The sequence below is a fragment of the Clytia hemisphaerica genome, unplaced genomic scaffold, assembly GCF_902728285.1.
Source record: "Clytia hemisphaerica strain Z4C2 unplaced genomic scaffold, Clytia hemisphaerica genome assembly, whole genome shotgun sequence".
NCBI classification, from domain to species: Eukaryota; Metazoa; Cnidaria; class Hydrozoa; order Leptothecata; family Clytiidae; genus Clytia; species Clytia hemisphaerica.
Window position 1 is genome coordinate 2,970,646 of NW_027103528.1, and position 72,089 is coordinate 3,042,734.

Sequence of the window (72,089 nt, forward strand, 5' to 3'; positions counted from 1 at the left end):
TCAATAAAACTGATTTTTGTGACCAGAACTTTCTATTTATTTTTCCCCTACAAAGGCAATTTATTGCATTATGCATTTTCGCTAAACGCTATATTTTTTGACTGATTTTTTTAATTTTTCTTTTCGCATTGCTATCTAACTTTCATCATCAGGTAGGTCCATTCAGCATGTTGCTTGTTTTTTTAATTTTTTTTTTTAATATTAACTTTAGGTCATAAATAACAAGAGCCGCAAAGATGCGGATAAATATTTCCTTTACAAATGTTAAAATAATAATTGATGTCCTCAAAAGATTTCAAAGTGCTTTAAATCTCAGATAACATCAAGCAACACAAGTCCCTAAGAATTTCAAAATTCCATTTATGTTATTGCCAGTATTTACAGGATTATTCATAAGATGACTGTAGGTTCAAAGCTACGGATCACGGAATATATCCAAGCTGAACCCGACTGAGAACAACAATGCAGTAATCAAATTGGCTGGAACTTTAATTTTCGTTAGGTGGACTTTAAATGGATTTTAGTATTATAATAGCGGTCATCCGGCGTCGCACCGCCAAGTAGAGTGTTGTTGAACACATCAAAAGACCTGATTATATAATTATTATTTTAAGCGCTGATTTCCAGAAATATTATATAGCCAAAAAGGGCAAATATTTAAAATGAAAGAATGACAAAAAGGAGAATATTTCACAGTAAGAAAACCAAAGAAAATTTTATATATTTTCAAAATGAGATGAAATATTTTGCATTATACTTTCATATATAAAATATTGTAAAAAATGTAAAAATTTAAAGTAACTTTTGGAGTTTTTTGAAATAATGTACGTGCTAAAAAGTAAAAATCTTTCAAAACAGGGAAACAATTTCATATTTTCCGACAGGATGCAAAAAAAAAAAAAAATCTCATTTTTATATATGGGAAACATTTCATAATCTGAAAGAATGTCGATAGGAAAAAATTCCCCTAACACTAAGCCATTTTATGATTTCTAAAAGCATGCTGCAAGAGCAAAAAATGTCACATACCTGGAAACAATCAAAATTTCCAAAAAAATGTCAGAAAATAAAATAAATTGTCATGCCAGGAAATCACTTGAGTTTTCTTCATTTTTTAAATGCATGTGGAAGAAAATGTCAAGTTCACGACAAAAGTTTTCCACGTTTTGAATGCACGTGTAAGAAAATCTCCAAATTTATCACAAAAGTTTCCACGTTTTAAATGTACGTACCGTCAACTGCTTTAACTTGGGACGATTGGTCGAAACATGGGACTTTTTTATATCTGGTCTGTATTTTCACTAACTTGTTAAATCTCTTTGACAACAAATTTGTTTTGATAACTCCACCAAGTTTATCAATCATACTTCCTTTCATAACATGTCACGATAACTTTCACTGATAGCGCCGATTGGAGAATTAGAGAACGCCCGCTGCCTAACCACCACCTATCGCCCGATTGGATTAACAAATAACGCGTGTGTAACTTGCCGCGCGAGTGACGTCAAACGCTCCATTGTTTTGCCATTTTTTAATACGCCGTTCATTAACTCAAATCAAATGACTTTGGAGGTTCGGTGAAATGGTGGCCAAATTGCCGTCCCATGTTTTGTCAGATAGTCCCAAGTTGGAGCAGTTGACGGTAAGAAAATCTCCAAATTCACGACAAAAGTTTCCACGTTTAAAACACAAGTTGCAAAAGATCTCTAAATTCACAACTAAAGTTTTCCACGTTTTAAAAATGCACGCGGGGAAGAAAATCTCCAAGTTCAAGAAAAATTTTAATTGCACATGTGAGGTGATTTCAAATTATTTACATCCATATTCAATGCAATAAACCTTTAAGAAGTATAACATAACATTCTTCATATTGGGGCCGTGGTGTTCCGGATCCGGTTATCAGCTTTAAAATTTGAAATTTATAACCGCAACGAGTTTTCACTTAACTGTCACTAACCCCAGCAGTTAATTCATTGTTAGCCATAAGCAAAAAGCTCGTACCCATGTCTGTTTTTAGCTGTTTAAGCATATAATAATTTGAATTGAGTTCTTTTTCAGGACATGAAACTTGGATATTCAAAATCTACTCAAAATTCCGCTTCCGCCGATATATAACATGATGATAGGGTTATTTTTAAGTTAATTTTCCGGTTTTTTTGGATTTCGGCCTAAAAATGACCCATTTTTGGCCAAAAAAGTGATGAAACGCTAAAAATCATAAATGAGAAATAGGTAATTATTTTCCTGAATTTGTAAGAAATATTATAATTTTAATGTAAAGTTGTCAGAAATACATACTAGAATGAGAAAAATAAACTTAGAAAGTTAAAACATGAGCTAAATCCTAAAAGAAACCCGGGTTTTTCCAAAATTAGCCTACGAAACATTTTGATCAAAAATGAGAAAATCCACCTTGCAGGATCTCTAGTTCATTGTAATTCTGCATTTTTGACTCGATTTTTTGCATATTCTGATATACTCTACCTATTTGAAGAATTTTCAAGCAAAAAATCTCAATTCAAGTACAACTGACGAAAAGATGGGGGAATTTTGACATAGGCCCAAATTTTCCGTCACGGCGTGACAAAAACTAAAAAGGGCTACAGAAAATTTTGTGGGTTGATTTTTGAATTTCTATTTTAGGTTTCTGATTAACACTATATGGTTGATGTTTCATGGAGAAAATTAGGGCCTGATTCCACTCTCATAGATTTTTACAGGCTATTGAAAATTTTCCGTCACGGCGTGACAAAAACTCTGACCTAGTACTAGTCAGTGAAAAAATGGATTTGAAAGCCTCAAATCATAGATTAACCAGTCCAAGTCCTATAGAAAGTTGACTCAGCTTGCAAAAGAGGCCTTTTGGTTAGTTTTTTGAATCTATACCTGAAAAAAACCCTGTAATAAGGACATCATTCCAAAGCAGTTTTTTCAGTACCGTAGCAGCAGCCTCAGATTTAGCCTATGTTGATTTTTCAGGAACATATGCATGTTATATATCAAATTGTCGGAAATTTTATGTAGATTTCAAAAATGGTTAAAAGTAGGGGTTAAAAATGAAGTCAATGAGAAGAAAATGCAAAACTTGATGATTTTTTCTCCTATTTTGGCCTGCGATTTTACAAAAACCTAAAAAAATGCGATAGAAAATTTCTAAAGCGAGGTTAAGCTCTATTTTTTTTTTGCTTTTTGCTACAAAATACCATAGCTTCCCATAAAAATAGGTTTTAGAGAGATTTGAAGACCTTCATTTTTTGACATTTTTAAAATTTTTGGGTACAAGCTTTTTGCTTATAGCTTGTTGTAGATAAAAAAAAACAGGGAAATTCAATCATTAACCAGTCAATTTTGCTACATGTTTAAATTTTTAGCTAAAACCAGTTCATCAACCATTCCCATTGTTGCATTGTTGCATTGTTGCATTGTCGGCATTGGCCATTGCATTCGTGTTGGGTGCAAACTTTCAAAAGTATCAAAGTAAGTAACCTAACATGGTCAGATTTATTCACAGTCACTTGCCTTCGTACGATTTATGTAAATATACAAACAAAATTGAAGTTAGTTTGTTGTGAAAGTTGATAAAATGTCCTGTTTTTCCAAGACCAAGATTGTATCATCAAAAGTTGTTGTCTATTTTCTGCCATCTTTGTTTTGACAGTTAGAAACAAAGCAGTATTGTCCGATCAACAATACGCTTCTGAAACGGGCGACGTTGCCCGATCGACAAGGAGAATAGAGCGCCGTACGGATATTTACCACAGACGTTTCTCGAAGAAATGACGTCTTCCGCCTCGAAAAAAGAGCATCCTACTGTTTTTACCGCCGGAGCTTGATTTAAAAAGAGACTCATGTACAAACTCACGAAATTGACCAAAACCGAGCGTTAGACTTGGAGAAGGAGAAGGAGAAGAAGAAGGAGAAGAAAAATTACCGTTTTAACAAATATTTCCTATATAGATAGGAAATATTTAATAATACCTCGAAGTTTCAAGCCCATATCATTTCTAGTTATTGAGTAATCAACATTTAGTTAAAAGGTCGATTTTTCAATTTCCAGTGGATGGCCACCTTAAAGTCTGTTCACGATAAGTTTGCACTCTTTTTTCATTTACCTTTAACTTTTGAAGCAATTCTTCAATCTTTATAAATTTGGTATCGTTGGAGAGATATTATGGTGTGGAATAATTTGAAATAAAAAAGTGTTTAAAAAAATTCTAAAAACGAAGATGGAAATAAAGAAGAAAAAAATGAAGATCTTGTAGATCTTTCATTTTCACTGGAGAGATTATTTGATCTTAGGAAGTCATCACTGTGAAGAAATTTCATTAAAATATTTATTCAATATAAAGTTATGATACAAAGTTAATAAGTGATTGACTCCAAAAAACAACAGAAAACAGCGTTTTTAGACGTCAATCAGCTTAAAACTTTGTTTGATATCTTTTGACTGAATGATTATTTTTGAGAAATTTTTTTCACAGTGATGACGTTCGATGATCATGGATTCACGTCAGTGAAAATAATAGTTGTAGCATTTGTAGCACTTTTCTACAAGATCTTCATTTTTTCCTTCTTCATTTTCATCTTCATTATTAATTTCGCCTAGCGAAAGTATTACAATCAGCTTTCGTGGGTCGTCGCGGGTCGGAAAAAAAATTAGAAAACGAAAGTACTTGATACGGTGGACGAACTCACTAAAATTAATTTACAAATTACACACTCGTATAACCACGGATGATTTTCGTAGGTTTTCTTTGGATTACGTCATATATCTTTGTGTCTTTAGCTTCACAGTTTTTGTTTTTTCTTTATTTTCATATAAGCATATACTTTATAAGAATCAAATCAATAACTCTTGATAGACGGCGATATACCTTTCGGTAATTAGTTCTTACAAAATAAACAAGGGATGACGCACAATATGAGCATATTTATTTTTCTTATAAGCATATACTTTATAAGAATCAAATCAATAACTCTTGATAAACGGCGATATACCTTTCGGTAATTAGTTCTTACAAAATAAACAAGGGATGACGCACAATATGAGCATATTTATTTTTCTTATAAGCATATACTGTATAAGAATCAAATCAATAACTCTTGATAGACGGCGATATACCTTTCGGTAATTAGTTCTTACAAAATAAACAAGCGATACTTTTATGGACCTACCTGGTTATCAAACTAATCAGTGAACATTGAAACAATGAAACACATAAGACATAACTGGTCAAAATACAAAAAAATAAAGAAAATGAAAGCATATCTATCGAGAGAAACTATCAACACTATTGAAAAAGATTTTTGAAAAAGAAATAAAAAAGTTATTAAGCGCTTTTCTTTATAAAAACCACTATCAGAAAAATGCACAGCTTAATAAATAAGGTTTCCAGAAAACTCAAACCGTCGCACTCTACCGTGACATTTTCTTCTGTTAGAAAAAATAATAATAAAAAAACAATTTGGCTAATAACATTGATATATGCTCATAAATAGTGATTCTTATAGATAAAGATTCGTTTTTCAGCCAAAAAAATAATAAGTGTTTACAGAAAACTCAAATCATTACCCTCCACCGTGACATTTTCATCGTAAAAAAAACTAATAAAAATAATAATAATAATATGGCTAAGAACATTGATGTATTCTTATTAAAAGTGGTTCTTATAGATAAAAATGCGATTTTTGAGCCAAAAAAATTTTTTTGCAAAAATCTGCTTGAGCCATCCTTTAACTATGATTGTACCCTACTTTCATGTTAAAAATCAGAAAAAATTAATGATCCAATTTTTCACAAAGTCCAAAAAACCCGTTTTTAAGCCGTTTTTTGGCCCAAATTTGCCCAAAAAATTTTTTTTTTGAAAATCGGGCTCCGTCACATTCGAGGGTTTATGGCGATGCACCTTTGTGCCAAAAATCAGAAAAAACTAATGAGCCAATCTCGAGAAAAGCTGGTAACTAACACACTAACGAACGAACGAACATGGGTTAATTTATAGGACCTCCACCCCACCGGGGTAGGTCCAACAAGGGATGACGCACAATATGAGCATATTTATTTTTCTTATAAGCATATACTGTATAAGAATCAAATCAATAACTCTTGAAAAACGGTGATATACCTTTCGGTAATTAGTTCTTATAAAGTAAACAAGGGATGGCGCACAATATAAGCATATTTATTTTTCTTATAAGCATATACTGTATAAGAATCAAATCAATAGCTCTTGATAGACGGTGACATACCTTTTGGTAATTAGTTCTTACAAAGTAAACAAAGGACGGTGCACAATATGAGCAAATTATTTTTCTTATAAGCATTTACTTTATAAGAATCAAATCAATAGCTCTTGATAGACGGTGACATACCTTTTGGTAATTAGTTCTTACAAAGTAAACAAGGGGCCGCGCTCAATATGAGTTTATTCATTTTTCTTATAAGCATTTACTTATAAGAATCAAATCAAAAACTCTCGATAGGCGGTGATATACCTTTCGGTAATTAGTTCTCACAAAGTAAACAAGGGATGACGCATAATATGAACATATTTATTTTTCTTATAAGCATATACTTTATAAGAATCAAATCAACAACTCTTAATAGACGGTGACATACCTTTTGGTAATTAGTTCTTACAAAGTAAACAAAGGACGGTGCACAATACGAGCATATTTACTTTTTATAAGCATATACTTTATAAGAGTTCTTAAAAATTAAACAACGATTCTTTTTAAATTGGTCTTATTTTTTAGTGATTTTAAGCCTCGTTGTTCTTGTGAAATTGTTTCATCAAGGCTCAATATGTAAAGTAGATCTCTACTTCTTGTTTTTCCCATGCAGTTCAAATTCTAGGCGAAATTTTCGACTTTAAGTCGTCTTGTTAGAATTATTTTAAAGAATTTTTTATTTCAAATTATTCCACACCATAATATCTTTCCAATGATACCAAATTTATAAAGATTGAAGAATTCCTTCAAAAGTTAAAGGTAAAAGAAAAAAGAGTCCACACTTATCGTGAATAGACTTTAATATAGGTATTTATTCCTCACTTCTGGAGACTTTAATTGAACAATTGAACATTTAAAAGGATTACTTGCAAATTATTAAGATATATTCCACCTTGTAGAAGCTAGCTTGATCCTATTTCCTTAATCCAGTCAAGTCTGATTTTCACAATATATAAAAGGATGGAATTAGCTAACCTTCCATAGGGCTTATTGCATATTAATAGAAAATTTAATCCCATAATACAAAACCTTACACTAACCCTTTTCTTCCAAACGAAGGTCCGAACCAAACGATGTGAATTCGAAATTTCCGAAATGTCGTCTTTTAGGACGAGTTAAATCTCAATTATCTCTGCCCTAATGGAAATGATCTCGAATTTTTAGGCTCCCCTTACCTTAATTCTCTTTCAACTTCTGTTCCGATAGTATATTCAAGGATTTATTATACACTGGATATACAAGTAACAGATATTTGCCGATTTCTCGTGTACTAGCTATGTCCGCAGTAATGATGTTATTGTTCACTCTCCTTCCCTCATTAAATGATTTTTCGAAGCATTTTTATTGCATTTCTTATCGAAAATCACTCATCCAATTCCCAAAAGAGACTTAAAACTTTCTTGTGAGAGCCAGATTCTTCCACTTAATTGCTAATTATAAGTCGTTATGACGTTTCAAGCTGTGAGAAAGATGCAAAAGACGTGTTGTGTATAAGAAATTTAATATTGACACCGGAAATTTTCAAACTTCAACCTCAAAAAAACCACCTTGCCACCACGTGCCTCCAAATGATTTTCGTATCACAGTGGAGCCAAGACACTCAAGTCTTATGTATGTTAATTTCAGCTCTTCTGGGGACAGTCTTGGAAAGATATTTCCAATTGAAAATTTCGTGTCACTATAAGCATTTTGTCTGAATTTCTTGTCTGATGATGTTTTTCTCACATTAGATTTCACAAATGTATCCAGCTCGGAATGCTATCCTTACTTGCAAACTTTTTTTTTCTGCAAATGTACAAAAAGAGAGAGCTAGAGAACTTTTTAAAAATAAGAATGATAAACATCAGACATCTTCGAGCCGCCATGACAGTTGTTCTAGCGGACAAAGCTAGAACATCAATTGTTTTCTGAAACAATGAAAATACAATGATCGCTCTCCATCGTTTTATGAGTCGTTTATCCAGTGTATAATAAATCTTTGGTATATTTAATCTGTTTTACTGTGACAAGATATTTAATCTGTGATTTCTAGGTATTTTAACGTTTTTCAGAATTTCAAGTTCGGGCGAGAATGGTAATTTCAGGCTTTGCACTTTATCTAATCGAGCATTTCGATTTGGCGGGAGTTTATTGGCTTCTAGGCTATATTTGGGTAGGGTATGTTTTTATTAGACTAATCATATGATTTTACTCGGCTGGGTGCAAAGTTTTTCAGTGTCAAAGCAATTTCAAAATATACTATATATACTATAAAATAATACTATCGAGGCAATGCTAGAATGTGAAATTCGTCCGTTGATTGAATAATTGGTGATTAGATCTTTTATGAACTCGAGGAAAATAATAATTAAGAAACTCTTTTGAAGGTCACAGTTGGTTGCAAGGTAATTTTCTCACGACTCTAAGATGTTTTTTGCTGTCGTGACTTATTCGCATACAATAGCTATTATAGTATTCATTTAATTTCATAATTTTACTTGTAAAACTAAAAGTAAAAAATATACACTACTGTTTGTTTCACGCTGAGCGATTGTCAAGCATAGTTACCAAGTGACATGTACGCATGCCCGCATCTCCGGTTTGTCCTGCATTTTAAAATATTCGGTACAATTACGCTCAAAGTCACACAAAAATCACAAAAATGAAGAATCACAGCCAATAACGAGGAAGAAGATTGATTAATGATAAAAAAGGGGAAAAATGTTTTGTAATTTTCCCATTAATTCAACGTTGAAAATTTTTCTAAGGGGGCTCCGGGCTCTCTGCCCCAAAACCCCATTGGAAATGCCTAGCTCAATTTTCGTTTCACTTGCACACCTTGTCCCGCATTCATAATTTTGAAACTTGGCAACTATGGTCAAGTGTAAAACGTAAAACTACTTCGAAAAAATCACAACAAAATGTACAAAAAGTTGTTAGGGAACATAATAATTCAATATAGGGGCCCCCCAATATAGAGATAATAAAAGATAATGAAATGCAAAATAAGAAAATTTGTGGGAATTTCTCTTTTTTCTAAAATATTACGACAATGTGTACACGTTTTGCACGTGCTCTTATAATTACTGTAGGTGAAACAACCCAACAGAGCCACCATTCTCAGCCTGTTACCTTCTTACCTCCTGTAATCCCTTGTTACCCTGTGTTACCTATTTTAGTAACAACGCCTCTTACCCCTGCATGGGAGCACTTTTCTCTACAGTACTTTCGAGTACTTTACACTCATGCAATATTAATACATACTTTGTGTACATTTTTTTCTTTCTCCACCAAATATTTGCTCTTTTTTATGTATAATAGTGAGCAGTAATAATCATTTAATAATTTAAGATATATATTTTCTTTTATCAATAGAAATGTTTTTAACCCTTACTGACTTTTCGATTTGCAACTCGCACTTTTAATTTGCAACTCACGAATTTTGTGTGTTAAAATGCAACTCGTAACTCGCAGCTCGCGATTTTATTTTGTTAAAATGCAACTCGTAACTCGTAACTCGTGAAAAGTAACTCGTAACTTGTGGTTATAAATGCAACTCGTAACTCGCATCTTATCATATCACGTTGTGAAACGTAAAAAAGTTTAAATCTTCCGGAGGGACTGCTTTAAAGCTATTAAAATAAAATAGAATAATTGTTTTATTAGAATGATTGTTTAAAATTCAATTTTCCTGCTCTTCTGGTGTATTATAATTATTGTTTTGTAAATTAGATCTTTTGATGCTGTTTCTATCATTTCCCCTTTAAAATAAGTTTCTATTCTAATATCGGATCTATTGATTCTTTTCGAAAGAAATGGTGTATGTTTTAATCATAATGAATTGTAATCGTTTAAATAAATGTCTAGAATGATTGTCTAAAATATTTTTCTGATTGTTCAATTTTCCTGCTCTTCTGGTCTATTATAATTATTGATTGTAAATTAGATCTTTTGATGCTGTTTCTATCATTTCCGCTTTAAAATAAGTCTCTATTCTAATCGGATCTATTGATTCTTCTCGAAAGAAATGGTGTATGTTTATGGCGTATGACGTCATAATTCGAGACTTATGAATTTACATTCATCATAACTCGTTTTTGTAGCTCGGGTTATTGTAACTCGAGTTTTTGTAACTCGGGTTTTCCGGGCCTCAGCATAAATTACAATTCATTTATCAAAATATATAGCAAATCAACAAGGCGGGATGATTTTAAGAATTTTTTTAGCAGGCTTTGTGCATTGTGCTTTTGTTTTATGCTTTGAAATATTTTTTGTTTTTCAAAACAATCTCTGAATGAGTAATCATTTTTGATAAAGAGATGTGTACTGGAAAGTTTTTTGTTAAATGAGTAAGAGGTTGCATGGTGGAATGGTTGCTAAATGATATCTAGCGTGTGAGATTGAAAGTCACTGTGGCCTCACGAATATATATTGGAAAGTATTTCTTTTGTATGTCCGTTTATTTTTTGTTTATTGCCGAGTTTACTTATTTGATATTCCAATGGTAGATTGGCGGCCGCCCAGGCTAAAGCTCAAAGGAGGGAGCCATTTTCCCATCGGAGATAATAGACCAGCGTCCGAGGTAGTGAATTGTGTCACTTCGTAGGGCACCCCTTAGATCAGGGCAAATTTTTTATATTATGCACCTAATAAGGTGTAGAATTGACAAAAAAAATTTGCCCTTCGAATCTCCTGCAGTTTTTGAGTGAATCAATTTTTAGATAATCGATAGAACTTATCAAGGGTCCCGTCCCCCCTTTACTAACGGTTTTTTCGAAGTGTGAAAATCAAATATCTGAGGCTACCAACGGATTCAGCGTGAAAAGTAGATAAAGAAAATGGGGTTATTTGTTAAGTTCCGACCACCTGGTGCCGAGAAATGGCATTTTTAAGGCGGAAAAATTGATGCTTTTAACGTTTTCCGATGACGTCAACATTTTTCTTGGAGCATTTTCAGAAAAAATTATTCCCACAGGTGGATAGCCCTGAATTTTTAGTATCCGAAAATGGTATGGTTTGTTAACTTTCGATGTCTAGATCTCAAGATATTTTGGTTTAAATATTGAAAATTATCGTTTTTTTTGCTGAGTCAGCAGTTTTGTTTTTCAGCATATTTACCCACCTTAAAAAGGAAATATCTCAAGATCGGATTAAAATGTTGCCCTGATTTAAAGGGTGCCCTACGAAAACCATCTTTAAGGCCTTTCCTGAATCTCGGACGCTGGTCTATAATTGATAGTCGGTCTTTGATGTACCGTACCCCCAAGTCGTGTTCAATTGCCCTTGCGTGTAAACTTAAGAATATTTCGGTTGGACTAATCAAACCCTGAAAACGAGGGCTTTCTTACCAAGTCTCCCACTAAAAAATCCTTGATAGGGTCTTGCGAAATTCCGTAATCTCTAAACCTTTCAGTTGTTGAAAATTTTCCAGGTCTTTAGAGCTTTAGCGTGTCGGATGAGATTTTGTACATCTAGTACAAGATAACCAGTTTACCTTTTCAATAACTGTTGATATAGACGTGTATATTCCTTTTTAAAATTAGTTCTTACAAAGTAAACCAAGTATGGCAGAAAATAAGCATCTACTTTATGAGACTGGAATAAATAACTCTGGATAGACGGTGGTATGCTTTTTAATAAGTTATACAGTGAAATAGACCGATTCCGTGTGATTTTTCTAAGAAATGGCAGAAACAAACCGTTTAGAAGTTAGATATAATTTAGTAAACACAATTGACGTCAAAAATATCGCTATTTAAGCATTCTGGTCCGTAAAATAGACACCTACAAGAAAATTTCGGACAGCAAACAAGTAAATTCGGAAATTTCAGACATAGTGCTACATGATGATATATGTTTGCACGCGCCTCTACGACTGTCATAGTTGACCTACTCCCGGACAACGATTTGCGAAAGTTTCTGCTCGCGAAAGTTTGCACGCCTAAAGTTTCTGTAGTGTTACTGAAGTAGACATATAATTTTGTCGGGTATTGTATACCTTTGTTTCGGTGATTGCACTTTAGCGAGTGGGGAAATGACTGGGAGACATCCCGTGTCTTATAGCCATTAATGGTTATACTTAATACCCTGTATTAGGGGTTAAAATTGCCACTGAAACTCCCACAGGGATATAAAGTTATCTGAATGGAGTAAGATTGTAATGCAGCTTTTCATTTAAGAAAGGTTTTAGCCTTTCCAAGTGTGAGCGGGTCCCAAAGGGTCGCTTATTCTGTGACACAAGATGTTATCAAGTTTCGCCAACTTTTTTGATATTGTTTTAGAGGTTTAGAAGCAACAATGCAAGGTCTAGATGTGGAACTGGATCAGTTGAGGCGACCAGTCAAAAACGCTTTTCGTGAAGAAGTCAACCTCTTCATACATGTTCACATGAGAGGTAAGATCAAATGCACTTTTTTATAAGAACAATGAGGCTCAAACAGTCAGATTTTTATTATGAGTTTTACTCTTTTTATCTTAGAAATTATCATAGATTTGATTAGACTTACTTGTGTACTTAAGTAATTCTATTAGTGTACCCAACTTTAAATAAAAGAATAAATAAAAAATAAAAAAAATCAGATTTTTCAAACAATAAGAACAAGCATTGAGCCTGGAATCACTCAATAAAACAGAGGTCAAAGTAGTAAAAATTAGGTATAAAGCCTGAAATACCCCAAATTTTTCCCTAAAAATAAGAACAATATCAGTCTCAAAGTGCCAACAAAATAAGAACACGAAAGACAAAAATAACAGGTTCTTTTAAAATGAATGTGATGTACAAAATTCAAAGTTGCTGACTCTAGGTAAAGCTTCTGTAGACATAAGTCATATACAGAAGCCACTCTCAAAGTTCCCACCGAGATCTCCTGAAATTCACAAAAAGTGGGGGGAAGGGTAAGATAATTTCTTGTAGAAAGGGGGAGACTCATCTAAAAAGGAGTGGTTAACGCGTTCTTTGAACCCATCTTTCTAAATTTCTAGCTTTGAAGTCTTGGACTGGGTTAAAATCCTAAAAAGAACAGCAAAGTGCACTTTAATATTCAGAACATTCCTTATACATTTTTATGGAAATTACAACAAAAAGAGTCTTAATTTAAAAGGTAGTAAGTAATTATTTTGAGACTGGCCAGTACTGTTTTCACGATTTCTTTCTGAAGCTTGTTTTATAAAGTTTTGAATTGTACCCAAAATTATTATTCTTTTTGATAGGTTATGATCAAAAAGGGGACGGTGTTCAAATGCATGCTGCGTATTATGACAAATATGGCGCCCCTATGAACAAAGAACGATCGTGGCTTCAGGGGTATGTACAGTAAATTGCTTTTAAGCTACTCTAGTCATTGTTCAAGAAATCATAATTTCTACTCTAGGATAAGGTGATGTTTTTGTTTTCAACAACCTCTGACGAGTTTCAAGCCGTAGGCTAGAGACCCGGGGAGGTATTAGGTTTGCGGGATAACGGGTATGTGCCACCTGACTTTTGGCAGTCGGGCCCTTATAGGGACCAAACCGGACCCTTAGAAACTTAAACGGAAAAAAACCCCGAATTTCTGTAAATTTTGTGACTTTTTTCAATTTTTCTTTTACTATTGGAACTATTTTGTAGAGATTTAGGCTTTTGAGAGTCACGATATGGAATCTTAGCTGTTTTTACAACCCTTAAGGAACTGGAATTGAATTATGTGATCGAAAAAAGGGACCTTTAAAGTGCGGCACATACCCGTACCCTTTTTTGCCTAGGTACCCCCTAGAGAAGAATCCCAGTCAAAAAAGCGTAAATTTCACACAAATGCTGTAATGAAAATATAATCAATCGCCAGATTTCCGTGTTAAAACAATGCAAATTCTTATGCCTTAACTTTTTCTTGTCTTTGGAAAAATCAAAGCTCTAAGCCTTTGAGCATTAAACTCGAACCCTGAACTTTGCAGGTATCGTGCAATCGAAGATGAGATAGTCAAGCACGCCAATCGATCTGAAACAGAAGGATTTGATTTTCCAATTCCAGCTGTGGGCTGGTGCTTCTCATCTCTATATCACACACATCATGCTGACAATCCATGGGATTGGACTGGGTAAAACATCAAATGATTTTTTAAAGTAAACATTGTTGAAATTATTGACTGACGGAAGAAATTAGCATCACTTCAAAAAGGGAAATTCGTTTATTTTTTTCAAAAAGATTTCAAAAATGACAAAACACGCTAACTTTGGCACCAAACGCGTTCTAAATATTTCGCGGTTTTTCCTCTTGTATATCCCCATTTTAATACCCACTGAAACTAAAATGATTTTTGAGTTTTTTTGATATACCACAACGCCACTAAACGTCACGATGTCGGAGATTTTGATGATGACCCTTACCTGCTTCGCATTTCTTTTAGGTTTGTTCCGCGACAGAGTAGATGGGTTTATCATGACAAATTTTTCCAAAACCGTCATTTCATGAATTTGCGTGGTAATGAGGTAATTTAACCCTCCTATTTCAGGATTTTAGCTAGTTACCTAAGTGGATATGGAATCCACCTATGAAAAAGCACCTTCGTCTCAGTGCCTCGGCACGGCGGCAAAAAATGGCCTTTTTCTCCCACTCGCTCAGCAACCTAATACAACTTGCGGCATTTTCGACCACTTTGTTGATTATTATACACTTTTTGTTCCACCATCAACCTTTATATGAATTTCCAAAATAAATTTCAAAAATATTTTGAAAAAAGAATTGTCACGTGATAGCTGATGACGTCATCGAATTTAGAACGAAAAAATGAAAATTCAGTTAACTCTTTGGTAGTACGACCATTCGATAGCTCTCAATGAGTAGTGCTCGAAAATGGGGTCACTTGTTATCGAGACCCTTCTGAAACTCGAAAAATTTAGATTTTCGTTTTGCCCATATATGGTAAAAATCAACGATTGACCAGGCAATTTTGCTTGAAAAAGCTTGGAGGGGTATTTATATACGGTATGTTTCCGACATCGTAGAGACCTGAAATTTGGCATGAAGCAAGCCTAAGTGAAAATAAAAAATTTGAATTTTAGACTTTTTCAATTTAGGCATTTTACTTGTTGCTAGGCAACATTTTTTTAAAAGACGGGGGTAAAATTTGGGTTTTTCGTTAATTCAAAAATTCTAAAATTCAAAATCGGAATTTCATCATAGGGAACCTACCTACCAAATTTGACGATTTTTCGACAACCCTAAGAGGGTGTTTAAATAGGGTCCCATGTTTCAAAAACTAGAGTTTCGAGTAAATCGACTTTTAAACTTTTATTTCTGGTAGAAATCTCGTAAAATTCGATATTAACCTGAGTATTCAGAAAGAAATAAACCTTAAATGGGCTTTAAAAGTTGTTTGGCTGAAAATATAGATAAGTTCGAGTTGTTTAAGCAAATAAAACGAATTTTGAACAATTTTCGACCTTACCCCCTGAATACTTTATGGTTTTATATTTAGCAACCTCGTCCCAGTCTCCAAAAATTTTAAATTACGATATCTCGTGACCAGATTATTCTAGAATAAAAAGTGACCCCATTTTCTGACGCAGAATTTTATGTTCTTTGTAACTGAAGTAGATTCAAGGTTCGACTCTGACTTTTAAATTCAGATTTTTTAGAAAAACTGCTAAAAAGGGACTGGGCACGAATTTTGAGAATTTTTTGAAATTTGAATTTTTTTTGCAAAATCATATCCTTTAAGAATATCTATAGGTTTGACAACCTAACAGTCACTAATAAGCTAATTTGAGGCCAGTGGGAGAAAATAACTCATTTTTTGCCGCCGTGCGGTGGAACTTTTCTCATAGTAGTGATGAAAATAATTGGGACAATTCCAAATGGAGATAAATATTCCATTGTTCCCATGTTCAAAAGATCCAGTCGAAATAATTTTTGAATTTCAAATAGATCTATCTTATCGGTTTTTATTTATTTTTCTAAAAAAGCGATGCATCGTGGAATTGTTTCGGGAGTATTACAATAGAAATCTCTTAGGAATTCCTCGAGGGAATTCTATTGTAATACTCCCGAAATAATCCCACAATGCATCGTTTTTTAGAAAAATCAAAAACCCCGATGAAATATATTGGGAAGAAATGAAAGTCTCTTTCCCGGTGAAGGTGAAATTGTAGGGTATTTCTTCAACTGGATTTAAAACACGGAGGTGTAAAGAACGGGGAAAAAATCATTTTTTGGAACTGCTTCTTAGGTTCAAAACAACTTGTGGGATTATGACCCCCACGATGAAGATGATGGTTCGATCGAGTGGGATAAAAAGTATGTTCAAATCCAACCTGAAGATGCCTATCGGGGTAAGACTATCATTTTTCAGCGTTCTTACTTTTAATTAACCCTGTCACAACTTCCCTCTCTTTGAATATCAGCAAAATAACTCTAACGAATTTATTCTTACTAGGAAAGAACTTGAAAAAGAGCCGTAAACGGTGAAACATCGTTCAAACAAAAATGTATCATGTTTTAAGGCTTGGCGACACGAGAAGTCTTTTTCGCGTTGGTGCAATGCAACATGCTCCATCCCAACAACACAAGAAAAAAAGTGCGTGTCTCATGGTTTCTTTTTATGTTTTATATGGGACAAAAAGTGAAGGTAATTCCCAAAAGACACGCTGATTTTGTCCCTGGGACAAAAGTAAAAGAAGAACCAACGTTATTAAAAGAAAATTGGGGTGGAGACAAGAGAAAGCGTTTTGGGTTGGTGGGATGGCAGCATATTGCATCGTACCAACAACGCAAAAAAAAAAAACTTCTGTTCTTGAGTTGTTCTCAACTTTATCTTGTTGTTAGGTGGGTATTGGTTCTACAATCAGGCTTGGGGACGATATCTCCATATCATTGGATTGAAATCTGTCAATCCGAAGACGGAAACAACCACTAAATTTCCCGCTCAACGACGTTATAACTACATTGTCCATCCACTGGCTTACCGAGGATTAGAGTCATCGTTACCGGACAATTCGGTCGATGCTATGCAATGGTGCATTATAAATGCTAACAATGCTGATCTAAACAAGGTTCCAGAGGAAATCACGGAAACAAAAAGGCCACTATATGAACATGAAAGGAAAGCTCTTGCAAAAGTGAGAGCTTTTGATCCCAATACACCGTTGACGAGATGGGGTGACAAATGCCATGGCGTAGAAGTCTACAATGATTTCACGTAAGAAACTTGTGCAGTGTGTTCTACCTGGTTCTGCAAAAAAGTATACTTAAAAAAGTAAAATTGAACTATCAAAAAACTTTAAGCATAGCCAACTTAAATTTTGGATTAGCTTATTCAGCGTTCTACGGTAATTCCCATTGCGAAGGGAGTCTTAGTTTCAGAGATATGAATCTTCAAGCATACCAAATTGGAGATTAACAAAAGTCGAGAAATTTTCAAAGCAAAAAAGCTAATTAACTTTTGATTGACAGCTCTCTTTTATGTCATTTGATGAAATTTTCCAAGTCAATTTTCTCGTTAATGAAAAGCTGGTTGATTATAATTCTTTCAACAATGGAAAGAATAATAATTTTTCTTTCTGCTGCATGTGAAATTCACTTTCTTGGACATTTCTATCTTTAGCAAATTAACGTTAGTTATGACGAGCTAGCTTATTTTGGAATAACTTACCTCATCTTCAACGTCGAAACCCATGTGTACTTAAGTCTCTGGAACTAAAAACCTTCTGAAGTAAATTTTTAAGCACAGAGAGCTGAGTAGCTTTCAACTATACTAAAAATTAAAGCTATTGGTTAACTCATTTTATCACAGAATCCCCTTTTTTTGGTATACTTTTTTTACGGAACACACTGTATATAATAACAATCCCATCCTGTCTTGTACAATTTCAATTTTAATTGCATAAATTATAATTTGTTTTACACACGTGAAATCGCGTAAGATTGACGATGACTCGTCAAATTAAATCCACACGAAATTTTTAAATCAGCTAATTGGTTTAAAAACATCCTGTAAATTTGTGACGAAAATTATTATTTTCAGGGCCATTGGGCTGTTTCATTAAATTTCCATACAGGGGGATGAACGAACCTTTTCAAGGCAAAAAAAGATTTTTAAAAATGTGGTAATACCCCCTGGAAAATGGCAAAATTTGCAAAAGAAGTCTTGGAAAAATTATTTTCATACCTTAAAAGTAAGGGTGGACGAAAGAAAATTAGCCTTTAACCCCCCCCCTCCTCCTGGAAATTTTAGAATACATAACCTTTAACGTACTAAAAAAATGAAAAGATAGCCCCTGGAAATGTTCGTCCACCCCTGTACGGATATAAAATGGAATGGCCATTTTTCAACTGATTTTCGATTGATTCGAAGAATTAAATCCACGTGATATATTTGATTCCAGAAATAAAACAAGAATGAGTTTTGCTTTTTTTTGACTCGCAGAATTAAATTTCCCATTATCTCTTACTTAGATACTATTATTCAGCATCTCCCTTGGACGAAGGTGAGGATGACGCCTGGAAAGGCGGTAACGGCTTCCTACATGACAAAGAAGGAACGCCCAACAATTATGTTCATTGGTTTGATACATACCCTTTGGAGTTCGGTGAATTCCTTGTGGAGACTTCTTTGAGATATGGAAGTTATATGCAAATACTGTCCGCTAACGATGCTATGTATGTCCGAGAAACAGTGGTTGTAGATCGAAGTAAGTGTTTTATTTTAGCACACCTAAAGGGAACTAATTTTCGCAGAACTTATTTTCGCAGAATTAATTTCTTCGTCTTTAATTGTTTACCGCGAAAAAATTAGTTCACTTAAGGTAACTGCTCGTCTTATTTTGCTGAAAATTTGACTGCGAGCTTCATCAGTACATAAGACTTATCAAAAGTTCATGTCAATACCATTTTCCAATCCCTTAATACAGTAACTAAGGGGTCATTTAGGGACAAAGGACAATTTTTGGGTCATTCTGTAAAATCTACGATACTAGAAGGTTGCAAAGAATTGATCCGCTGTCCCAAAAATAAATGTCACACAGAGTTACCTCACAAAACTTTAGCAGGAAATAAACAAATAAAGTGAAAAAGAGGTCCTTTTCCTCAGCATTTTCAAATATTGATTACGTCGTCAATGATAAGTGCACACTTGCAAAATTTCAATTAATATAAATATTCCAAAAGTTATCAGAAAGTTTTTTTTTCAAGATGCTCGAATGCTTCAGAAATGTTTACGCAAGGTCAGAGGACAGCTTGCTCAGCCATTGGAGGAGGAGGAATTTGAACTAGGAATGTCTGTTACGTAAAGATTGCAGTTTAAACCAGTCGCTCATCGCTTCTTCTATTTCTTTAGCCCGGGGTCCACTTAAAGCTTTTTGATAGACTAGATGGCTTGATTAAGTGGCCCGGTAGTTTATGGTAATATGCTTTTGCTTAAGATTTCAGTTGTTTTTGGAAGGTAAATACAGTACAGTATGAGGCAATGTATTATTTCTTTCAAGTACTTTTATTATTATTTGGATTTTTAACATTTTCTCTCAAAATGGCGACCTCGCCAAACGCTCCTAGTCTACTTCACTGGACTCATTCTTTTATCAAAAAGCAAAGTTCAGCCAAAAGTAGACTCTGGTCTTCTATTTCTTTAGATGCGGGGACGGTTGCTACAAAATCTACTAGAAGTGAACCACGTCAGCATTTGACCAGTAAACTGAAGACTGACCACAACCGACAGATGACTGAGCTTCGAAGTCTTCGTAAAGATCTCGTCTCCTATGAAGGTGGTGAAGAAGAAGTTGTGGAGTATAAGCAGAAAAATGATAATTTACATTTCCTTGGCTCGATGCCTTACGAACAGAAAACCGTATTTGGGTAAGCTTCCCTGCACCTCTTCAATACCAGAAAATCGATTGTTTAACCGACTCGTATTTCAAATTTTCACATATTTCTTATTTCAAATGCCAACTACCAACTAAGAAAAAATATGCCAATCTCGACTTGGCTTTTCATTCGGGTGGGTTATTGAAAAAACGGGGTGGTGCATATCAGTACGGGAGCGAAAAAATGGGTGAGCAAATATGAAGATCAGGAATCAAAGTTTTCGAGTGAACGGTGTACTAATAGCCGTCTTATCTTAACTTACTGCACTTACTTAACTTAACAACGGATATTTTAGGTAAAGAGGCTTCCCTAATTCGATCTTGATGGAGCTAAAAGTTTTCTTCGAATTAAAGAAGGTTTGATTTACAGTGAAAATTTTATACGACTCTTTTTAGCTGAAGGAACAAATGTTTCAGTTCGAATTAGAACGTATATGTTAATATGAATTTTTATCTTTCAGATACTCTGCCTTGATTGATCCAGAGTTGAAGTTGAAGAAGACAGTTTATGGATCACATGATTATATTCAACAAGTTGCCAACCTGGATGAAGGGGAGTTTCAAATGATCCAATACATGACCGAGGGACGTTTCTTTGGACACACAGGTATGTAAACATCGTCATCAACGTCCTTTTGCATTAAGTGTGCACTACTTTAAGCCCCTGATATTTATATACCGTTTACAAATATAATGCAGAGCAGTATCATTTCTGGGAAAAATAACTTATAAATTTGAATAAATTTTCGAAAATGAAGATGAAAAGTGAAGACGAAAAAAATGAACTTATTGTCCTTTGGTGCTTTTTTTTGTTCAGATGCTTGAAGTTTCCTGATCTTAGTTATAAACTTATTTTCCCTTAAACTTCTTGCATTGAAGGCCTTTAGAATGAAGCTCGTTGAAGTTGAAAAGCCCGTTTTGTGCTATCTTTTATTTCAACGGGCAACCATTTAGAACAATACCGAGTTTATGTATCGGAAGATATCGAGGGCGACGGTAAGTGAAATGGTACAAAACAAAGTCGATAGTTGATGTAGCGCTCTATATCGCCTTTGCTCACCTAAACAGACGACGGTATTTTTTATGGTATTTTTAACATCGTCGAGCAAAGTGGACGGCGATTTCGGAGACATGTCAACTTTGCTTTATACCGTCCCCCTCGATTTATCTCGAATACATAAACTCGCTAATAACTTTCTATGCGATGATTCTGTGTGATTTTATGATGTGTTATGCAGGCCCGGCGGAAGCAAGAAAACTGGGGAGACTTCAGGCTCCCCACTTTTGAGCAAATGACAGTTTTTTCTTCAATTCCTAGCGAATTTCATCTCATTTTGAGCCTTCAGCCTCCCCACTTATACTGTTGTTCCGCCTGACCTGCTATGTACACATCGTGGTGATGATTGCTTTGGAAATGTGTGAACTGACTACCATTCCCGATACCCTACATTTTGTCTAACCAGGGTAAAAAGATCACCATAGACAAATTATTAAGCAAACAATATTTTTCAGCATAATAAATTCTTGTCCTTCTCAATTATCCAGGTATTTATGATATTTTCAACTACCGTGATGATGACGACAACTTTCAACAATATTACCCCATCCAGATTGGCGACGCTGAACAAACACCAGATTGTTCAGTCGACAGTTTCAAAGTAGAACAAACTTCCGGAAATCGTTTAGCCTTCATAATGCCCAAGGCTCAAAAATTGAAAGGTGTTAAAAAACAGCGGATCTCTGAGCACATTGTTTGGCAGTACACCGTTGAAGTTTATGATGGTTACAAACCAAAAACAGCCATCACATGCCATCGAGGTTATTTCAAACTTCACGAAGACTACCGAACAAAGGTTCAACTCAAAAAAATTCCTGCCAGAGATATCACTTGGATTCGTATTCAAGCTTATGATGTGAGAAATCCACATCGAAGAGCTTGGTTTCAACCTATAATGGGACCAAAGTTCAGCAGTATGTAAATGTCTTATTTGATAGAAAAGTAACTCCAAATCATAAAGTTTGAAGCCTGAAGAGTTAGAGGGGTCTGTTCGACTTTTCCCGAACAAGAAAAAGTAAAGCCTTAACATAAAGCGCCGTATTTTGTAAAAATCGAGAAAGTCACATGTTTTGAATTGAGAATGCGCAACAATATGATCTAGCCCCTTAGGGTTTTTTTAAACTGGAATATTTTGAGAGCGGTATCTATTTTTATTAATAAAGTTTTTGTACTGCAGGACGCCACTTTGTTAAAATTATAAGCTCTTCCCCCAACTTTCAAAAGAGGTTCAGGTCAGCTAGGCTTGAATGAAGCTTTTAAGATATAAAATAATATTTTAAGTTCTTAAAGAAAAATCATAAAAAACTCTTCCAGTATGAAGGCGTATTTCATTTCAGATTTTAGTTCAGAATTGACAAACACCATTTGGAACATGCACAAAGTTATCGGGAATGCAAGTACGGGTGAAGAAATGTTTAACATTTATGAGCAAAATGATGAATTCATTCCTGGCCGCACGTCCGCATCAAGTCTTCATTTCGATCTCGGAACCGTAGGTGAAAAAGAAGAACACAACTTGTGCGTCTACAATCTCCAAGTTGCAGCAAACAAACAACAGAAAGTTCCAAAAAGTCATACACAAAATACATCAGATGAGGAACCACCAAGCTATCGTCAAAACGTCTGTGGTGTTTTGCAGCTATCCACAAAATATCCAACTAAATTGGATTTGAAGAAAAGCTGGGATGCTACTACCGTTAAGAAAGATGAAAATAAAAAAGCATGGGCTTATTTTTACATGGTGACAAAATCTGGTGAACTCAAATAAATTCGCCTTTTAAAAAATTGTTTAGATTTTTTCAATAGCCACTAAAAGAAAAAAAACTTTTTTCATCTTGAATAGATATATAGTAACAAATTAACATTATTTTTGTATTTTGGGGTAGATTATATGGAGGAATTTAGTATTAATATACGTAAATGACGGGCGGGGCACTCCAATACGCGTGTACCACGACTGAATAAGGACATTGTTTCAATTAAGAACGTTGTTTCCAATACATTGGCTGGTCGCAGGTGCGAGTTTTTTTTACTTTTCGTGGAGATCAAGCTTGCCAATTAAGCTGCGAGCAATCATTAGAGCATCATGAAAAATATTTCATCATCAAAGTTCAAAATACTTCGGTAAATTGATATAGAATTCATTCTTGTTTTCGATGCAAACAGATTAAGAGATCCCTATCGTGTTGGTCAGTGCCCAAAATTGAATTCAAAAATTTTGGTTTAAACGTCTCTCGATTGAGAAACGTCCCTTAAAAGGTAGTATATTATAGTAGTACCTTATACAGGGTGTCACTAATAAAAGTATCGAGTTTGAACATGCGATTGAGTAAAAAAGTTTGTGTGTGTTATCGCTAAAATATAAGAACGTTCTCCATCACATAGGCTCATTACAAAAGGTAGTTACAACGTATAAATTAATCAATAGCCCTTTTACTATTCCCTTGTTGCATTAATGTACGTCTTTAAAAATCAAAATTAATAAAAATTCAAATTCCCTCGTTTTACTTTTTTATTGTTCCATACATTCCATTTTTATTATTTTCATAGGGTTTTACATACGATTCTTTACAAACATGTTTTAATTGTTGCGTTTTTCTCATGATCGTAATTTCGTTGCATTTGTAAACAGGCAGAGTATGTTTTTATTGTTACGTAATGACAAAGAAAAAAGAGGGAGAGCTTAAAATACAATTTTGTGAATACACACTTAAAACTTTCTACTCAATCGCATGTTCAAATTCGATACTTTTATTAGGGACACCCTGTAGATGGCAGCTTATATTATTTACACGCAAATGATTTTTATGTCTCGTAGTGTGTCGTTTTTTTCAGTAATGGGTACAAGTAGCTTTGAACAATTTAGCATTTAGCATTGTAAGCACTTATCTTGGAGGTAGTATTAGGCATCAACTTAACTAATGGGGTAGACTATTATTTATTTGTACGGGGAAAATTTTATTGTAGGATTTCTTTCTTGAAACTAGATTTTGATTGAATTTCAACTGTATGTAAGGGATAGAATTATTGAAGCACTTATAAAAATAATGATTTCTTATCATTAATTGACTTTGCTTTGAATTATGTACATTTATAAGGAGTTAAAAAAGGGGTAGGAATCTGTTACGTCCGAGGGTGAGATCCATTGTCCGGGGGGTCAAAATTCACAATGTCCAGGTAAATTTCCAAAAAATGTTATATCCTCCATCCCCATATTCAATATTTTTCTGGAAGAGCCCATTACAAATGAACCTTTTGAACATAAGGTAAACACAGTATGGAACAAGTACAAAGTATGACTTTGGCATACCATCCAGAGGAAATTCTTTAAGCCTGATCATTTCAGCCGAATCCCTCGGATATTATACAGATTAAAACGAGATGATTTTGTCTGTTGTAATCGAAAATTGATTTATTAATTTTGAAAGTAGAAAGAAAAATCAAAATCAAAAGGAACGGAAAATAGCAACTAATTTCTATTAAGGAAAGACACCAATTACGTAATCTATTCTTCTTGCTGAGTAATTAAGCTTAGCTGGCAATTTATTAAAATTTTCGTTTTACTCCTTGTCTTTGTTGTGTCTGAAGACGCGCAACAAAACAGTTTTTTTAAATCGATATATGCAAAACTGCAACTTCCTGCTTAATGTTGACAAGTTGACAGTGCAATGCCAACTTTATCATTCCTTCAATACATTCTTCTGTTCTGAAATATGATTAATTCTGTCTAGTTGAGATATTGTCATAATAAATTGTTCGTTAGGAAGAAAATTTCAGACAAAAATTTATAAATTGTTCAAAATATCGTCTGCAATGGAGACTTTGTGTCCCGTTAAGAAGGATCAAATAAAAATGCTCAGTACAAAATATTTTGCTATTCTTCCATTTTCACTGAATATAAAACAATGTAATTTTAATTTTCAGTCATAAAAGCATGGGAACATCAATCCCCATCGTGTTTCGGTCAGTTATTACTAGCTGAAGAAATCCTACCGGGTCTTGGAGAAGGAGGTGTATCAACGCTTATTGGATTTTTTTCAAAATAAAAACATTGAATTTAAATCGAATTTAAACGTGGAGAGCAAAATAGCGAGAAGAAAACTTTTATACCTTAAAGTGGCCTCTAGATCTGTCAAAACAGTTCATGGAATCTAGAACTTGGAAAATTGCCCAATACTAAAGCTGTCCTACACATCCCCTGTTGCCATAATAAAGCATAATCAATTCTTTTCATCAGATTCTTATCACAGGCTGTTTTTCATTCCTACATTTCCCACAATTCGTTCGTACCGTCGGCTCATCTGTGGAAGCTTGGCAACAACTGTTAGAGGATTAAAGCTCAGTTAGTTTATCCTCTAAAATGAACGTATGCTATTTTATGTGAAGGAAAAATTGCCAGCAATGCCCGCTTGTCCTGCACCAATTGAATACTTATCACACACTTTTTCAAGCCAAAAATATCTATCATATTGAAGCACAAACGGACCTCGCTATTGAGCCGAAAATACTATAGAAGTGTTCGAAAATGCTATAGAAGTGTTCGTAATATAGCCCCTTTTTAGAGTTCGTTTGGTCTATCACCTTATAAACTTTCTTATCTTACAAAACTGTTTTCAAATCTACGTTTCCTCGATGACTTCTCTAGCACTTGACTCACCAGGGAGCTCGGTAAGTACTAATAAAGATAAAAGACTCAAAATATTTGAGTAGCACATGCTGCCAAAATACCAGTGCCGTCCTACGCATCAAAGAATTTCGAATAATAAAGATTGTAAAACAATAAGCACAATGATTTTATGTTTCCCAGAAATAGCGGAAGTTTTAGCTGGTTTGTGTTTTATAACTGATTATTCAAGGATTCAAGACATCATGCACAAAAACAAACAGACATCAGACAATCTGAGTCATTATTTACAAGTCTTGAATCTAAAACGCGGTGTTACTCCAGTAGATGAGAGTTAGGCATCAGTGATCACAAAGTCTCATTTGTTGGTATATGTTGACCTGACCATGCCAGGGATTTGGTGACCAGGTTGATTAGAAGAGGATGGCTCGAACATCAAATGACTGGAAGAAGAAAGTTGAATTTTATAGTGAAAAATTTGAAAATGCATTTCCAGATATTGTCAACGAGCTTGTAGGTGACGATGAAGCGAAACCTGAATTGAGAGAAGCCGCTGCTCGTTTACGTAAATCCATCGAGTATAATACATTTGGTGGTAAAAGATTTCACGGGCTAACCGTCATCTTAACCGTTGATTTTTTACGGAACGGTAAATTATCAGAAGATGAAATCAAGAAGGGTATTTATTTGGGTTGGTGTTTTGAGATTCTGAAAGCTGTTTTCTTGATTGCCGATGATATTATGGATGGGTCTGAATTGAGGCGTGGTCGACCATGCTGGCATAAAAAGGTGGGGCTGGTTTCTATCAACGAAACTTATTTGATGGAACAATGCATTTACGCTCTGATTGAAAAACATTTTAAAGAGGAATCCTATCTTTTTGAACTGTATAAAACTTTTCATAGAGTTTCATACCTTTTGGTGATGGGACAAGAACTGGATATGGTAACATCCGAAAAAATTGATGGAGAATTAAACATAGATTCCTTTACTGAGGAGAAATTTCAAACGATAGCCAAATACAAGACTGGATATTCCTTTTTCTACCTACCCGTCTGTCTTGGCTTTCACGTTGCAAAAGTTACAGACCCAAAGATTTTCACGGAAGCCGAAACAATTCTATTGGAATTAGGGGAATATTTCCAAGTACAAAATGATTATTTTGATTGTTATGGGGATCCATCGGTTACCGGCAAAATAGGGTGTGATATCGAAGACGCGAAATGCTCATGGTTTATTACTCAAGCTTTGAAAAAGTCCAACGAAGAACAAAAAGAAATCTTGAAAGCGAATTACGGAAATGATGACGTCACATCAGTAGCCGTTGTCAAGGAGATTTACGAAATCTTAGAAATGGAGAAGAGCTACTTTACATACAAGGAAAAGAGTCACAACTCGTTACAAAATCTGGTTCAATCTCTAGGCAGTCATTTTCCTAAAGAATTATTTCAATTCTTTGTTATGAAAGTATTTGGGAGAAACACTTAAAACCATTTCAAATGGATTAGCATGTATATCCTTTTCTGGGGGGGGGGAGGACGGTCGGAGGAAGACGGGCGGAGGAAGACGGTTAATAGATTTTGCCAGTCAAAGCTGAGAGTTTTTCCTAATCATTTCAGTCACTCATGTCGTCATAGCGGTAGAGACATAAGCTCGCTATATTAACAGCGTTGGTCTGTCAGACAATCCCAGTGACGTCATAAACTTGAATTTTTTGCTCTGGTGGTCATTACATTTAGTTTGAGTCTGAGAAAAAATATCTTCAACAACTTGCGAAAAAGTTAGAATCAACGATTTAAAAATTTCAATGAATCCTCGAAATGAGATAAACAAAGTTGTTAATATTTTAATTGATGTTTATAAATAAGATGTATGTAGAAACAGATAACAATCGGTCATTAATTCTTTCTTTATAAAACGTATATCAGTAATAAGAGCTAGTTACTTTATAAGAACATTTGAATACGATTGTATTTTGGGGCAGGTATTTGAATTTGTAGAAAATAAACCAATACATAGCGCAGAGGAAGTTTTACTTAATTAGAGCGTAATTCCAACTGAAAATTTGGTTTAAAATATAGAATTAGTCCCGGGGGGGGGGATACTAGGGCAAAATGGGTTACGGGGATGCTCCGCTGGTCAGGGTACCTTTTTTAGCCTCCACGAGTCCCAGTTAGGGTCGCAAAAACACCAAAATAGAAAAATCAGTCCCTCGTAGGGTGCCTAATTTTGGAAAATTTGGGGAAAAGTAGAAAATTTGAGAAAATCCATTTTTCGAACCTCAGCTGAGCACCCCCGTCGGTCGACAAGGGTAGTACCCCCCCCCCGGGAATTAGTCGTCTCCTTTCACTCTAAACACAATGCAATACAGTGCCAAAATCCTGAAAAGATACTACCCCAGGTTGTATACCCGTTGTATAATACTAAGTGCCCCTTCTAAGAGGGTTTCATTAAATCCAATTTTGGATTTAAAACACTGTACACCGGGGGGGGGGGGCAAAAAGGGGTACGGGATGTGCTGCTGGTCAGGGTCCCAATTAGGGTCGCACACACTCAAAATATAAAACTCTGTCCCTCATATAGGGTAACCTTTTGGGGGAATTTGAATTATCGAACCTCAATCGAACGTTTATTATTGGGAAAATTCGATAAACTTAATCTCAATTTTACCATTCTAGATATCGAATTCGTAAATCAATTCAATTTATAAATCTGTAACTGTATACACCTTTTCGACCGTAGTCGCGCAGTTAGGTGCGTGCCACGTTATTATTTAATTTACCACCCTAAACTCGATCCAATCCTATTTTTACACTTTTTCTATTGTCTATAATAGGTGCGAAAAAAAACTGGGACAGTTTTACGGTGGTAAAACGGACAAAAGAATGCCAGCGCGGCAATTGGCGGCTACGGTCGAAAAGGTGTAATAAGACATTCAAACCCATTAATAAATTGTTCTTATAAAAAAGTATTCAAAACACATAGATGTTTTTCTCGATGAAATCAAGAGGAATCGGTAGGTAAGAGATGCAGCAATGACATTGTCACGGCACCGGAAATTCGAAACAAAAGGTGATCGACGAATAAAAAAATCAATCAAGCAATCGTTGCCACAATGTTACAAAACGCAATTAATTCTCTTTAATCGTTTTTCTATTCTTTCGAACATTTTTAATGAAAAGAACAATGGATTCTTTTTAATTAGCTCTATCATTTTTGTAATAATGGGTTACGTAATGCACACAGAAAATGCTGCCCAACTCTCCTATAACTTGACAGTTGATACCTAACCCTTGGTATATATATAACACGAAAAAATCAAAATACAAAAAAAATTAAGAAAGATTTATATTTTTTGGGCGAGATGTTCAAGTTGGTTGTATTAGCTGGTAAGGTTTTGTTTAAAATTTGAAAACACTTTCTTTACCTTGGTCATGTAAATATTTTTATATTTACACAACGCGCCTAAACTACATTGACCCAGATTGACCAGAGGAAAATTGATTCCAAAATTTTTCATTTCTACAGCACAGGGTTCATCCTGCACATTATTTTTTGACTCTTATTGCTTATTTTTCTATACCATTTTCTTGATAAAAGTTTCCTGTACTGGTCGACGAGCAGTGAAAATATACCACTTCATAATAACGAAAAAAATATCTGTTGCCACTATTTGTAGCTTTTGAAAGTTCTAAATGACTATACAAAATCTTTTTTGAGTATTTGATATACAAGTAAGTACAAGTAATGTTTCAACCAATCCAATTTTCTTCAATTCAACAGTTTTGTTCGCTTCCCAATGTTTGCTGGTGGAAGCAAGCTGTGGATGTCAAAATAACGGCCAATGTGGTGCAGATTTCACGTGTACTTGTCCTGATGGTTTCTATGGCCCCATTTGCAACCAATGTAAGTTATTCATTCTTGAATATTTTATCGTTCACTTGATGAAGAATCTGAAGTATGAAACAAAAAACATTTTGTTTTGTTTGAAGGTCAGAACAATGCACGTATACACCTTCAACTAGATCGTTGGAGAAAGTTAAGTTGGAGTTATTGAAAATTCGCGAGTTATCGAGGCTTATTAATAAGGGTTTGGTTACTGAAGAGGCCAGCGAAATTCGAGTTAAGGAAACATTCGACTCATAGAGGTTCGACTTATGGAAACTCTACTGCTTATTTATGATCAAATATTTTCTTCACATTTTAGACGCAGAGACATACACCATCCGCTACGAATCAACACCCAGTGGTATCCGAACATCTGACATCACCAACGGCTTCAAATTGAAACTCTTAAGCCAAAAAATCACAAAATCTTTCTCAGTCGGTCTCGGCAATTTATACGCTGTGACATTCTATCAAGCACTTACTGAAGCCGAGCGTCGTAAATTACAATCTGTAGCGTCAGATGTTGCGGCGGGAACTACGGTAGCCGAGATCAGTGATTTCAATGAATGCGTCGACGGAAAACAATCGTGCTACAATGGATTAAAATGTATCAATACACAATATTCCTTCAGATGTGGATGCCCAGAAGGTTATGAAGTCAAAGAAAACAGATGTATACAAGGTAAGGGGTCTCAATCGGTCAGGGTTTTAGATAGTCCCGTTTTGTGTTCATTATGAAGTGCTCAATAATTTACTCATCCAACTTTGAGTTGGCTTTCGAATGAAAAAGAGTTTTAATTAAAACGTTTCTTGTTTTTCTTCGCGTTTCTCGTATTGACGGATGTGACGGTTCGATAGATTAATGGCCGTTAGTTACATAGTCGTCACTTTGATAACATCTGTCCTTCTCTCTGTCAGACTATTTCCTTTGATCTTAGTTTCACATAGAATCGAGAAAATATTCCAAACCCTATGAGATGGGAGTGTTTTAGGGTGAAATTTAGAGGCAGTCGAATCGATTTTCTTTGAAATTGAGATTCTCTCGAAAATAATCAAAGTGAGACTGTTCTCAAATAAAGATAATGAAAAGTTATTAGCCTTATTAATCCATGATATACACGCTTTACTTTTTACATTTACCTCTGCACTCAATACTTGGATCTAAAACCTGCCATTGAAGAAATTCATATTATTTTCAACTTATTCTTTTTCCTTCTCTACAGAGGTTGACAGTAATGCCAAGACAGTCATTTACGTTTGGGCTGGTGCAGTTGGTGCAGTTATCTTATTTACACTTGGTTGTCTCATGTTCTACAGACACAGAAAAATCGAAAAAGGGTAAGAAAATTTGTAACTTATCAAATTCTTTAAAATTGATCTTTAAACAGTATTTTTGCCAAGCAGGATAGTTTAAAGAATTATCAAATTCAGTTAGATATCATACTGAAAAACATACCTTTCCGCAATTTCAAAGAAAATGTGTTTTTCGATGAAACAAAATGATCAGAAAAACCACGAGTTGTTTATTTTTAATAACGGGTTTCCGTTTGAGTCATCTCACGTCCTAATTATATAACCCTCTCATTACCTTAGTAATTAATATGAAGCTTTAAATAATGACATGATTAGCTTTTTAATTGTTCCTGAAACTCATTATGTTTTGCGACGAATTACTGTGTCTCTTTCCGGATGAGATTAAAGATCGAAAGTTGATATTAGCTATTATTCTTCCTTCTATATTTTTCTCAACTACCTTTGAGAAAAATAATGATTTTTAAAAATTTCTCTTATATTCCATAAAACAATACACGTGAAAAGATTCCAATCAAGCAAACCACGTCGGTAATAAAATCCTCTAGTCCAAAATTGTACAATTTATACCTAACAGCTTTCGACGGGGCCTCCAAACAATAAAATGTCACTAAATGATATCATTCGTATTTCCCTTACAGAAAGAAAAGCGCTTTTGAATACCAAAAGAAGATGGCTAACCGTGGACAATTGACACCAACAAACTTGAGTGAATACGAAGGACAACACGGTCGCAGAGGCTCCCCATCCGCATCTGTGGTTGATGGTCACACCCGATACTCGATGGGTGATATCGGTTCCGATGTTTACTCTTACAATGCGAATTACAATCAAGATCCAAGTGCTTATTATGGTACACAAACTAGATTATCAATCCCTATGGACAATTCTCAAGTCAATCCCGGTTATGAACCAACACCGGAACACCTTAGATTCCCATCGACCGGTAGTTACACAAACAACGGAGCCATGGGAACTTACGGACAACCAGAAACAGACAACGTATACAATCCACATGCGCAAATGGGAAACTCGCCAAACACACAAGATAACGCTAATACGTTTACTAATACAACGACTAACCCAACCGCCACAGATGAAGTCCCTCTGCATTAAATATCAAATTAATGATTAAGCGGCGAGGGCCAACCCGTTGAGTTTAAAGCCCCGATGGGGTTAGATATGAAACTCTTGGATGAGAAATGAAGCCGCTTATTTCCCATCCTAAAAGCATGACCCGAGGGGTTCTCACACAAACGCCAGGCTTACATGTCACGTGAAAACGAAGAAAGTGCTAGACACAAGCTGATTTTCTAAATCCAGCGGCAATCTTAGGACTTCACTGTTTCTTGATTGAAAAAGATTTAAGGGCTTTAAACTCAATCGGTTAATCGAAACAAGGTAACGGCCCTGGAAAAGTCAGTGTCGGTCATAAAAATTTGGAGTTTTATATGGAAAATCTATTTTTAAGAATTAGCTTTAATGTTGATATTGAAATTTCATTACGTAAGTAACTGCTACACTTTAAACCTAGTAAAATCGCAGGTCTGATATCAATGAGTAGGCTCTCATCAACCATACCTAAATTTACATATTTGGGTATTTCTTAACAATAGCACTAAATGATTTTGATCCATTACAAATGTAAATTTTCTATAATTTGTCCCTTTTAATGGATTCTATTTATTGAGTAAAAAATTAAATAGTTTCACTTGCTGGCATAAGGAAATAACAAATTAGTGATGGTATATAATTAATGAGGTCTACTTAATACGTGTTACGTAATGATGGCCAATTAAAAATTTTAATTGACAAAATCTATTATTTATTTATTTGTTTTCTGTTCAAGTTTTTTACAATTTTAGAATATCTTCAGATATATTATATTATGGTTTCAAACGATCTTTAGCCTACAATTTTGCAATCATTTATCTGTAAATATATTTTTTTTAGTTTTTAGCAATAATTTTTATTTTTCAAATTTTTGACCTCATTTTTTTAATGAGGTTATGTATTGTTTTAAAAAGACAATATCTTTAGATAAAAAATAAATAGAAAAAACGATTTATGGAACAATTTTTATAAGAACAATTAGGGTTAAAACGCCAAAAATTAGAACAATTTAAGAATTGTCAGAACAATCGGAAATGGCTGATTCGATTATATAATATATAATGCATCTATTTCGACTTTAACATAAGAACTGGATAAGAATAACTTGAGGCTCAGTATGCCAAAATAATAAGAACAAGCGAACTTTGGGTTAACTGGTTGTTATAAGAAGAAGATTCGAATACGAAAGGCATATTCATTGAAGCATGCTCGATGAAAAATGAAATTGAAATATTACTTCACCTTATAACCCACTGGAAAAGACATTATAATTTTGAGAATCCCTATAAACAGCTATTTAATGATTTCATTATCCTATACAAACCAATTTGATTCTCCATAATGGAAATTTCAGGCTGAATTTGGCTAATTTATTTACCGGGACGAAATTTAGACCAAATTTACCAGTGTAATTGGAGGGATATAGCCATTGAGTTTCAAGCCCGAAGGGCTAGAGGTCAATCTCTAACCTTTCTCCAGGCAAGAAAAATTGAAGCCTTAAAATATGCGCCGTATTTTTGATGACGGATTGAATCTAGCAATTCCTTTGTTTTCGAGTGATATATTTTTCGAAATTAAGCGGTAAATTTTAGTTTCAATCTGTCATTTGTGTAAAAACCTGGCGGGTCGCTCAAGGCCGCGCAACTTTGGTAGGATTTGTTGGCTTCAAATCCTACCAAGGAGATTGACCTCTAGCCTTCGGCTTGAAACTCAATGGATATAGCCCCGGGGGGGGGGGGGGGGGGTACTCAGGCAAATGGAGGGTACGGTGTGTGCCGCCCTTAAGGGTACCTTTTTTGGATTTCTCAAGTCCCGCTAAGGGTTGGAAAAATCAGAAAATCAAATTTTAGTCCCACTAGGGGTCGGAGAAGTAGGAAAATTTCAACTTTTTACCGCCGGAAAGATCGAACTTTGGTCAAAATTGGTCAAATCTGTCCCAATAAGGCTAGTAAAATTCACAAAACGTTCCTTTGTTTTTTCCTTTTTAGTCCCAGTAAGGGTCGAAGGGTCGAAAGTCGAGAGGCACCCCCCCCCCCGTCAGCTCGCGCAACCCTAGTACCCCCCCCCCCCCCCCCTGGGGGATATAGCACGGTGGAATTCATTTTAATGCTCATTGAATGGATTAGAAAATTTGAATTGCGAATTTGCACAAAACAATCTTTTTTGCGAGCATAAACTTTCAGGAATCCAGACATAAAAATGAATATTTTTACACGTAAGAATGGCTTAGGAAAAATACAAAAGGGCTGAATTTGCAAAAATGGAGAAAGTTTCTGTTCGCGAACGTTTGTACGCGTTAAGTAATCGTCCAAAAGGTTAAGAGTCAGATAGAGAAAAAAAGTTGATGAAGCCTCAATCAGTGTTGATTCTTGCAGATAAAAATATTGTGATAATGTAGAGGGTCCCCGGATCCATTGTCACTATTTTACTTTACAGGTTCTAATCTACTTTGAAAATAGCTTCAATAAATCAAGGACATCAAAAATGAGAATTTCACAGTCATTACTGCTCAAGACTATGGCTCGAAAACAGAATGTAAAACTTTTTGGATAAAGATTAAAAATCTCTTTGATGTGTTTTACTAGAACATAAATAAATACCTACAGATAAAATGTACTATCATGTTAGAAATTCTAAGCCACTTTTTGTGAAAAAAAACAGGGCTTTTCCAGAAAAAAATGGATGGGGAGGGTGGAGAATTTACTGAATTTGAATTCATTTTTACAGGTTCAGCATTGAATATATTGAAAAACTTTGCTTGCTTCATCTTCAAAGTGGTTAAGACTTAACCCTTTCCAGACGAGAGAAATGTACTTTGTAAAAATAAAAAGTTAAGAATATTCCGCACAACGTCTCGCTCGTTTCAGTAGGTACGGCGCCGGTATGGACGGCCTATCTTACTCAGAATTTTCCACTCTTTCCAACAATAGCTGAACGAGCTCGAGGCTTAGATCTCGAGATATATCAGTTTGAAGTTTGGTCACTAGTAGGGGCTACCTCGTGCCCTGTGCGTCTGGAAAGGGTTAAAGTGTTTAGATGTTCAAACATTATGATCTCCTGGACTTTCACACTTTTTGACCCCTTTGATATCCACAAAAATGACCTTATCTTTTGACCACTTCTAAACAGTCCTTTATCACAGACACGGTGGCACTCCCTCCCCCTCTAGGAAGGAGGTATTTCTATATACAGGCTTTTGATGTACATAAACATACTGGATGTACGCGATATCCACCATACCCCCAAGAAAATTTTCTCTGAAAAGCCCTATATAAATAAAAAATTTGTCATCATCAAATTTTAAGTTTATAAATTATCTAATTCACTCCATAAATGATCAAATAAATCCATATCGTAATTCTGCTGACCAGATGGAAAGCTGAAATTATCTGTACTGTTGATTAATTTATCTTGAATGTTTGTGTTATTATTGAAATTTGTGTTTTTCGTTATTATTTTATCGTTTGTGGTTGTGTTCGGTAAAATATCACCATAAACAAAACTATCTGTACTAAAAATATCGTCTTTGAAATTATCAAACAAATCCAGATGTTGATCAACGCCCATATTTTGAAGATTCGGCGAAGAATCGGTTAGACTAGTATCAAATGCATCTAGACTGGAAGTTACACTTGGTACGATTTTCTCGCTACTGGAACCCAAGCTAGATACACTTGGAATATCTGTGTTAGAATAGAAGACAGAATTTTCATCTTCTGGAAGAGACTCGGGAGAGAGCATATCTAGGCTATCATAATCATAACTATTGCATTTTGTATGGAAAGCCTTTCGGTTGTCAGATAACTTGTTTGGTGTAGATTGTGCGTTATTTTCCTGAAGTTTGTGTCGCTTACTTAAATGCTCAGCTATATCATTTTCCTCAAGTTTACGCTTCAAACATCTTAACAAAGCCTCGACGTCAGACTTTGGGATAAGAGCGTTCGAGTTCTTAGCTAGGATACCATCGATCGTATTTATGTTATGATAAAGTTCGTTACATTCGTTCGGTTGAGTCAGATCGTCTAAAACGAAATCATTTTTCGGTAGAGGAGTAGGTGACTTGATCTGATGATCACTCAATGTTTTTAGAGAAGATATTTTTTCATCCGAGGTGTTCATCAAAGGTGGGCTTTGAATTTTTCTTTTCAACACAGTTTTATTATGTTGCGTGGGGGAAGGTTCATCAATTATTTCTATTGATTGTTCCGTCTCAAAATGACCGCTCGCTGTGCAAGGTGATGATGTCAGATCAATTTTGATGGGTGTCTTGTCATTTATCTTCATATCTCCCTTCTCGGTGACAATTTGCTCCTGTGAATGAATTGACAGATCCTTGTCATCTTGAGTTGATGAAAACTGTGAAGTCCCTTTCACTGTAGTGTGCGATTTGTTGACGTCAGAAGGCGTCACATTTCTCGTTGCCGTCGTCGTCGGATTCTTTGTTACTGTTAATCGTTCTTTTTCGTTTTTATTGCACGAATTTTCTTTAAGCTGCTCCAATACTGACATGGTTAATATCTTAGTTCCTTTCTCGGGTGCTTTCACTTTCGATTTGCTAATTATTTTTTCAATATCCTGCGTTTCAGTTTTCATCGGTGAAGTTTGTTCGTTTAATTTAATATCTTTCACTAGTTTTAAGTCCTCATCATTAAATATTCTTTTCTCGTTTTCTTCTTCAATTTTTGGTTTGGAGGTTGCGTTATTTGATAGAGCGACTTTCAGACTGTCTAAGTGTGGTTGGACGCGGACTTTAAAGCCTTTCTTGGCTGCAGTGACGTATTTTTCATATAGATTCTCAGGGACTGTGTAGACAAGTTGATGTAGTTGACCTTGAGAATCTTGTACTAAACACAACGGGATTTGGTTAGCCGCCATTTGTCCTTGTATATTGGCACATGTTTGTCTGAGAGAGCTGGAAGCAGGAGAGGAATCTAACATTTTGATCTCCTTAGATAAAGGTGGATTTGCCGCAGTGTCTTTTTTAATGATGGCGGAGGTTGGCGGCTGGGGCGAAAAAATAAATCGAGGATCAACGAAAGGTGACGAGAGGCCATACATCCCTGGTTGATAGGCGGTGGTGGGCGGGATGGGCGTTTGGTATCCGATAAAGCCGTTAGCTCCTTGGTTCATGAAATAAAATTGCTGATGGGCGTGGGCGTTGGCGTGGCCTTGCACGAGAAGTGGTTTTCCTGTCGTTTGTGTTGCTTGAACTGAAGTTGGGAAAATTTTTGGTGCATGCATCGTTGGGAAGGATGAAGTTAATTTCAATTGTGTCGGTGGATGTTTAATAATGTTGGGTTTGATGTTTTGTAGTTTCGGTGATTTTTCCAGTGATTTTTGAGTAACCGGTGAGCAAGGCGAATCAGGTGATTCCGTTGATGTATCGGAAACAGCCGGTGAGTCAATGTCCGGGATTTGAAAGGAGGAGAAAAGTTGTTGTGGTGTTTTGTATGACGATTCTGATTCAGACGAACCTTGTTCGGAAGTTTGTTTCTCTTGTTGGTCTGGTTGTGTTTCGATACAAACTTTGCCAAAACTCATGCTCATGTAAGTTTGATTGATGTCTTTATAGTGTAATATAATTCTTTTAGTTTTCGTTTTTATTTATTCTCCATTTGGAAAAATCTAAGGACAACAGAAAATAAAAGTAAAAGATTACCCAAAATGATAAATATGGTCAAAAATGTGTTTTTCGAACGAAGAGTTACTGACTCCAGAAATCAAAACCAATACCCTAAGATGCCAGACATATGAAAAAAACATCGGAGAAACAGAAACCTGTATTGCCCGATGTTGGACTTAACAAATACAAAAAACAAAACTTAATTGGACTATTACTTTCCTGCCAGCCCCTTAAAATACTTATGCTTTACTTAGGTTTAAGGAAGCTCTAAAAGTGATTAAAATATACGACTGACTATGACAAATCATAGTATAAGAAAGCCGCGGCTTTCTTATACTATGGACAAATTATGCTGAATGACAATAAACAAACGTTTGATTTGCTGGGAAATATAATTTCATCAACAGCTTTCTCGAGGGAGATTGGTGTTATAATACTTCATCAACCCCTTTTCATATTACGTCGGTGTTATAACAAGAAGTAACACATTATCCACACGCAATGCCACACTACAAAAACACACGTGAAAATATAAAGGGAGAACCATAAATTCCTTAAAGGGGATCATCTCCTAACAGTTTTCATCCACGGAGCATTCATTTTTTAACAAAAGAAAGAAAAACTTTCTCTCTATCTCACGCCACCCTAGCACAAATTATGAGCAAATATTTTGTTAGCTCTGTTAGCGCCTCCTGTCTAAAAATCTCTAAACCTAAATGTTAGATTCAAAAAATGTTTGAACCTAAATAAATTCATGACCATGAGCAAAATGTCCTTGATTGTGGCAAATTTGTGTAAAGCAAAACTCGAAAGCGTGTCAAGGTTAAGTAGGTTGGAAATAGGCCTGAAGCCTAGCAGAATCGAAAAATTATTTTCAATCAACACCCATCTATGGATCCTATTGAATAAATATCGTTATGATATTTTGAGTCAGCTAAGAAGCAGAAAAATTCAGATCTATAGAATGCAAAGACACAGAATCAAATCTTGCCTCCAAGAACCATTATTCCTAAGTCAGTCTATCAAATATGCAGCTATCCCCTTCTCTTGCAATCCTTACTCGTTCTGTAATATATAGATAGATATTATTGTTGTCAAGAAATCACACTACCTTGAACCTCTCTACTCGGTAGGTATTCATTCAAACTATTTGAACTTTCTGTTGGGTGTCGTTGTAGAAGAAAACATTAGATAAATGCTTTTCAAAACATATTAAATACAAGATATTACAACACAAGTTTTGCAAGAAAGAAGAGGGAGCTAGATTCCAAAGTCCGTTTCGAAAACCAAGTCGAACACCTGCATTGGTTTCAGGCTTCATAGCTTCCAAACATTCTCCATACGTTCATATACATAACTAAAGTTTTTGTGGATATCAAAACGTTCCCTGAAAGGAAATTGATTTTTCAATAATAAAAGATCCAAGTGTCAGGGACCCAAAGCTTTGCAAAATAACTTGTACTCACGCATGCCGATAAAAACCTGCTCCGCAAAAGGCTCATGCAACACATCACACAGATGACAAAATGGAGTTACTCCAACACTGAGAGTGATTAGAGAAAAAGAAAGAAATTTAACCAAACAAACATGGTGAATTATTCTTCATAACAAAAACAAGTGGAAGGGAATTATTTAAGTTAGGGTTTCTCATTTCCTTATTTAGCGGGCCAACAAATCTGAACACAACAACAAACAGTATAATATTCTTAAAGGAAAGCTTTTGGGATCGGGGAGGGGCTTAAGTTTCGACTACAGTGCGCAAGCTTTCAAGCTCATTCTTAGATCTGCATCATACCAAAGATTCACAGAATTACAGAGAGTCAAGAGTCAAAGCCAGGGTAAGAAATAGGGCCCAGTAGCGTAGACAGGTCTGAAGAACGATCTGCGTAGAAAAACAGATTTTAACGACAAAGCACTTACCTATTCGTGGCATAAAAAGATAATTATTGCGTCGTTAAATCTGCTCTCCTAAGCAAATGTTCTTTCTACGCTACTGGGGTCCTCCCTTTCTTTCGCGTAGACAGCTAATGAAAAGAGATCCATCGGGTCGCACTTCGATTGCTTTCGCAAAGCTGTCACAAAAGTGGTGTTCTATGTGGTGTTCAAAAGTTTGGAAGCTGAGGATCATTCAAAGATTGTTCGGTAATGCGGCGTAAGAGCTTTTTATGTGAAATTCTTTACCCTGAAAAGGTGCAACTTTCTCCAAATTCCTTAGGGAGTATTTTTTTTCGGAAAATGCAGCCACTTTACTTACCTCCACAACCTCATCCGTAAGCCAACAGCCAAGTTCATTAAGCTCAAATCATAAAACAAGACCCTCGATTTACACCTTAACGACCATGTAAACCCTATAATCTATAGTAAGCCTTTACTATAAACATAAAATGATACAAAGTTTAATCACATAGATTGATAAAACACTACATGAACGAATAAGAAAGTGTTCGGAAAAACAAGAATGGAGGGCTTATTTAGCACCCATGTATACCATGTATGGGTTTCAAATCTCTCCATCGTGAATTTCGATAGTATCCATTTCTGAGCTCCGAGGACAAAAAATGAGATTTGAAAAGCTTAGATAGAATGATTGAAAATCAAACATAGTGACGAGGTGTTAATAGTACAAAATGTCACGATATATGACCTCTACACTATATCGTCTATAGTATATAATATGAGATGGTATGGGCTCGCAAATGTTTATAATACTTATTTAAACATCACCGTCAGACCGTCTTCAATGTATACTCAAGCATTTAGACATTTTAACATGGGATTTACAAGATCAAAAGGAAATTTGAAATCTTTGGTGTCATTCTGAAAGAGAATCAGTGTACGGCAAGTAAATAACATTCTAAATATATTGGGTTGTGTGTACATATGGATTATAGAAGGCTCTGGTTAGCAAGAATATTTACTGAAAAAGGTACACGTTTTTTTAAAGAGCAAACTATATAAGAACATAATAAGGATTCAATGGCCAAAAGAAGATTTTAAGGCTTTGTGGACTCAAAAACACCTGTTTTCTTAGCAAAATGGGTAAAAATGGTCGCAATATGGTGAAAATAAGAACACTATTTTAAGAACATTTTTAGGCTTGAAACACAAAAAGTTAAGAGCATCCCAAGGCTTCAAAAATTTTGGATGTTCTTATAAAAAGAAAGTGTATTGTTGACTTTTTAACAAAGATTGTTTCAGTTGGATTCTGCAGACACTTAGGTCTTGTACGTCTTGTAACATGCATAAGAGATATAACTTACAATCAAACAGCAAATGAAAGGTATCCTTGGCAACCGCATCTCTTTATGGTTCATAAGCTTGAGGGGATTCTCTCAAAGCCGATATTCTCTACTGGCTACACAAACAAATCTTTTCTGAGAGGATCTGGCGTGGGAATAAAGTGACGGATAAAAAAGCCTATTTGTTTAAGAGAATACCTCAAAAAAATTTTTTACTCAACGCCAAAGAAAACACAGGCTCATATACATTACTGCAAGAAACACTGAGACTAACTTACGCTAAAAACCACAACAAATGCTGAGCAAAGCCTGATTCATTGCAGTCGAGCATACATGCTTCTCATAATTTCACATAAAAAGTATCAATCTCGATCAATCCTAGCCAAAATAAACAAGGGGTGGTAGTTTTACACCAGACTTTCTCTTATACCATAATTCACAAGTGCCAAGGAAAATAGTAATTTCACACGGGTCAGAAATGAAGAAAAATACTCTTTGAATGACACACACAAGTTTTGACCATAGTATTCAAAGGTCTCTTAATCACTAAGTGTCTTTACATGAAATATCATCTATTCTTATAGCAAGCGATTCCTTATGCCAAAAATAGTGAGCACTAAGGTCTGAGTCAAGCTTGACACAAAACGTCAAAATAACATCCATTTAACATCCAGGACGTCCATAAAACGTTAGATGAATGTGTGTGTTAAAAAGGGTGTGGTCACTTGCAAAACGCATTGCTGCTTCAACCTCTTTTGTGTTGCTGATGGAATCAAAAACATTGCCTTTGATGTAAGTATTAAAAGTCTATGGCATAAATGTAATCCAAGCTCAAACCTGTTTGTCCTTCATTTTGAAAATGTAAATCGATTTTGCAACCAAGCAAAGCAACAAAAGAGTATAATATGAAGGTTTCAAAAATTTACATTTAAAAACAAATTCCGAAACCCCTCATGAAGCAGGCGAGCAAAAACGTGGAGTCAGCACTATTTTCTTTTTCATGTGGGCCGACACAAGAAAAATATTAAAAGAAAAAATCAAACTTTTTTGTCGGAGGAATAGAATGTTTACATGAGGAAATTAGGAAGGGAAAGATTAACTTTTGCGAAATGTAACAAGGTCTTTATATTATTGCGCTATTGTCACTTTTGATTTTTAAAATATGAATGAGTTGTATTACTTTGACCATTATGCTTTGACAAAATATAAACATTAAGGTTATCGAGCAAAGGTACAAGGTACAATGTCTGCATATTATGTCCTCCAAATCAAAGAAAGTAGCATTAAAAATTAGAGAAATTTCATAGATAGATAGCTAGATAGGATAGCTTTAAGTTTTTTAACATTTTTATACAGGCATAATTCAGGAGGAAAGAGAAGAAAAATCAAGTTCTACAAATTGCTCCCTCACTTTCAAAAAAGCTTATTGGTCATTTGGCCTCCTTTGTTATGAAAACTTTCAGCTATTTATCCATGAATTCTCTTCAAATTATTCGAAATTGGTCAAAAGTAGCATCTTAACCCAAAGATCATCCCCCATGTCGAACCACATCAATCTATAGTCAACTCTCTCTAATTCGAACCTCCTTTATTCGAAATTATTCCAACTAAAACATAGGTACCCTCAGCTAGAAAGTCTTATAAATTATTCCCTGTAATCCAAATCTTTCAATAATTCGAAGAAAAGTTTCGGTCTCTTGAATATCGAATTAGAGAGAGTCAACTGTATTCAAATACTTGCTCACTTCAGCGATTCCGTGATCCCAAATAATCAATGTATCTAAGAGTAGACTCTCGCCATTCAAACTTCCATTATTCGAATCTTTCTATAATTCAAACTTGTTCCCACATTCCCATCAAGGAGAAAACATCCTTAAATCTCTCTGTAATTCGAACAAGAATCTTTCTGTAATTCGAACAAATAAGATTCTCCTTTCCAGTTTGAATTAGCAACAGTCAACTGTATATCAACACAATTCCATTAGAATAAAAAGATCTTCACCATCTGCATGTAAACTTCAAATGTTATATCAATAAAGACCAAAGAGCGAATATCACTAAAAAATGGGTGTCCTTCAGGGTAACTAACGGTGATATAGTTGTTAACTCAATCTATAGTCAAACATAAAAGTAAGTAGTGTGAACATGAAAGCCGTTAAGGAGCCGCTAACTCACCAACTTGACTTTCTTCACAGCAATTTATTGACAACACAACAATGAAAGGTGAAGTTTCAAGTTACCTTAATGAATTTTTTGAATCTGTACGCGCGAAATTTATACATAGGTCTAATATAATAGCTCTAGTAGAAGAAGATAAACAAGCCATTCATAGATTGAAATTACATCCTACAAAACTCAAATTGTAGAGGACGCAAACATGGGGAAAAAGAAAGCACAAAATCTAAAGCCAAGAGGCAGTATACAGAAAAAAACAAGCAGTAGTTTTTTTGACCTTAACGACTTCTCCAACTCCAATATTCATTGTTTAATACCCATCCCCAAAAATCCCCATTCTAGTGACCTTACCTAGAAAATAGGTTTACTCTGATTGACCAATTAGTCGAATCAGGTAAATCCAGGGCTACACCAGTAAGTAGGGTGTTAGAACGAAGCGCGCACAATGCCCATCCACGCACAATGCAAGCTACACCCTTCCCCAAAAGAGCATGATTCGAACAACTGACCAATTTCCTTTCTTTACAGATGTAAGGGTGGTTAAAAGCCATATGTGGCAATTATTTACTTACAGATTTTAAAAGCAAATATACTGCAAAATTGAAACTGCGGAAAATCGATTTTCATGGGTTTAAAAAATTCAGATGTTTTTCAAAGACTACCCTATACTACTATACCAGGAGGTTATCAACCTAACCCCAGTCAGGGACTGTCGTTCACAAAAACTAAAGCATATTTTCATTCTTCATAAGTTCATTTTTTAGGAAACAACAATCTGCAAAACCATCCAGCTCAGCTCCAACCAGCTCTATAATATTTTTAGAGTAAAGGTTAAAATACTTAATTTTTTGGGATTAAAAGTGGATTTTGAGTTGTTGTTGTTTAATGGGCAAACACTGGGATTTAAGCGAATAAAAAATGTTTAGAAAGTTTCTTTATAAGGCCACAAGTGATAGTGTCAGCCAACAATGTTCACGCGTTCATACGATCTGCTGACGTAACTTAACACGCTAAATTTGCGGAAAACCATAATATAAGAAATTTGTTTGTTTTTGTGCGAGATTAACTCAGCTGAGATGGTGTAATTGTACCCGTAAAGGTGATTTGGGTGAGAAATTCAATCGAAAAATGTATTTCTTTCAACCGTGAAACAAGATCTTCCTTTAGCCAAAAACCATCCGATTATCCCTTCAATGGTGCAGAGTTTTGAAGCTTATTTTACGAGATCGTTTGAAATGATTAGTCCTTGATAGAAACAGGCTGTAGTGTGACGTCATTTTACGATAATTCAGATAAACCTCCCAAAGGTTTAAGGAATAAACAGCTTCAAGATTTTGAACCTTTCTCAGCCTTCAACAGCACTCAAGAATGTGTCTCAAAATTCTTCATTTAAATCCTTTTTAAAACGTCTGTAAAGACAACAAAGGGTTTGTAGGGTTTCGAAATACCGTTTTCCCAAATTTTTTTTGCTGAATAACATCTTCACTCCGGTTTGTAGAGGTTAAAATACCGGCATAATGAGAAAAAATAAGGCTAAATACCGTCACCGTCTGATTTTAAAGCACCGTTTTCCCATCTCTTTCGTAAAAGTACAACCTCCCTGTACAATAATTGAAAATAATGAGTTTAACCTCTAACTCACTGGCACACTCCGCTAGCATATACTCTTTCATAATAGCCATTTCATTAGAACAATAAGGCTCAAAAACGTTAAAAAATAAGAACAATTTTAATTTCTGAGCCTTGAATGACTGAATCTTAGGAAGAACGAAAGCCAGGTAGACTAAAATAACACAATTTTACCTTTAAATTAAGAACAGAGTAAGAAACGCCAAAAAATAAGAATAGCAGAGGCTCGATAAAGTTTACTGGTTCTTACAGAACTCCAAACGTGTACAACGGTCACTTATCACTGTATGGTAGATTTGTGTCAGCTGGTAGCATGCATAAGACCTACCCTCAATATTACATAAGTTTCCAAACTTCAAAATCAATGAACCTTTAATCAAAAATCTCTTTTAAATTTCAAACTTCAATGTCACTACTTCACTTCATCATGCTAATCAATTAAAATGAGATGACCCTGTCCGTAGACCGTATTTATTTGTCTGCACTCTAATACGTCATACAATAACAACGTCTTACCAAAGTAACCTCTTACCAAGTAACCTCTGGCGATATAACGTTAGTTCCTAGCGGGGGGAGGGACTATATTTTATGTTTAAGTAATGTTTTGTAATATATGTTCGTAGTGTACACGTGTTTTTGTTTAAATAAAGAAAAAAAAAAAAAAAAAAAAAAAAAAAAAAAGACAATCCAAACCTTGTCATGTATCAGACATTTGAGGTGATGTCACAAACAACCCACTATGAATCATGGAATCATAAATTCTCTGTAAACACCACATTAATCTAAACATGGACTATGTTTATATAACATCATCATAATACCCACGAATATAATCTCATGTACTCGATACATACATTTGCAAAGTTTTCCCGTGACCTGAGACCTGGGTTTTCTAAAATGCTGGTAAATGAGTAATCGTATCATTTGTGATATTTAGCTTGTATCGTCACAATCAAAATCTCCAAATTGTCTAGCCCCTTTTTTTCAAAGTTTAAGTAATTGTTTCTAAATTTGACCCCAAAAACCAATATCATCCAGGAAACTTAATCTCAATTTCTTCAAAGCAGATTGATGACTTTTCTAAACCGTAAGTATGTTCAGCTGAATTCTGTCCACTGAGTCGGGAGTAGTTGTTGGGGCGGGTGTTGGGGGGTGGGTGTTCCTAATTTCTTTCTTGTAAACGTGGAAGATCGGTCCCAAGAAACATAAAAGTACGTTCATTATTCTGAATCTGTTTTTGTTCTGAGTAATGGTTGTAGCCTCTACAAATCACTCTTTCATTACACTCCACAAAACAAATAAACCAAAAAAAAATACTCATGATCTTGTAAAGCAGCACGTATCTCTCTTAATCCTTATGGCAACAATGTGAAGAAAAATTAAGATCTAAAATGATCCCAATAGCTAGACAACACTCCCATAATTATCTTCGGTTTAAGTAAATAACAGAATCAATAAAATCTTTAACAACAAAATGAAGAAGAAAATGACTTTAAGCATACATACCCTGTAACCAAATGAGTGTAAACTACATAGTTCGAACGAGTTTTCTTACCCCATCAGTTAGCAATGCCTTATAAGCCTTTCTCCATAACTCGAATGTCTCTTTAACTCGAACAAATTTGTATACCCCGTGCGTGATCGAGTTATGGAGACTCCACTGTACAAAAACCTCAACCGTGATATACTGAAACTCCAACTACCTTAAGAGGAACAAATTTTCGAAAAAAAACTAATTTTCGCTTTTTTAGAACCCGCTATATAATTACAAATTTTTCATGAAAAGACCCTAGGAAAATGACCGCGAAAATTATTTCCCGCTAAAATTAGTTCTTTTAAGGTACCCAAATTAATATCCACTTTTCCTCGCACTCCATTGGCTTTTGAAGCACAGCGCCAAAGAGAATTCTCTATCCACCCCCATCGTGGGGTAAGACGGAAGAAGTCATGCTCTTGGAAATACCACCTGTCATCTTTTGAAAAACCATCAACCTAAATGATGTTTGGGCCAATTAAATAAGAGAGGTAGAGGAGGTCACGTGACAAGCCAAATTTTTGCGTTTCATAAGAAAAATAACCTGTGGTTAATGACAATTTTTGCAAAGAAAAAATGGGTGAAAAATAAAAACAGGGGGAAGGGACCGAGAATGATATTTTTCTTTCGTCTCAAGCTCGCGAAAATAGATTTTTTGCGCTTTTCAACAAAACAAACATATGCTGGTCAAGACAAATCTCATCTCAGGAAAAGGTTGCCAGGGGCAAAGATTATGCGTGGAGGTTTAGAGTCAAACTTTCCAAATTGGATAAGGAAAAATGATATCAATAACCCAACTTCAAGGAAAAGCTAATTCATAGAGCCACGATTGGAGGACAAACCAATGTTTTGGAAAAACACCCTAAACCAAATCGGAATTATGAATTAAAATTAAAGCAATGGGCAAAGATTTATGAACATATAAAGAACTTGAGGACTCCGCCATTAGTGACACTTAAAATAAGTTGGACTTGGAGGAGCATCCCAAGTAAATCAGATCCTGCAAACAATTAGAAACTTGTGGAATTTTACCACAAGGGACGTTTGAAGTCAATATTATGAGAATTACCAAAAAAAACGAAGGTTTAAACTAAGAAAGTAGATGTCTGAGAATCGCGTCACAGATTATAAAGCACATCCTTAGACACCTAAGCTGAATTTTGTCTGGATTTCATAATCGTTATCCACGTTTTTTTATAATGACAAACTATATAAGAACATAAGGTTTCGATGGCCAAAATCTTAAAAAACAAGTTAAGAACATTTTAAGGCTTTGCGAGACTCTAAAACACCCGATTTCTTATGAAAATAGACAAGAATTCTCTAGAAATGGCGAAAATAAGAACATATTAAGAACATTTTTAGGCTTAGAACTCAAAAAGTTGAGAATATCTCAAGGCTTTTGGTTGTTCTTATAAACGAACGTGTACTATGAAAAGATGAAGGGTGCGAAAAAATAGTTTTTGGAATGATATAGTAATATCACTTAATCAAATTAGGCTGATCGTCTCTGAATCATTTTTGTTTATACGTCGTTATATATAGCTTAGTGGTTGGTATATGATATTTGGAAGAGTAGAAAAAAATACACTGCGGTCAAAAAAAGAAGAAAATTCCGAAAGTCTACCATATTTCAGTCAAAATGTCACGCTATGTTTGAAGTGATTGTAGACTTTCCTAAAATCAAAAAATAGTCTTCAATAGAATGAAAGTTTCCAAATGTTCTCAATTGGGTAAAGTAGCGAGTCGAACATACAATAAGAAAAGGTTGTTTATTCGGCAGTGTCTCAGAGAACGCGAAAAAGACCAAATTCTTTGTCTTGTCGGATCATTAGGTAATAGTGATTATATCTCAGGAGTTTGGCTTTGTTTTTGATAGGCTTGCTCTGGTGTGTTTTCTAGATTCTAGGGCGATGGATTTTAGCAAGCCCAGTGCATTTATATGCACGCAGCGCATCGTAATTTGTTGTGCTTTGGACATGCAAAATTCGCTGTTCACTGGACCAATAAGATGCCTGATATCTTCTTTTCAATCTAGGAATGGATTCCAAAGCAGCAATTTTAGCACCTCAAAATCCCTACAGTTTTCTTAGTTGCCCAACCAGTGGGTATCTTGAAATTTTCAAATTTACTCCAATATATTGATAAAAAAATGCTGACTTCGCTACTTTCATTCGGATATTTCACAATTTTGATTCCGCAAACAAAATCAAAGAAAAACAAAATCCTCTGGAAATATAACCAGGAATAATTAACCTAGCAACATTCTGAAAGATAAACTCACAGATAAATCACTGATCCGCCACTACGATAGGTTATATAATACAGAAAATATTACATTTCAAAAAGCTAAATATAGGACTTTCAACCAAAAAATTTGGTTTGATCAAAACCATACGGGTATCAAGTAATAGGGTTCCCATAAGACACCTTATAAATGACGCTGTCAAAAGTGTTGAAAATTTTCGATAAGTTGTCGAACTCTATGAAAGATGACGAAAATGTGGTTTTTGCACACAAAATTTTTATCTAACAAAAGTTGCCAGAACAAAAATATAGAAAAAATGCTTTGTTATGTATGAATCAGAAAATTTTGGATGAAAATATCGGCTGTTCTTAATCCTGGCTTTAATTTCTTTTTTTGAATATACTTTTACTAAGGTTACTTTACTCAAATTCTAAGCAAGTTCTTTACTATTCTTAAGACTAGACTGGGATTATTCAATTTTAACTATTAATCAAATCTCGCCCGCTTATAAATAGCCCCTGGTAAGCTCAGAAAATAGGCATGTGAAGATCTTTGGCGTAAAAAATACCACATGAATCTTTGAAAATAAGTTTTCCATTTCAAACTAAAATCAGGAACTTGAAAAAACTTCGATCTCAATTGAAAAAAAATATTCAGCCAAATAGAGAATATGCTCAAGGCCGACTTGAGAACAACTTGGCCGAAAGTATGATTGCAAACAATCTTGAATTTTCAAAAGATAATTCTTCTTCTAGTTAAATACAAACCAACGTTAAAATCCAAAAACAGATTTTCACGAAACACCCAGAAACTATAACCGTCAACACTTTAAAAAGCAGACGATATTAAAACCCTCTCCTTCAAAAAATGGGTTAAAAAATCAAGTCTAGAAGACATCATGTGTAGAAATGATATATATAAAATACTTATCACCTAATGACAAATTGGTCAACCCCCTTTTTCTAGAGATATATATTACGTTGAAAATCCACGTGCAGTGTCTCAAATAACATTTCAAGAAATCGTACCTATCTCTACAGATAAAATATGAGATTTATCCTCTGGAGAAACATATTCTCTCTATGGTCCCGAGAAAACCTCAAATATATTGTCAACCTATCAGGATTGTGTGAGCTGTATTGTCAAGTACCTTGTCGTCACATTCGACGAAATTGCTTGATCAAATAAGTCATACATACTACTCTACTTTTATTTGATTTAAAAACATATACTCGGGACATTTTTTATACCCTCTGCTTACGACCAGAATCAAACGAACATATACGTATCCTTAGCTTCAAATTAAACTTGTTCAGCAATTGAAATAAGTAATAGTTAAATGCACTTTTTGTGTTGGATAAAAAGCGCAGAGCACTTTAGTAGCAAAGTGACGTTAGATTGCTACTACCGCCACAATGCAACAACATCTTTTCGTCAATTTATATTTTGTACATGTAAAATACAAGATATATGTACTCTTTTTAACCAATCAGATTACTTATATTTTTGGATCGCCGATTAAGATTGAAAACGAAATTGAAATAATAATAAGATGGATAACCCCATCCTATTTTTCGTCATATATAAAACTGCATTAATTTCAATCAGCCATACCTTTTCTGTTTTACGTCCAAGAAAAGTTTAGGGGATTAGCCTGGACCACGAAAGAAAACTTCTTATCTTACTAAGCATTTGGTTTGCCATTACCAACTTACCGTATTGTGCAGTATCCAGAACTAAAGACCACTTAGGACCACTTAGGACAACCTCATTAACTTCACACTTGGTTATATAAGATTCAAAAAGAAAATATGTTGAAAATCAGACGATTATGATTGATCGCGCTTCTAAACCAACATTCTCATATCCTAAAAGGAACCAAGTCACGCTGTCACGTTCTTTCAAAATCCTCAAAAGACTTGTCTAAACCCTCATTGAAATAGAGAATAACCCAGATGTAGGAAAGAGTTTTGAGAGGGCCATAGACAGATAAAGGAAATCACTTTTTCACGCTGCAACAACTAATCGTTTTGAAAGATAACATTGTAAGAAATTTTAAGAAAAATTTTTTTTCTACTTTTTCAAGAAGGGGAGGATTTTTAAAGGGAAGGGTTTTAATAAAAACAAACAAGTGTCTGTCGTGAAATGTCTTATAAACACTTTGCTTGTAAACACTGAGAACTCCACATGAAAAATTCCTGAAAAAAGATATTTTAGGCCAAAAGCAAATGAACAATATAACGTGAGTTAAGGTGGCAAGAAAAAAATTGAATTACAAAATCTCTCTATTGTCCGAAGTTTACTCATTACAATACAGTTACAGCGTGTCCGAAAAGTGTGCAGCTCTATAAAACACCCTCACAGACCCGTCCCAGCCCCAAAAAAATCATCCCACTGGGTTGGGTGTTTTGAATCTTTGAACAATATAATTTCAATAGGAATTTTTATCCCCACTGAGGAAAAAAAAGTTTCCCCGGAACTGTGAGACAGGGGTGTTATAAAACAGATAACTCATAATCAAATTATGTACTTTATCTTAGTAATAGTCATCTACCCAGAATAAATCGAGCTGGTTCGGGGATGGATAGTATAAAATCACATCACATTGATGCAACTGTCTCTTCTGCAAAACCATGGTAATGCAACCATTTTTCAATTTCCTCAGCATTCAATTCACAGTACGGAGTTTATGTATGTGTGTTTTTTAGCGACGGAGACGGTAAGGTTCTAATTTGGCTGGATCATGACCAACTGAGGACGACGGTAAATCAGCACTTTTACCGTCCTCGATTTTGCGGGTCAGAACTGCAGGTTTTTCCAAATCGCTTTAGTCACTTTACCGTCCTCAAAAGTGCAAATACATAAATTCGCTAGTAACTTAGACAGGGGTGTCAAAAAATCTACGCAAGGAAAATCTAACTGTTATTCAAATTCACACAGTCAACGATAACATTCTCCTCTCACAAATCAAGCTTTACAGCTTTTAGGTAGAAACAGGGCCGGCGAATCAATTTTGAAAGTGGAGGGGCCAAATAGTAAGTGTCTAAGGAGGCGCCACCATGGTTGGCGCCGACGGGCAGAGAAAGCAATAAAGTGGGGGGGGGGCCATGGCCCCCCCCGGCCCCCCCAGTTTCGCCGGCCCTGAGAAATTATATCAAGGAATATTTGTTTTGCAAAGATATTATTCTCTAAAAAGGAGTCAAACAAATTGAAATCTGTTTCCGTGTTATGGTTAATCTTTTGAAGTGGCCCTCAGCAAAAATATTCCTTAAGAGCGTTGAGATGAGATGAGTCAGTAATTTACACAAAACTGCAAGAAACGAAAACAAGTTTGATAAAACGGAGGTGACATACCGAAGGGTAGACCATAAATGTTTATGTTAGATTGTATAACAATACCTGAATCACATATCAACAACTATTTTGATTATAGACTTGCTACTTATCTAACGATTGGACTGCAGCTTGCAATAAAAATCAAGTGTATGCTTACGAACCTGTAGGCTTGTAAGCTTGCTTGCCTCTTCTGTACTTTTGAAAAAATCTCAATCTTTCGTTACTTATGACAGCAGCATTAACTCTCGGGGGGGGAGGGGTACTAGGAAAAAAATGTTCTTCAATTTTTGACAAACTCCATAAAAATTGTGAATTTTCCGACCCTTAGTGAGACTGATTGAAATCTTTCTGATTTTTGCGACCCTTAGAGAGAGACTTTGAAGGGTGAAAAAACCTACCATTACCGTCCGCACATACCCAGCACCTATTTTTGCCTAAGTACCCCCCCCCCCCGGCATTAACTTTATAGGGAGGAGAGGGTAAAGTTCATGAGTTTTTGATGTGCATATCCAAATTGAAACATCGATGACACTCCAATAAACTTTTACCACTTTCACCAAGTGCACACAAACTACGAAATAATACGAAAGTTTACATCAACATTTAACAACTCAAGTGTATTATTTTCAAGATTCTGACATTCATGTATCACTCTGCTCATGTAAGAAAATCATTATCACAAACCATTGCCATCCTATGTCATGAAACTTTCAATTCGAAATTTACGAAAACTCCTCTTTGTTCAGACTAGAAATCCTTATTTTGCGAAACAAATTAAGGATAGGCAGTATCAAAGAAGTTAAAATCGCTAAGCAACGTTATACTGATGTCTCCAAGCTTTCCTTAGAGCTGACATCTGTAAAACATCAAAGAATGTACCGCAGGTTCCTTTCTATACCTCAGGAGTCTAAATATTTATTTCTCGACGACATTTCTTAGGTTCCTTAAGGTTAAAATGTTGTTGCAGTGTTTGACCAAGTGAACAATATGTTTTTCACTCCTTGTCTGCATGTATATTGAAGGCACCATTAGTGTTTTTAATGTTAATTGAATAAAGAATACTTTAATCGGATTAACTTTTGCGAGATTAAATTTCGTGATTTCGCGAATTTTGCCCTTTTCGTGAAATTAAAACTCGCGAAAACGAGTAAGATTGCTGACTCGCAAAATTGAATCCACCGCGAAATTTTTGAGATCACATTTTCGGCGGAGGAACCAGTCAAAATTCTCCTTTGGTGGCAAAAAATAGCCATTTTCATCTGGCTTTATAATCTGATTAAATTATGAGTGCGGGATAAATCGTTAGACATTAATCATGGAATCCGAATACGTTGGCAGGTTGGAAATCTTTAGCTTGTCACTCAAAGTTCCTCGAATTCTCTTATTAAATGACTTCTCATCTTTCAGTGATCACTATGAAAGGTTGAATTGTTGGAAAAAAATAGACAGACTCAGGGTTAGCTCAAGACCAGACCAGGTTCTTTGGTCAATTTCTATGTAGCAACGCATCACTAATATAAATCTACCATAAAAGAAATCTCAAAGGTACAACCCCTTTTTTTAAATGATAATGTTTTTGGAATATTAATAAACTCTAAGCTGACCATTTGTCGTTTTCATTACAGAAACTGAAACTAAATATTTAGCAACTTGCATTGAAATGAACTATGTTCTTACAAAACTTGAGCTATTTTTCATACACAAAGACAAAGGTGGGACAAAGAAATGATCAAATACCACGTCTAGGAAGACCCTGGTACACATGCTGCAGACGACCCGAATCGAATTGAAGGAATCTAATTTCAGATAGATCACATTTTCAGACGATTGCAATCGATTAATGGAGAGTGGATTTTCAACCACAATGATTAAACTGAATTGAACACTATATCCATAGAACTCAGTTAAAGATACCTTATCACAATATCGTTAATTATAAGCCAACAAATATTAAACTATATGTCTATCTTCTCTATGTCTGTATCGAACCCACCATGTAGACATAGCGTGCAACATTTCCAAATTTCATTCAACATTCTAATAACCTTTAAGTTTAAACACATGTCAAGAATCATATGCGGTTACCAAGCCTTTTCTGTTAAAAGAAAATATTTTGAAAACCTTACTATTGTCTCATTCATTTAAATCTCATAAAATCATTAGAGTTTAAATGTGACCCTAAATACCGGATAAAATGACTATCTAGTTACAGTTAGGTCAGATGTATTAACTCATACGACTTCAAGACACAGACGTATCTTATAACAAAGTAAAAAATACAATCGACATTAGATCCAACCACAATCGAAACTAAGACTATGTCCATTATAAGGCCCCCTTATAAGACGTTTCTACTTTTACTTTGGATGTTCTGCAAGTGATTTTTATTATAGCATGTCTTTTAGGCACTTTCAACTTAAAGTGCAAAAGGTGTACTAACGCCACACGTTGACGCGTTTTGTTTTAAATAAACTGCTACACTTTATAATAGAAATCAACGAACTTTGAAAAACTAAGGCTTGACGCACAAAATCATGGTTAAGTACAAAAGGTGAGCTAATACAAAAGGGAAAAGAAATTGCAATAAAAAAATCGTGAATAGTAAAAGTTAAAGTGTGATCTGGTTGTCCGATTAGAGGATGCCATGCGCCCAAGCGACCACCTCGAAACTGGCAGGCTAAGGCCAATATTGACGGCGTACGATGGTCTCACTTTGATTGTAGACTTATGGTGAGCTACTATGTAATAGATTCCAGTAATGAAGCGGTCAGGCGCATCGTGCGACACTAAGGGGATCGAATCCGCCCCGTAAGTAAGTAACTGATGGCTGTTGGCAGACCAGGGCGTGAGGAAGTCTCGCCTTTTCTGCTTGCGATAAAATTTGAGGAAAATGAAATTGGAGAAGTGATTCTTTTCGAAGTTCTGTTTATCAATGGAAATAAAAGAACCAATATTGAACAGCAACCAATAAGTAAATAAAAAAGATAAACAAACAAACAGACGTGGATACTTGCAAAGAGAGTTGAAGAATCTGTACTTTGAACCAATAAGATTTCTAGCTGAGGGATAAGAAGCTATCTTCAACCTTTATCCAGGTAAGCAGAGAATAGTGATGTTTCATTTTATGATTGACAGATTGAATGTAGCATATTCTTTTTCTTAGCGTTTCTCATTTTTTCAAATCCTGGGCAGTAAATGTTACTTTCAATCTTTACTTTGTACAGAACCACGCGGACCGCGGACCACGCAAATTTTGTAGGTAGTATAGAATATTTTCCCCTAGTGTACCACTAGGGACGGAAAAGATAGAATCAGTGGACAGAATAAAGACATAAATCTTATCCCAAAATTACCAACTACAGATCCAGATCTCACCACAACATTAGCAAACGTTCCTTCCAATGTACTCGTGACCCAAACTCAAACAATAACACATACAAGTGAATAAAAATTCAAGATTCCTCATGTCAAATGGATACAAAAAAATCATGGTCTGAAGGGCCTGTTTCCGATAACTCATAAAAAAGGACGATGAAACATTACATCATCAAATCATCTCGGAAATGAGTACTGAATCAAATTGATTCACCTTTCTTTTATAAAGGCCATACCTCTTCAAGAATTTACGTGGTAGTTTGCATGGTAATCAAGGATGCAATACATGGTGATATATCCGGCAAAATATACTCCACCCCTCGCATCATCATTTTTAACAACCTGTTTAGAAAATTTACCAGCTATTATTGGCGATCCAAAAAAATACTTTCTTTGTTTTGTTTTGTGACGTGACGGTGTCCTAATGGTGAAGCGAAACTAATCCAAAACTTTCCAATACAGAAATATTACACTCGTAAAAACATTTTTGCACCTAATATTTTGAGAGTCGTAAAAAATTTCCTCCGTTGGACTCGAAACTGTCTAATAACAACTGCAACTTCGTGGCTTCAAATAATTAAAAAGAGATTAAGCCAGTATCCACGCTTAAATCAGGGCTTACATTATCTAGATTTAAACCTCCTTTAGTTAATTTTGAATATTTGAAAGGTTAGTGATCCATCAATGATTTACCCAATATCTTTTTTTACAGTAAAGTAATTCTAAAGGCTATCAAAATGTATCTCTCCAAGATAAGAGAAACACAAAGGGTTACGAAGGCAACTTGCATGGCATGGACCAGGGGTTTAGGTACCCCCTAAGAAAATAGGTACCCCCTGAATTTTAGGTACCCCCAAACAGCAGACGTTAGAAGGTACCCCCTGTGATTGGTACCCCCTGTGACTTGAGTATATGTCAAGAAATGAAAAAACTGTATATTTTTATAATTAAAAAGAATAATGATAGTTAGATAAAAGCAAGATATAAAATATAGTTCACCAGCCCCCAGACCTTACTGTATAAAAGTTAGGTACCCCCAGAGATCATAGGTACCCCCTGAAATTAAAAAAAATCCAGCCCCCAGCCTTTTTCAGGAAGATTTTGGTTGTAGCCCCCCCCCCCTATGCTTAGGTGACGGGTATATTCAACAAGCGTGGTGCTACTTTTTTCAAACTTTAAAAATCCATTTTAATAGTTACAGAAATTCTTTTAATCATAGTATATTTGTCACATTTGTCACGTATCCATACTCAACGAAGCAGATCACCACTTTTAGAAATAGTATCGATTTCATAGTCACCATATCTTTTTCAACTCTTGAAACAGAAATTCAATGATTTCTTTCTTTGACAAGTTCTGAGGGTTTTACTTCATCCATTAAAGAAAGACGATAAAATGGCGTTAAAAATTCGCGCTTAGTTCGGAGCACGGCTCTTTTGAAGTCAAGGGGTTTCCTTTTGAGCAATAAAGGCACTTTTGAAATAGGAGCTCTGAGTTACTGAAGTTTCATATGATTTGTCAATGATAGAGGTATGGAAAGAAAGGAAGCATGACTCAACCTATATCAATGAAAGTTGAAGTTTAAAAACAACCCTAAATTCATTCTAATGCAGCTTTTAAACTAAGGTAAGGTTGATTTATATGAGCACTCGTTAGTGCAGCCCTAACAGTAAACTTTTAGCAGAAAGATCCAAAAACAGCCAGAGTGCAGACCGAGCTTGCGAAGTCTTTGCTTTGTTTTAGGTCAATACCGACGAGCCCAACAAGCCCGACAAGCCCGACAAGCCCGACAAGCCCGACAAGCCTGATAGAACAGTTCTCATATTGTATTTATTAACTGGAGAGTCGTTATCAATTCTCATCAAGTCTTTGCCTCTTTTTCCTCCTGTGACTTTCTCTAGATTTTTGCTTTGGACGTCAGCCTATAGAAGAAGTCATTGTTACATTGATTCACACTCTGTTCTCAACTCCTTTTCAAACAAGCGAAACTTTTCAATGCAATGAATTCTGAAGAAGAAACTATGTGAGTGCAACCAAGACTTGTGTCACTAGCAGGGGTCTTTACGGGAAAATATAGACTGTTTATAGACAACCAATCAGAACAATGTATTTTACCTGTATTGGACTGCTGACGTCACAACCAGTCAATAAATTGCATATGAGAATTCTTATCAATTCCAACAGGTTTTGTCTACGAAACTCAGTTGAAAGGGGTTGGAAAGTTCTTCATTGACAGGTTTTTTGACAACTTGGAAATGAGAATATTTCAATCAGATTGGTAAATATAGACATTATGATCATGTTACATGTTACCAAGATAAAGTTGTAAAGTAACAAGGAGTAAGGCAAAATTTTGAAAAATCAAGAAAGTCATTCATGCACGTTTTTTTTATAAGAACATCCAAAATTTTTGAAGCCTTAGGATGTTCTTAACTTTTTGAGTTTGAAGCCCAAAAATGTTCTTAACATATTCTTATTTTCACCATTTTGTGAGTATTTTTGTCGATTTTCTTAAGAAATTGGCAATTTTAGAGTCAGCAAAGCCTTCAAATGTTCTTATTTTGTTCTTAACATTTTGGCCATCGAAGCCCAATGCCCAATGTTCTTATATAGTTTGTTCTTATAAAAAAACGTGTATGCAAGATACCCGTACTAGCACATATGGACACAAGTGAACACAAAGTCCTAGAACTAAGTCTGGGGTGCTAGACTAGAATATTTGATAAAATTTAGTGCGGGATAAGGAAAACTAAAAGACATTCAATTACAAAGATTATCTCGTAACATACATGTCATATGACGACACTATATTACGCTATACCATACTAGGCCGGAGTGAAAAAAAACTGAAATTTTTGTAGATTTTACAAGTCATTCGCAGATAAATTGATAAATTAAATATTTCATCTCAAAAGTTAAGTCCTTCAAAACAATCTGACCAAGCTAACCAGTACCACCATTATTTAAAAAAACTGCCAACTAAAATGAAATCGAAAAATCGGGAATTTCGAACAACAGGTTTAAAAGGAGAAGCACTTGAAGAATTTGCATTCAGTTAAACTTCAAAATGGAAAGGAGGAGAGTATGAAATACTGCATCATAGAATTCCCATATATGGAGCTAAAGTCTCTCCAACTTACAGTTCAACAGAAACCACTTTGAAGAAATGGATGTCTTTACGAATGAGATGTGACTGTTTGTTTGTACATTTTTTGACATTTCATTGGAGAGGTTCACAGTTTTAGTTTGCACTGTTCGCTATCAAGGCTTGGTCGGTGTGCGGTGCGAAACGTTACTTATTGTCAATGTACTTGTTTAAACCACAAGAGCTTTTTGTGTAGCAAACTCACAAAATAAGTACTTTATCAATCAATCAATGTAAATGCTCAACTTCAAAAGTAGCGATACTATCAATAATAACAAAGAATTTCTAGAAAATGCGTCAGGGTCATTTATTGCATGGCTTGAGTTTTTAACCATACAAAACTACCATGACAAGGTCTGTTTGCTTTAAAGAATTGGCTTTGACTATCATCAAACGAGCTAAGTACATTCGTCTTGGATGTTCTAAACGTTTGGGATTTTAGGCCTAGAAATCATTCTTAAATTGTTCTTAATTATTATCATTTTAAGGTATTTTGGTGTAATTTCCTGAGAAATTGTATTAGAATGTTTAATAATCTCAATTTTTGACTTATATTCTTATACATTTTGTCCTTATATAAAAACGTGTATTGGGTACATCGCTGTCCTTGATTACTAATGAAAAAAGAAAATCTTCTTCATGAAGAATATCATTTAATGATATCAATCCAACTGTGTTGGTTAGACAAGCGAATTACATTGGGCTTTTCCAGAAATAGTGCATGTCCCCCCCCCCTGTTGAGGATATCGGATATCCAGGGGGTTAACGATTTTTGTTCAAAAGTGGATATCCAGGGAGTTAAATATCTACAAGGGAATGGATATCCAGGGGGTAAAGTGTCTTTTCAAGTAAAAATACAAAATCCAAGAGGTAAACATCTTTATAAAAGAGGACATCCAGGGAGTTGAGCATATTTTAAAGAGTGGATATCCAGGGGTCTTTACTAATAAAGTAGGATATCCAGGGGGTTCGATACTTTGAAAAATCAATATCCTCAACAGTGGGGGTAAAATTTTTTCTGGAAAAGCCCATTATAGCTCACATGACAACAGATTGGCACTAAAACAAGGTCATTCATATAGACCTTCTTTATCTTGAGAGCCCTCGCTAATCAGGGTGTCACACTTACAAAAAGTCTACAACTTTAACAAATCCGTCACGTAGGTATAACAATCTGACAAACTTACTTAAACTTAATCCTAAACATAAACTTGAAAAGTAAAAAACTAATTAGGGTGGCTCAAAAAAACTTTCTTCCTTCCACTTCAACAACAATTCATTTGAGAATCGATCCTTAACAAGCTACGGATTATGAAAGCCCAAAATATTTCGTAGTCCCTTAAGAAGGATAAGCTTGCTGATACTAAGATCAATATTGATCATATTGACAAGAGAAAGTAACAATTTGACTCTAGTTTTATCACTCAATGGGGTAACTTAGAAACCAATAGACTGGGTGGCTCCTGTCAATTAAACTAGAATGTGTATTAGTCCTATTTTCATGTTTTATGTTTCAATTGCACATAACTTTCACAAGAGCACAGTTAGAATAAACAAACATTTTATCGATGAACCCAGAAACGCAAACATTCTCATTACTAATACTGCAAAAACGTTTCATGGTACGCAAATGTTTAGGTTTGATCCTCAATGGATTCTTTGTTGTTTTGAAATTTAAATTTCTATCAGCCGAAACCCAAAAAGTTGAGAATCTTTCTAACGTATAAAGCTAAGAATTATTGAATCCCTTGTTGTAGACTAGAGTCTACTTCTGACTGAACTTTGTTTTCTGATTATTTTGACGGCTCCAGTGAAGTAGACTAGAGAATATCGCCATCTTTGATTTTTTCACTTTCGTTTTCAAAAATATATGAAAACAACAAAATAATAAAATATATTCTAAAATCCGATCAAAGTTTACGAGGGAGACGATAATAAAACCTCAAAAATACCTCCTGACTTTGAAAACAATCGATCCCTTGGTTATAGTTTTCTGTTTGTTTTTTTTCACAAAGAGACTGGATATAGTGGCATGTATTTGCTACCACCTTAAGCAAAGCCAAAAAATAAAGTCTGCCAAATAACACCGAGCCACTTATCAGCGCCATTCAGTCTATCAAAAAGCTATAAGTGGCCTCAAGGCTACCCTTGTTGCAGCTAAATTTTGCGAATGTTTAAAAATTTCCTTCAGAATGCAGAACTAAGGGAAGCCAAATAATCATTCCTGAGATTGAACTAAGAAAATTAAAGACAGACAATGAAAAATGAAATCCTTCTTACTTTGCTGGATTGCTGTCCGAAAAACAATCAAGGTTTTTCGAAATTAAACTGGCTTTTATTGCTTCTTTTTATTCAATTTATTGTTGGTTGGTTTGATCTCTGAAAATGAAAGAAGGAGAGAAGAATCAGGAGGGATTCAATGACAAAAAAATTTGCGAAAGATTACTGTTATTAAACCTTATCGGAGTTTTTGATTTTTCTAAAACAGCGATGCATTGTGAGATTGTTTCGGAGGTATTACAATAGAATTCCTTCGAGGAATTCCTAAGAGATTTCTATTGTAATACCCCCGAAACAATCCCACGATGCATCACTTTTTTAGAAAAATCAAAAACTCCAATAAGATCTATTGCTGACCCTAATGGCAACACTACTCAGTGCGGGTGTAGCTAGATCTACTTTTTCTTAACTTGATGTCACGCTATTTGACGTCAGGCAAGGTTGTATTGTAAGCACTGCATTGGTGGGTACCCCTTTCAAAAAAACCTTCGATCATGATGGCAGATGCATAGCTTAGTCCATTAAAGGTGGAGTGCTTTAAGCTCTTCCAAGCAAAAAAAAGTGAATATCGCAAAAAAATGAAATAAATTGTTGCTAATTTTCGTTCTTAGCATTTTATTTCATTTTCCTTTATGTTAGGACCATCAAAATAAACATCTGTTTATCGGCTACTCCTGAATATTTCAAAATTGTTGCTATTGTTTACGAAAACACGCGAAGCTTCTTATTGTTCAAGCGCTGAAATTATATTGTAATATCACGTGACTTAGGTAGGATTTCCTACCTAACTTCGGCACACTTTTCAGCAAAAGCACGATATATAGTCGTTCGGGCTTTATAAATCTATGGATAAGTCTAATGGTTTTACGCCAAAAGAAGTAAAGTAACAGAATGTCGGAAATTGAACGTTTTAACGGCATTTATATATCTAAGGCTCTAAAGGGGATTTAAATCTTTTTGCTAGGACTGGCTTTTAGTTCTTTGTTTCAATTTTCGTTCTTAGCATTTTATTTCATTTTCCTTTATGTTAGGACCATCAAAATAAACATCTGTTTATCGGCTACTCCTGAATATTTCTTCTCGATCCTCTATGTTATCGGCCCTTTTTAGGCCGGCCTTTATTCAACGCCGGCCCTTATTACGTCACAGCCTAATTTTGGGCTTACGCCAATTAGGGCCTTTAATAAAGCCAAAATTTGTAAAAATGGCTACTTATGCTTCAAATTAGTAAATACTGACTAAAAATTACATCAAAATGTCATTTTTCAATAGTAAACTCTTGAAAATTCCATCGAAATCACATTTTTAAATATATTAAATATTTCACTGAAGTTTTAAATATGGAGTAAAACAATGGATAATTTTCGTCTTCGAATCATACCTAAAATCCTTTATATTGACAAATAATGATAAAAAACGAGCCTAAAAGTAACGCCAATAAGGGCCGGTGTAAAAAGGGCCGATAAGGTAGTAGGCTTTAGCTGAAATCGTAGGTCTTGCAACAGACTGCCTTGCTAAAGACATGGCCAAAATAAACAGCAAAAGAGAAGAATTACTCAAGCCTGTGCAATAATAAAACAGATTTCTCTTGGATGATCCGTTTTCCAACACCTCTGGGGAAGTATAGTTAACTGTGAATAAGAATTGTCTAGACATATTCCTTTTGAAAAGAAATATTTTTACCAAAAGACGGATTTGATGACTGCCTATGAATGACAGTTATAATAGTTTTGAAGACTGCTTTTTGGTGTCTAGGAAAAGTTGTTAAAAAACAGCTTTGCTTTGCTTCTTTAGCTGATGGTGTCCCATAAAGATGGGATAAAGGCCTGCTTGTCATCATTTTCGACTTTTTGGTTTCATCTTGATCATTTTGTCACTTCTAATACATTTAACCCAAATAATTTCAGATTTTTTAAACCATTTAAATAGGAAGGTCCCATTAAGTGGTAACCCCCTTTTTTGAAAAAGGAAACTAAAAGACTATTTTTTCAAAGAATTTTTATAATCTCAGACCTCCTAAAACTAGATGAGTAGAATGCTTACCGACAACAAATGAAATACTTACCACTGCCCACTAAGTTTACTTTAAAGCATGCGAACAATCATTGTTGACTTACTATATGAATAAAAGCTTTTGGCTCCTTCTCCTGCCAGAATTCCATTCAGATTCCACAATAAAGCATGGCTGACAAGAAGACGATGTATGGATTTTGTTTGTTTCGGTTGGTATGCTGTCCATTGAACATTGAAGTACAAATAGGGGAAGAGAGATTTCACTCTTTTATGAAATCAGGTTTCAGACATCTCAAAATGATACCACTTGCACCAAACAATTTTTTCAGGCGAAACATACGTTTTTTCATGATGATTTGTTGAATGCTTCAATAGTTAGGCGGTGAATTCGATGACTATTCCAATCTTTAATTTAGAGTTCTGTTTTTATTTACTTGAATATCTAAAAAGAAAAATGAGCAAATTTACTCAAAATATCGGTACTCAATGCAGATATTTAGAGTTTAGTTAATTTCAGTTAAAAAATCTCGAGTCTTAAATCTTTTTGTGCAGCTAGGAAGATAATCTAAAACCACCCTAAATTTGCATTGAATATTTCCGACCCTCCAGTTCACCAAAAGATTATTAATAATTGAACTCTAAATCGGCCCTACCAATAAGCGAATCATTTTAGAATAATGTGTTCTCAGTAGTGAAGATATGATAAAAAGTTCATTGCTTACTCAAGGGTAAATATCACAGCCTGCGAATGCTAACTGAAAATCCGTTATCCGTTATCATACAGTAAGAAACAAAGCAAATATGTTTGCAAGTGTTTTACAAATTTATATACATAAATAAGTCTTTGTTCTTTACAATAGAAAAGATATGATTGTCAAATACAGTACTCAAGACGATCAAGCTTGTTTAGTAAATAGAATGTGATAAAATATTGACCACTCGTATGCTTTGAAATATATTTACATTATGTACAAAATATAGTTTGACTACTTGTAAAAGGGACTCAAAATAATCCCAAAACTGTAGCCTGGATATCCAATATTTTCCTATTTTGAGATTTCAGCTTTTTACAACTAAAGGTGGGCAATTTTTTTAGACATGCACTGTCTTCTGACATTGTAAGGCAAATCACTTTAGAAAGCCAGGCGGTAACTAAGAAACATAAAACATTTACAGCCAGATATCCCAGCTTACAAATCTTGAATATGAATTGAATATTCAACGATCAATAATTATTTATTGTATCCAAAGAATTTATTACTAGCACCTTTGAAAAATTCAATTTAACGAGAAAGAGAAAGAGAAATAATATGAAAAAAAATCGCTTTTTTCGTTCACTTGTTTCGAGAATAGGACTTTTAAAAACCATTCCAAGAAAGGTTTAAAAAAGTACTTTTTAATTAACAATAAAAATAATTAGGAATTAAATCCAAATTGGTCCCATGAATACTGAATCAATCAGTTCTAGCTAAAAAATCTAAGGGAAAAATCAAAACACGACCAAAATAATGGAAAAAAAATATAATCTCCTGGATGAAAACCACATCCATTCTGCAGCGATGCGAAGCAACAAAAATATTAAGAAACACTGCTCTCTTTTAAATACAAGTCTTTGAAATACACGCTTTTTCATAAGAGCAAACTATATGAGAACATGACGGCTTCGATGGCCAAAACATTGAGAACAAGTTTTTAAAGAACATTTTAAGGCTTTGTAGGCTCTAAAACTCCCAATTTCTTAAAAAATCGCACAAAAGGACTAAAAAACTGGTGAAAGTAAGAAGATTTTAAGAACACTAAAACTCAAAAAGTTAAGAATATCCGAAGGATTTAAAAGGTTTTGGAGGCTCTTATAAAAAAGACGTGCATCTGAAGAATTTTCAATTTGCCATACCTCAAATCAAGTTGTAACAAATGAACGTGCTAATAATTGTTTATTCAAGAATTCCATGATCTCTTTTTCCCTGTCACTCATCGTCTCCACTTTCTCCATTTGGTTTGAAGAAAGATTCAGATAATGGAAATCAGTTTGTGATGAGAAACCTAAATAATCGTGATCATGTAAACAGGGTGTTATAACTTCAAAAGGGTCTTCATTATCATCATTTTCTTCTATTTCATATCGCGTGCATAATTTACCTCCTTGGAAATTGTCTTCCCCATACAAAAGCTTATATTCATCTTTCTCATACCCGTTCAAGTATAATGTTGGTATGCGACACACATCAGAACAATACCCACTTGTGAAATGGTTCGAACAGACTTTAGTACTCATTGAAATTGCACGGTTCAATTGTTTCTCCCAAGCATGGAGATCACGTGTTGTTTTTGGACTGTGCCATCGTAGGATTCCAACGTGGTTCATTATTATCAACCTGAAATTATAAAGAAATTAAATATGAAATATAGTTGACCATTATTATCTTGAATGTATATCCGAAACTTAGCTCTTAGTACCTCAAGAATTGTAACCTTAAGGCAAGTTATTTTCCCTAACTCAAATTTTTAATTAGTAAAATAATTCGCGCGCTTAGCCTGGTTTCCCCTTCCTTATTTATCAAAAACACACGCTCTAGGCGCTAAGCCAGTATGGTGGTCACATTAAATTCGAAAGGAAACCAGGTTCCTTTTATTATTTTCAGTTCACGGCAAAAAGGTCTAGTAAAAAAATCATCGCATGCAAATTGTTGTTTTGATTTGGATATCTTCGTGGTTGAATGAAAGCATGCTAATTAGTTTTTAGTGACTACATCGTTAAAGTTTTCTTTTTGAAAAAAAACCACTACACGTTTCTTACATTTCAACAATCTGTGACGTGATAGGGCGAGTACAATTTAGTGATTGATTGATAACTTTGGTATGTATTTGTTTATGTTTGATTTTTTATTTCGAAGACCAGCCTACAGCTATGTCGAAATAACAAGACACATGTCGATATTAAACGACTCTACGGTACTTGCTTGCATGAAAAATTTTAATTGCCTTTAGCTACATTAATGGCAAATTTGCAAAGTTTAGATTAAATTTGCCAAAACTAGTTCTCACAAAAATTAAAAATTCTACTCACTCAACCTTGTCCCTGTGTATATATCCTAGGCTTTATTTATGTACCGATTGACGCCCTTGGGGCATAAGCTACCCGTTGACCCGTTAATGTGACTTTGAAATTTGGGCATTTTTGGTTGAAGACATCATCAAAACGGAAAAATGTGATAAAAGATATGTGATATAAGCGAGGGTTTAGAGAGGGTACATTTTGGAGCTAGAAAAATGAGTATGTGTAATTTGGGTCATTTCGGGTCCAATGACTTCATCAAAACCTGAAGAAAGCGATATCTTGAGTTTGAGAAGGCTTTAACAATGGCCTCATTGGATTAGAAATCATCACGGGAATCTATTGGATAAATGAAGTTAAATAGTTTCAGTGAAGTGAAAAGTTAGTTACCCCTGCAATGACGTCATTAAGGATCAGTATGATGATGTCACGAAACACTAATTTTGCAATCTTTTTAGTTTCAAATAATATAGACAGGTTTCAATATTTAGATTTTGTACAGACAGACTGATGTGGGTGGGAGATTGCGCTTGATTATTGGAGGCGAAAAGACTTATACAATTTATATGGAGGCAAGTGAGTATCAATCCAATTTTTGATAGCTAACAGTCATATCACTTTGAAATTGAATGGTAAAAAATCTGCTAATGTTATGGTCTTTTTGCCTCAAATAAATTGGGTGGTAAGTCACGTGAGTAAACAAACGATGTATCACGAAAGCCGTCTATTAGTAGGTAATCTTTCGTTCTTCAGGCATAAAAATAATCTTAACACCCCTCCCACCTTCCAAAGGGCTTGTGATGGGTCAGCTTATCTACTCCTTGGCGGCTGGTGGAATGGCGGGTGACGGCTACCGTAGAGTCGTTTAATATCGACATACGTCTTGCAATCTCGACATAGCTGTAGGCTGGTCTTCGAAATAAAAAATCAAACATAAACAAATACATACCAAAGTTATCAATCAATCACTAAATTGTTCTCTCTCTCTATCCACGTCACAGATTGTTAATATAATATGAGAAATGTGAACTGTTATTACTTATATTTGAAAAGAACACTTTAACGATGTAGTAATCACTAAAAAACTAATTAGCATGCTTTCAACCATCGAAGATGCCCAAATCACAACAACATTTTGCACGCGAGGAATTTTTAAGTAGACCTTTTTACCGTGAACCGAAAATAATTAAAAGAACCCGGTTTCCTTATGAATTTGAAAAGGGACCGGGTGCTCTAGGTGCGGCGCCTAGAAGTTTAACGCGGCCTCCTAGCGCCTAGAGCGTGTGCTTGCAATAAATAATAAGGAAATGGAAACCAGGTTGACTAAGCGCGCGAATTATTTTTATCACGTGACTTGAAGCGTAATAAAGTTGTAAAATTTTAATGATGGACACGAGAAAGTTACGAGGAAGTTTGCATGCGTTTCGTGTGTTGTGTGTGATGTGATTGTGCTTATAAACGCAATCAATACCGTATATAATTGGTCTTGAGATAATTGGTCTCAAGTTAATTACTTTCACGCGTTACTTTTATGACGCAATTTTTTAGGCGTTTCAAATTTTGATTTTTTGAAAGAAGATTCATTCTTATGAGAGCTTTTGTAGAGAAAGGATGCATGTTTACATCCGTTTTTCAAGTATTGAGATTTTCGACTTGAAGTTTTGACTTTGAATTTTTCTCATGGAATCAAAATGAATTGAAATTTTATTTATGTGGCTTGGTTTGATTGACTTAGCATTCACATTACTTACATTTTTATGTGGATTTATGGAGCATATTTATTACATCATTCAGAGTTTCGCATGCTGGTAAGATAGTATTTTTTATCTTATTTCTGATATATATTTTTGGCACATTTTGCCCCAGACATTTTGTCATTCAATTTCTAAGGTTTTTCCTAGCAATTATTCCTAGACATTTCTAGCCGTTTTGGACTTTCTAGCTTTTCTAGAAACCTTTTCCAGGCATTTTGATATATTTCTAGACTTTTCTTGAGATTTTCTAGCCTTCAGTTTTGTCATTTTTTCCTAATTTTTTCAAATTTTATAACTAAATTTTGCTTTCAATTTTTAGTTGAAACATTCGTTATCAACACCAAACTCAATTTACGGCTCCAATTATAAGTCCCGCCACATTTCAACAGCAGAAACATTTATCCTGCTGATCGTTTCATGCGTCGTCGAGAACAAGACCGTGTCGACTACAGGCCGTTGAATATCGTTTCTGGCAGTCGTATCCCAAGACGAATTCAGAGACCAACTATGGCAAACGACGGCGACGAAATAACGCCTCGTGAGCGATTAATTGACGATTTATCACTCGAAGTCGACATTATGAAAGATGAAATATCTGACTACATCCAAGAGATTTCTTACTACGTCACACCCGTTAGTGATGTGTTGTCTCAGCTTGAGAAACATCGAACGACGTTTCGTTCCAAACACTACAAATTACGACATTATCTCGGTGCAACATACGACGAGAAGTATGCTACGGATTACGAGACTTTGATCAACGAAATTGCAGCTGCAATCAGATTAGCCAAGGATGAGATAAAGATCATCAAAGTTGAAGCAACGCAACTAGAAGCAACCCAGCTGAAGACCACCAAGGACCTCGAGGAGGAGGCCATGCTGTTTCAAGTGGAATCAACCGATCATTGTTTGAAAGAGTTGCAAATGTCTTGGGAGAAGAATGTGCAACTTGCAACTGATGAACAACTGCTAAGGTGGAAGGAGAATCAGGAGAATTACCTGAAGAGCTTCAAACATGCAACCCAGAAGTACCAAGAATCTTTGAAGTTCAATCCATCAGGTCAGATGCTTGTCAAAGCAAAACAGCAGCTTGGTAAGAGATATACCTTAGTTGTTACTCTGAAGTCCAAATTCAATGAAGATCTGACAAGTGAAATTGATCGAAGAGAATTGAATAAGAGGGATTTGATCAAAGAGACGAAGCTCAATATCAAATTGTCCCATTTCTCTGGCTACAATTCAGATCTTGACATTTATACTTTTCAATCCGAATTCGAAAAATTACATCTCCGAACCACCACTAGACGTCTCTTGCCTGATTTGCTGATCAACAATCATTTGTCAGAGCCTGCATTGTCCCTTGTCAAACACTTAGACAACATTGACGAAATCTGGGTTCGCCTCAAGGAAGTTTATGGGGATACGAAGTTTCTACTTACAAAGAAAATTTCTTCTTTGAGTGATATCCAATCTTTCAAGGGATCCAGGGAACCAGGAAAAGTACTTGCAGGGTTAAGCCAACTGATCAATCTTATGAGGGATTTGATGATCCTTGCGTCCAGGCATAGAATCGAAAAGTATCTTTACTACGGGGATGCCTTGGATACAGTCTACAAATTGATGGGTGATTACCGGGTTACCAAGTGGCTTGAACAGTCTATTGGAATCAACCAAAGTGGGAAGGTGTTGTGGGAAAACGTCATAGACTTCTTAGAGAAGGAGTTAAAGATCCAACAACAAAAGCTTAGACTCTCAGGAAGGGAGGATCCACAATCTGCACCCCCAAAACGAAAAGGCCCAGGCTTATCAGGCTATCATTCAGACAAATTTGATAATGAAATCTGCGTTCTTTGTGGGAGTGCTGCTGGGGAGGATGACCATGTTGCTACGACAGGCCCGGGAGGAGTCAAAGTTATTCAATACTTTTCGTGCCGGAAGTTTGTCGAGAAGACACCTGCCGAAAGACTTCAAATGTTGCGCAAAAAGGGTCTTTGCTTTCAATGTCTTTTGCCAGGGGCTAAGTGGAACGTTGGGAAACATGAAGAAGGGAAATGCCAGCAAGATTTTGTTTGCCCCCATGGATCACATTCCAAGTACCCCAAAAAGAAACACATCCTTATATGTGAAGAGCATAAGCATTTTGATGAAAATCAGGATCTGTTGGACAAGTACAAGTCCAGATTCATTTCCAGAAATTCAAGCTTACCTTCATTTTCCAGAGACATCAAATTATCCTTCTACTCAGAAATCTCAAGTGGGGAAATCGAAGCCAACAATGTCCAAACCGATTTTGAGGATCAAGGTGGAGACATTCCAGACCGAGGAATCTACATGTTCCAGTCAATCAAAGTCAATGGTGAAGTATTCAATATATTCTTTGATTCTGGGTGTAGTGACTTTATCGTCAGAAAAAGTGCAGTCGAGCGTCTTGGGCCACACGTTACTTTGATCTCTAACATCCCTGTTTCGATTACCGGAGTGGGAAAGAAAAGCACTTCTGCAGAGCACGGAATTTACCGCGTTCAACTTCCGCTTGCTTCCGGGGAAACCGCAGTTCTAAGAGGAACCTGTCTTACAGATATCACCGGGGAATTTCCGCAATTTCCACTAAAAGAAGCCGAGAAAGATCTTTGCTTTGCTGCCGGACCTCTAGCCAAAACATTTCCAAAATTGCCAAGTCACATCGGTGGAAATGTTGATTTTATGATTGGTATGAAATACCTAAAGTACCATCCGAAACCGATCTTCCAAATACCAACGGGTTTAACCATTTTTAAATCCATTTTTCGGAGTGCCGATGGAACCACTGGCATCATTGGTGGTCCACACGAATCGTTTTCCAAGATTCGCTTCCAATCGCACTTTACTTCGCCATCATTCGTCAGTGAGATGTCCAATATCATGATGGTTTCTCCTCTCTCAGAGTCTGATCTTGTTCATTCCTCATTCAAAGCAAATTCACTCAAATCGTTAGACAATGCTGAGAATGCAGGTTCCCAAATCAGCTATCATTGTGTATCTTGCCGTGAATGCAAAGATTGCAAAACTCATGATTCCATTGAATCAACCAGTCTAAAGGAAGAGGCCGAACAAACCTTTGTCGAATCTTCCGTTTCAATCGATATTGAATCCCATATCGCTACCGTCCGCTTGCCCGTGCTATACAACCCCGCCAAATGGCTAGCACCCAACAAACCGATCGCGTTAAAAGTCTATGAACAGCAAATCGGAAAGCTGAACAAACCCGAAAACACCAAAGATGACTTACTCTCGCTCAACGTCGGTGACCTCAATTTTGCAAAACATCAGAGAGGAAAGAAACCTGAAGCCAAATCAAACGTCATTCCAAATGACTGGGATGATCCAATTCCATCTGAGCTTCGTGACACTTGGCTCAACAATTTCAAATTAATGCAGGATCTCAAATCGATTCATTTCAAACGATGTATCGATGTATGTTATTCATCATGGATTGGTCGAATGTTCTCGTTATCGATTGGTCGAATGTTCTCGTTATTGATTGGTCGAATGTTCTTGTTATCGATTGGTCGAATGTTCTCGTTATTGATTGGTCGAATGTTCTTGTTATCGATTGGTCGAATGTTCTCGTTATTGATTGGTCGAATGTTCTTGTTATCGATTGGTCGAATGTTCTCGTTACTGATTGGTTGAATGTTCTTGTTATCGATTGGTCAAATGTTTTCGTTATTCGTTATTCGAATATTTTCGTTAATAATTGGTCAATGTTATTCGTTACTGATTGATCAAAAGTTATTCGTTATTGATTGATCAAAAGTTCCTCGTTATTGATTGGTCAATGTTATTCGTTATTGATTGATCAAAAGTTCCTCGTTATTGATTGGTCAAAAGTTATTCGTTATTGATTGGTCAAAAGTTATTATACGTTATTGATTGGTTTATGGTGGGGAGTGTGATGTGATTGTGCTTATAAACGCAATCAATACCGTATATAATTGGTCTTGAGATAATTGGTCTCAAGTTAATTACTTTCACGCGTTACTTTTATGACGCAATTTTTTAGGCGTTTCAAATTTTGATTTTTTGAAAGAAGATTCATTCTTATGAGAGCTTTTGTAGAGAAAGGATGCATGTTTACATCCGTTTTTCAAGTATTGAGATTTTCGACTTGAAGTTTTGACTTTGAATTTTTCTCATGGAATCAAAATGAATTGAAATTTTATTTATGTGGCTTGGTTTGATTGACTTAGCATTCACATTACTTACATTTTTATGTGGATTTATGGAGCATATTTATTACATCATTCAGAGTTTCGCATGCTGGTAAGATAGTATTTTTTATCTTATTTCTGATATATATTTTTGGCACATTTTGCCCCAGACATTTTGTCATTCAATTTCTAAGGTTTTTCCTAGCAATTATTCCTAGACATTTCTAGCCGTTTTGGACTTTCTAGCTTTTCTAGAAACCTTTTCCAGGCATTTTGATATATTTCTAGACTTTTCTTGAGATTTTCTAGCCTTCAGTTTTGTCATTTTTTCCTAATTTTTTCAAATTTTATAACTAAATTTTGCTTTCAATTTTTAGTTGAAACATTCGTTATCAACACCAAACTCAATTTACGGCTCCAATTATAAGTCCCGCCACATTGTGTAAAACTGCTTATAAT

The 72,089-nt window shown here is 35.2% G+C and overlaps 3 protein-coding genes and 1 pseudogene across 4 annotated transcripts in view; 3 read left to right on the forward strand and 1 right to left on the reverse strand.

The window, feature by feature from the left end:
• Positions 1-12,490: 12,490 nt before the first annotated feature.
• LOC136799596 (uncharacterized) lies at positions 12,491-23,468 on the forward strand. Its single transcript, XM_067056319.1, has 11 exons — positions 12,491-12,604; positions 13,420-13,513; positions 14,140-14,283; positions 14,593-14,674; positions 16,414-16,516; positions 17,010-17,382; positions 18,639-18,874; positions 19,811-20,033; positions 20,503-20,648; positions 21,587-22,012; positions 22,436-23,468. The coding sequence occupies exons 1-11, from the start codon at positions 12,508-12,510 to the stop codon at positions 22,864-22,866; spliced, it is 2,355 nt and encodes a 784-aa protein (XP_066912420.1). The 5' UTR covers positions 12,491-12,507; the 3' UTR covers positions 22,867-23,468.
• Positions 23,469-25,995: 2,527 nt separating this feature from the next.
• Positions 25,996-27,239, forward strand: LOC136799428 (farnesyl pyrophosphate synthase pseudogene; annotated as a pseudogene).
• Positions 27,240-28,999: 1,760 nt separating this feature from the next.
• On the forward strand, positions 29,000-33,057 carry LOC136799549 (uncharacterized). Of its 2 annotated transcripts, XR_010845534.1 has the most exons (6): positions 29,000-29,111; positions 29,506-29,628; positions 29,930-30,292; positions 30,834-30,948; positions 31,563-32,932; positions 32,977-33,057. XR_010845534.1 is itself a non-coding variant. In XM_067056267.1 (5 exons), exons 1-5 carry the CDS (start codon positions 29,087-29,089, stop codon positions 32,035-32,037), a joined length of 1,101 nt encoding a protein of 366 aa, XP_066912368.1. In that variant the 5' UTR covers positions 29,000-29,086; the 3' UTR covers positions 32,038-32,963. The 2 variants fall into 2 exon arrangements, 1 of the variants encoding a protein (XP_066912368.1); XM_067056267.1 differs by lacking the exon at positions 32,977-33,057 and having other exon boundaries at positions 31,563-32,963.
• Positions 33,058-64,073: 31,016 nt separating this feature from the next.
• Positions 64,074-72,089, reverse strand: part of LOC136799550 (uncharacterized) — an 8,996-nt gene continuing 980 nt past the window's right edge. Inside the window, exon 2 of the mRNA XM_067056268.1 lies at positions 64,074-65,006. Within this exon, the coding sequence (XP_066912369.1) occupies positions 64,532-65,006 (475 nt within the window). The 3' untranslated portion in view covers positions 64,074-64,531. The remainder of the gene's footprint in view (positions 65,007-72,089) is intronic.

Bases quoted from the DNA above. Each gene is read 5' to 3' on its own strand.
- LOC136799596 (XM_067056319.1), top strand. From the start codon at position 12,508: ATGCAAGGTCTAGATGTGGAACTGGATCAGTTGAGGCGACCAGTCAAA. The intron at 12,605-13,419 runs GTAAGATCAAAT...TCTTTTTGATAG, and splicing joins CATACATGTTCACATGAGAG to GTTATGATCAAAAAGGGGAC. The intron at 14,675-16,413 runs GTAATTTAACCC...ACTGCTTCTTAG, and splicing joins TGAATTTGCGTGGTAATGAG to GTTCAAAACAACTTGTGGGA.
- LOC136799549 (XM_067056267.1), top strand. From the start codon at position 29,087: ATGTTCAAGTTGGTTGTATTAGCTG. The intron at 29,112-29,505 runs GTAAGGTTTTGT...TCAATTCAACAG, and splicing joins CAAGTTGGTTGTATTAGCTG to TTTTGTTCGCTTCCCAATGT. The intron at 30,949-31,562 runs GTAAGAAAATTT...TTTCCCTTACAG, and splicing joins CACAGAAAAATCGAAAAAGG to AAAGAAAAGCGCTTTTGAAT.